The following is a 72089-nucleotide window of genomic DNA, read 5'->3' as shown; positions in this document are numbered from 1 at the left end:
GAAGGAAGAGAGACAGAGCGAGCGAGAGAGAGGGAAAGAGAGAGAAGGAGAGAGAAGGAAGAGAGACAGAGCGAGCGAGAGAGAGAGGGGGAAAGAGAGAGAGAGAGAAGGAAGAGAGACAGAGGGAGAGCGAAATAGGGAGAGAGAAAAAGAAGGACAGAAATAGAGGGAGAGGGACCAGAAATGATTTATGCCCTGCTGTGCAGACACCAAAATAAATCTGGGGACATACACAGACAGGCAGGCCATAAAGAACAGGATCAGTTCAGACGTTTTCATTTTTTAAACCCCAAATGAGCTAACTTCTCCTCCGTCGACGTCAAAGCTAAGGGTTTTGCTTTATGTCACTAGAGACATTTTATGATATTGTTTCCATTCTGGGGGGGGGACTTTATAGTTGGATGATATATGGGGCTCCTTACTCTCCTGGAGCTCATCTGGGGAGCTCCACAGTTAATTATTAGGTCTGCCGTCGTGAGAACTTTGTTAACAGTGTGTGGGCAGGCTCGTTAAAAATGCTACTAATTTGAGGGGTAGAAGTTATCGCATCACGCCTCTTTGCCATCAGATTACATTAGCCCACGGGTTAGATGTCAGTCGCCACTCACACATGCGCACACACACACACACACACACACGCATACACATTCGCACGTACACACACATGCGTGTACACATGCACGTGTGCACACATGCTAAGACACACACACACTTGCATGCAGGTCTTTCACGTGCACACATGGACTTCCAGGAGGCAAAGGGCTATGATACACTTCACTCATTCAGTTCACGCCGAGATCAATTTCACTGTGGTGATTCCACTTGCATGTGTCTGGTGTGCACCTTTTAGAAGGGAGAGGGATCAGTTTCCGTCACTGCTAGAAACGCCAGCTTCCTCCCCTCTCCTTTTAGTGAACCTGATGTTGACTGTTAAAATGACCGTGAACTGTGACCTTTGATAGCTGCAGCGAACACGTGTGCAGACGAGGAACCACTTTACATGGGCACAAAGGGTTGTGGTCAATTCCATTTCATGAATTGAACATTGCCTGTTGTTTTCTATGTGTACATTGAATTTCAATTCAAGAGATGAATTGGCTGAATTAGAAATGGAATTGACCCCAACCCTGCATAAATAAGCATAAATGTCCATTGAAAATGAGTGATATTTGTGAAGTAAAGTATCAACACAGCCTTTCAGTACACACAGAGGAGGGCCTATGAGACTCCCTCTCCAGTTGACCCAAACCTCGCCTCCTCCTTACCTTTCCTACATTTCTGACTAATTTCCCCCCGTGTGATTAAAGCCACCAGATGCTCTGGCGAGACTCGTAAATGGCCAAACCCATAAACTCACAGCTCTATTTCTCCAACAGCTCTTTCTTGTGGAGAGCGCCAAGAGTGTCAGACGGCATGTCCCTTCAGCACGGGATGCCACAAATACGAATTTTGAACAAAGTGTTTACAGCAGAATGCTACGCTGATGTGATCTAGATGTACTTCCTGTTTACTCTACCAGCGCTGCTGGAGCATTTGATAGTCAGAATTCTGATCATATTGATTATCACACGCCACCGCAAAATGGAGCCCACATGTAAACCGCTGGAGCAGTGTGTGTGTGTACCAGCCTCTGTGTGAAAACCAGGGTTTGTGTCTGTGTTCAAGCCTGTGTGTTTGCATGTACGAGTCTATGTGTGTATTCCAGCCTGTGTGCGTACTGTGTTTGCCTGCTGTGTGTTCTGACTCCAACCCTCTGTGTAGTGCAATTAGCATGTAGTAATCAGCTCTATAAAATGGCAATCTGGTTTAAGGTAAACAGATGGGGTTGTATGATACAGTCGATTAAGAAAGAAAATGGTGCTTGGTGCAGTGTTTGATCAGCAGGCCCTCAGCAGAACACAGTTATTTACACGACTTACCACAACTATGGCAGTGTCGCTGAGTGTTAGGCATTTAAATACCAGGAGGCCATCTTTTAATAGGGTTTATTTATCGAGGAGAAAGGGAAATGATGTGTTGATTGCTGAACAACAAGACTGACGTGCGTGAACATGAGTGATGTGTGAGAATGTTCCTGTAAATGCTTGGTGTTCTTTCATCTTGAATTGAGAGATGTGTGTTACCTCAATATCTACACTGGGGGACATTGTACATGTGGGAAAAGTAGTTCTATGTCTGTAAAACGTGTTTAGAGGATGTCAAAGCTCATGCTTTGTAAAATACCATAGATATACAATGTATACGTTGTATAAATACATATATTCAAATGATGCTGAAGTTAAAGCAGTTACTAGTGACATTGAGACAGTATGTATAAAAGCCGTATAGGCCTAAAGGAGCTAACAAGTGCAGGGGGACAGATATAAACATTACAACCCACAGTCCGTCTTCATACTGGCCAACGGTGATGACTGAATTAGGGGGATTTTTTCCCCACTTGATCTGGGACTTCTCTGGCAATGCATGGTGCTTTGGTGCGTCAGCGTGGGTCATTCAATATCAACAACTATAATTAGTAAACGTAAACAGCTGGGGAAGACACTGAGGAAGCACTGAGTCAAAACTAGTCGAAGGAGAGGAGTTTATTTCTTCAAAGAGGTGTGAGGAATTTGTTAAGACAATGTGTGATTCAGGAACAGTCAGCGACAGGGCCGGCTCTAGGCATAAGCAACATATGCGGTCGCTTAGGGACCCCGGCCGCTAGAGGGCCCCTGACTCAACTTACTGTTGACAGTTAGAACTGTAGAACACACAAGGTGCAAGTTTGAAATTTGGTTGTGCATCAGCGGTTTTTCTCTTGTTTTTTCAGTCATTAGTCTCAGCGGGGACATCAACAACCGGATGTTCCAGTTTTCAGGGGAAACAGAAGAGAGAGCTTGAGTGAGAGTGACTAACAAAATCAATGGGTGCCCCCTGGAGGTCAGGGCCCCTTGGCACGTGCCCTGCATGCCCGGTCATATTCGGCCATGATTACTACAACGTTTTTGTACATTAAAAATGCGTGACTCCATCTTAACTCCTCCTCCGCATTTACTGGATTGGTTGGGCAGTACAAAAGAGAATCTCTCCCTACAGTTTTGAAAATTCTCGTCAAGACCATACATAATGTGGGGGGGATCTAATTTCAGACATTTATTTTACGCCTGCTACGTTAGGTTAGTCTGTCACTGACAGTCACTCAATTAGCTGTGTCAGCTAACAATTTTTAGAATGGTAATTTAGTCTAGCCAGTTAGTCTAGCATGGAGGGCACGTGTCCAGGGGCACTGACCTCCAGGGGGCCCCACTCTCACTCAGATATCATTAACATGGCATACATAAGTCATGGCAAAATGTGTAGAACTGCAGAAAACTTGCTTTAAAATTGCAAAAATGTCTCACTGCCTCCCTGGAAAAATTAGTAGAATTGCATGAAATTTGTCAAAACATTATATTATAATTTCTCTCCGCACCATGGCACAATGTGTAGAATTGCAGAAAATGTACTTTAAAATGAAATGTTATCTCGCCACATACATAGATACTCACTTAGGGCCCCTAAAAGACTAGAGCCAACCCTGGTCAGGGATATACTAACCAAAAAAGTTTTAAAAACATGAAACATTTTCACATTTATGAACTAAATGTTTTTTATTCATTGCTTACAGTATGAATGATTGATTTACCATTGTTTTCAAATAGCCCCATACAAACAAATAATGGAGAACTAATGTGGGTATTAATTCATAGGTAAACAAACTATGGTATGGCTACAATGTTTTTACATTTTGCAGAGGAGAAACACACTTTCAAAAGATTAGTCTCAAATCCAATACTGTCCCATCCCACGCTTCTTCCTGAGTGAAGTTCTGTCCTCTCTCCCAAATTGACAACATCCCTATTGTTTCCTTTTGGATGACTAATAGCTGCAGCTTTCACGCTACAGGGAGTTTTCAATTCCTTCTTGAGTCTGTCCAACTCCCCCACTCATTTTCTTTAAATCTGCACACCCTGTCTTTCTGTTCCAGCTTCGAACTTCCTGCACTCCCCATCTCTCTTTACTTATACTTTTGTTCTCTCTCTCTCTCTCTGTCTCTCTCTCTCCTTCCTCAGTCTCAATTTTCCATCACAGTCTTGCTGTGACATTGGTTCCTTCGCAGGTCTCCCTCAGTGCTTCTGTTTGTGCAGATAGATTATTTGTCCTCCTCCTTCTCTGTCTTATAATGAAGCCCCAGGGAGGTCTGGAAAGCCCTGGAACTGATGCTGTTCTCCTTCCTGTACAAACCTCATCCTCCCCTTCGCTCTTCAGTCCCAACGAGCTAGCCCGATTAAACCCCCAACCGCCCACCCAGCTCCTGCACACTGCACTGTCACCTGACGACCAAAAACAAAAGACAGGATATAGGGCCATGTCTTGCTGTACATTTATCTTCAACATTTGTCATGGTGATGCATTTGATTTCACATGTTGAATGACATGTAGGAATTTGTATTTAATGTTCAACTAATACAGAAAAAACATGTTTTATTTCCAGGGTTAATTAAGCTACTGTATGATCTAAATTATTCACATACATGTAGACGCAGGACAATAATGTGTTTTCTCGAATACCAAATCACAAAACAATAAAACATCAGTATTTTACAATCTGAGACTGTGTTGGACGATTTCCCAACGAGCCTCCATAACATCACCTATACTCTCTAAGCCAGTAGTTCTCAAATCTCTGCTTGGGGACCCCCTGACGTATCACAATTTGGTTGCAGCTCTGAACTAGCTCACCTGATTCACCTATTCAAGGGATTCATGTGTGTTGACAAGGTGAATCAGGTGTGCTAGCTCTAGAATAGATTAAATACATGGAACGACTGGGGGTCCCCGAGGAAAGGTTTGAGTACCACTGCTCTAAGCCCTTGCTATCAGAGTTAGGGGCGATTTAATTTCAGACACTCTTACAGTATGTCTCAATATCCTCCTATTGTCCCAGACGGCTGATCATGCGTCATCTCCACACCGTGTGGACTCAGTAAACGGGTGAAGCCAGCTACTAGATGCTCCTGATTGGGAAGACATGGGATTGTTCTGGAGGAAAGAAGGGAAATGCTTGGGAACTCCACTTCCCAGCGTGAGAGGAGACAGAGAAGATAATGGCTCCCCGGGGACCAGCCAATGACCTCACTGAGTGCAAAATATGCGGAGGTCACAGAGTTCCTATTGGGCCGCTGCTAAATCTGACTGACACCGGGCAGCAATAACCCTTGACTTCAGATCTGCTCTGCACACACTAATAATAGATGAATAAATGTCAAGAAAATATGTCTGAACTTTAAAAATGTTTCACTTGGCATCATGGTCTCATCAGATTATGTGAGAATATGGATATTTAACCATTGTAATTATGTCATTTTCAGCTTCACAGGTGACATACTACAGTATGGTTAATACAGTATGTCAACATTATGAAATAATTCTATTGACAATCTGTAGTTGTAGCCATTTTTTTTCAAATGTTTTGGAGTCATCAATCTAATGATTGCTGATAAGGGATGGGTAAAAAAAAACTCTGATACTTTCCCATCTGGTACGTTGTACAGTATATGATAATTACCATAAATACAAACTATAATGATGATTGGGATTACCATCTCTGATTGCTATTAGTATCGTATTCCTCTCCAGATGCTTGTGTAATGGAAGTGAGATCAGCATAACCCCATCGGCACCAGAGGTCAAGTATGCGTTAGCATTACTCATAGCTATAGGTCAGTTGGGATCACTTGAAGCATGACTGTAGGTATATTCTCTCTCCCCCCCCCCCTTCAACACTTACCAGTAGAGGTCAGTGTTCACATAGCATAGCATACCTCCCCACCGTGAGCGAGTTGAGAGTCCTAGGCCATTGTTTAAACCACTTGGAAACACCTTCACCGATCACTAACAATTCAATAGATTTGATAGTTGCATTGGACCTGCCACTGACAGGGTGGTATGGTGTGGCAACGCCCTGAGAGCAGATCAATGGTGGAGACTGGAGAGCTGGAATAAGGTGCTAGGTCTAGCTAATGAAGTTCTACGAACACTTTGACACGTTGAGTGTTAGTCAGAGCTTTGAGTCAGTGACTAGCGGGAGAATCTAGTGCTCTGGGAATATGCCAGAAACCCCAGGAACCTAAAGAGAGAAGGAAGCCGTTAAATCATGAAACGTTGACTTCACTCTTCTGAATTATTTGTTTTATTGGAACAGCATGTTATACTGGACGATCAGAGGGATGCTGAAGTGATGGAAATGGCCCAACGCTGTTTCCAAGCTGCTGGAGTGAATGAGATTTGTGGGGGTCAGTAACAAATTGTGAAACAAGCCAAGGGTGAGACAATCGCAAAAACACTAAGGCCTAACGGCACTGAAGGCATCGTTCACAGATTGGAGTCTGGACCAACTCAATGCCTTCTGGCACCCATTCACATCTGAAGTATGGAACCTTCCAGGGCTCACTAAGTGTGGGGGGCAACATGGTGGAGGGCATTTACAAATGTAGCTAGGAGGAAAGAGGCTTAGCGCTGTAGTAATGCGTATGGAACCCACCAACCTGGGACTTTGGGTGTTTTTAAAAAATTTAACATTTATTTCACCTTTATTTAACCAGGTAGGCTAGTTGAGAACAAGTTCTCATTTACAACTGCGACCTGGCCAAGATAAAGCGAAGCAGTTCGACACATACAACAACACAGAGTTACACATGGAATAAACAAACATACAGTCAATAATACAGTAGAAAAAGTCTATGTACAGTGTGTGCAAATGAGGTAAGATATTAGGTTGTACCAGGTCCAGATCTAAATGGAGTTTTAGTGGGTGACCCTGAGCTGTTTGAGGTGTGGTCTGCCAGGTGCTAGGCCCTGCTCAGTACCACACGAGTCTGCAGCCGTGCAGCCAGCCAGGCTCTGTCGCCCTGTTCTGAGAACCTAGCAGGACCCTCACGTTATCCACAGCTCCAAGCAGCATCGTCGGTGGTGATGTCACCCCTGCTGTCTATAATTGTTCAATCGATAGACAATGGCCACCTCACTATTACCGCCTTCATTTCTCTGTAGTACAGGGATATAGGCATGAATCAGAATTTGTTAGCTGAATTTTGATTTCCATGCATTTTAAATGTTAATTATAGCTTCTGAAAAACGATATGAATTAAACTAAAACCAGGATCTCTAGCAGATAGAGAGGTAAGCTACAATGAATTTGTATAAAAACATTAGAAGATTTGTTGGATTTATTAAGCGATTATTATCTTGGTGGCAGGTATAAAAAAATCAGTCATCATAGTCTTCATAGTCTTCATAGTCTTCATAGTCCTCATATCCTCATAGTCATCATAGTCATCATAGTCATCATAGTCATCATAGTCATCATAGTTTTCATAGTCCTCATAGTTATTGTAGTCATCATAGTTATCATAGTCATCAGTCATCATAGTTATCATAGTTATCATAGTCATCAGTCATCATAGTTATCATAGTTATCATAGTCATCATAGTTATCATAGTCATCAGTCATCATAGTTATCATAGTCATCAGTCATCATAGTTATCATAGTTATCAGTCATCATAGTTATCATAGTTATCATAGTCATCATAGTTATCATAGTCATCATAGTTATCATAGTCATCAGTCATCATAGTTATCATAGTCATCAGTCATCATAGTTATCATAGTTATCATAGTCATCATAGTTATCATAGTTATCATAGTCATCATATCCTAACAAGATATGAGATGAAATGTATTTACACAAAACAAAGCTATGTTACATTTCATTACATTTTATTCAGAGCGACCTTCATTCAGTATATTTGGCAGTTCATATTTACAGTATGATAGATATTACCTTAACTATGCAAGGTCATTCAGTAATAAACATTAGCTTTATTGTACAGTACTTACTCAAAAGAGAAAATATACAGCATATTCAAGTGCAACCAACATCCCACAAAATGAAACAAGACCATTGCAATCCCACTCCACATAACGATGTACACTGAGTGTACAAAACATTAGGAACACTTGCTCTTTCCATGACATACCAGGTGAATCCAGGTGAAAGCTCTGATTCCTTATTGACGTCACTTGTTATATCCAATTCAATCAGTGTAGATGAAGGGGAGGAAACAGGTTAAAGAAGGATTTTTAAGCCTTGAGACAACTGAGACATGGATTGTGTATGTGTGCCATTCAGAGGGTGAATGGGCAAGACACAAGATTTAAGTGCCTTTGAACGAGGTATGGTAGTCGGTGCCAGGCACACCTGATTTGAGTGTGTCAAGAACTGCAACACTGCTGGGTTTTTAATGCTCAACAGTTTCCCGTGTTTGTCAAGAATGGTCCACCACCCAAAGGACATCCAGACAACTTTACACAACTGTGGGAAGCATTGGAGTCAACATGGGCCAGAATCCCTATGGAACGCTTTCGACACCTTGTAGAGTCCATGCCCCGATTGAATTGAGGCTGTTCTGAGGGCAAAAGGAAAGTGTTCCTAATGTTTTGTACACTCAGTGTATGCTTAAAAATAACAGAAGCTTAAAAATACTGCATAAATAAGTTCATAAATAAGGTAATAATGTAAAAAAGTCTAACTCTATATTTATAAGGCATAGATGACAAGATAGGTTTTGGATAAGTACTTGGTTTGAATTAACTGATACCTCTTTTAATTTGAAAGATATACACAAAAATGCTGAGCGTAAAGAGACAACGGTCATAAATCTAAAGCTGAAATTCAAAGTAAAACAAGCAGTGATTAACTTTTCCCTGCCACAGTCACCGGGACTGTCCCACACACAATACTTTCAACAGGACAAGCCTTTAAATGCCAAACTTTATTGTGAGGAATATATAGGACTTTTTTTACAGTCAAGAAATGAATGCATTTCATTTTTATCTTAAATGATCTTGTCTTTGGGGTTTAGAAAAATTCTATAAAAAAACATATGTTTAGTGTAGCTAAATTATCTTCAAGTAAATATTTTACTACCAGTTGTTTTGTGAAGTAGGATTTTAAAAAGCTTGGTGTTTAAACACTACAGTAGAGACCATGTGAAAAACAAGATGTATCATTTAGATAAAAATTATATTAAGTTGGATTCAATCAATTTTACACAGTAAATATTGTATTTTATTGCTGTCGAATAATTTATTAAATTAAGTCATTAACAACCTCATTAATATTCAATTCACCTATGGACATTAAAGGAACATCATAATTATATCCATATAATAATTATGGTTGTGTATAAATTGTAGTCCCTCATAATCAGTTCTTAAATATGGATGACATGACAAATCAGGTTTGAGAAATCATAATAAATGTTTTTCACGTTGAAACGTATCCAACTTGCCACGAATGAGAAAGCAACTATCAGTATACATCCTTTATATTTCTCTCCCTATATTTATATTCACGTATCCATTTGGGATGTATTGGATTACTGTTTGTTGTATTAACAAACATTCAAGTGTGACTCTTATTGTGCTTAATGCTTCATATTCCAAGGTTTAAACCAGATTACATATGTGTATATTTATGCATCCTGATTGAAAGTCTTTATGCTGTATTATCAAAAAACTCGTTGTCTTTCAGAAAAACTCAGGCCCTTTTGACAATGATCACGGACACTTCTTAAAGGGCATAATATATTATATTTCTGTGGAGATATACCTCAAGGCTTTCTGACTGAAGCACAACATTAAAACTCAGCTAAGCAAGAGGCAGGTAATCAAGTAAAAAGAAAGAGCTCATGGTGACAGCCAGGACTCAGTTACACATTACATTTTTCATCTAATGTTAAGCACAAACGCATAATTCTTCTTCAGTCAAATACATTTCACTTGAAATATTCAGTTAGTATGGTCAGTTATACCCAAACACTAAATTGCCACATCAATTTGTATGTAAGACAAAACTGACACCAAAGAAAACTGCAGAAGGATTTGACAAAAGCTTTTTTTTTTTGTACACTTCTTCTACGGATTAGACTTTGGGAACCCATCAGATCTACAGTCAGACCAAGATCTTCATTTCATTTCACCGACCGTTAATCCCCAACGGGGGAAATTTGATTGCACCAGCCAATACATACAACACCAATAACTACACAATAAATACACACAGACTGAAAGCACTATACTATAATTTCATAGTGTTTTTTTGTTTTTTTGTTACACATCATCCTCTATGTCTATAACCACATTGTTTGGATGTATTGGGCTTCTCTGACTGACTGACAGGGACAGGTTGGATGAGTAGCAGCAGGTCTCTACCTAATGTCTACAGCACTGTGCCATCCTGGCCTTGCGCTATCTGCCCTGTCACGGCTAAAGCCTCACTAAACACGCTCCAAATTGGTGCCATTTTCCCGGCTTAATCTGTAACATCGCTGACCTGGGGCTCCTAGTCACAGCAGAAAATCTGTGGATTACCCATCACCCCTCCACCACCCCCACCTGTGGGGGGGTTTGGACTCATATCGCGGCGGCTCGTGCAACACACCACACGAGGGGCAACAAGAGTAGGATTCCCTGAGACACTCTCGCCACAGGGTACTAATCCTGTGAACAGAATGTCCAGAGAGTGAAACCACGTGTATTAACACCAGAAGAAGAGCTGAATAAACATCTAGCTTTTATACGCTGCTATTAGCCTTCATTTGAAAGGTAAACAGTAGAAGGTTCAAGCTCACCTAAGGAGTTTGTAGACACAGTGCTGCTCCCTCCGAAAGGCACGGTAGGAATGGGGAGAGCGATAGCGTCCAAGTTACAGCCTGCTTCCTATCTGCTAAAGTCATTTTCTCTCAAAGTGTCATTAATTTCTTGCTCAGGCAGGCCTGCATACATGTGGCACAGCCTGCTGTAGTAGCGTAGTCTCTGAAGCTCTGGTGTCTGTAGTACTGACCACGAGGCCTAAGCAATAAGCATTAGCCGTACATCAGGTGAACACATGCAGCTGTTGGAATATCTTGATTGATCGAAAAAAAAAGGTTGGATTGTTTTATTTTGCTAATTTAATAGTCTAATGCCATTTGGTCTGTTAATTTGTAATTTGTAAATTCATGAGCCACTTATCATTTCTGATTCTTGCGGTGAGATTTGAATTTATTGATCTGAATTTGGAATATAACTGTATAGTGTTTTGTGTGTAGGCAAATCATTATCTGTGAAAAGAAATTGCACACAAAAATTCAAAAGTTGTACAGCAATTTGTTTACAATATCAAAATTAGACTTAAATCTGATTGTAGGCTTATTTGTGTTTTATCACCCCTTCCTGCTACTAAATTTAATAATCAATGATTGGATTCAGCTTTCATCCTATGCAATTTAATCTGTTAGATATATGTTAGATACAACCAACTATTGTAGAGCTAAACAAGTTACGTATATATCTGATTATGACAAACTTAATACCTTTAATACTTCTTTCTCACCCGAATAGGACATAAGATAAGAGAAATACCTTCTCCTCTAGGTATTTTCATGCTTTATAAACTCCTACTGGTCATATTATACTCTATAGTATATAGTAGTATCATCATCGCCTCTGTAAAGATAATATAGGATCTTTATATTTAGCTATTATAGAAAAGCTAATGTTTATATATATACAGTACCAGTCAAAAGTTTGGACACACCTACTCATTCAAGGGTTTTTCTTTATTTTTACAATATTCAACATTGTAGAGCATCAAAACATCAAAACTAGGAAATAACACATAACACCAAAAAAGTGTTAAACAAATCAAAATATATGTTATATTTGAGATTCTTCCAAGTAGTCACCCTTTGCCTTGATGACAGCTTTGCATTCTCTCAACCAGCTTCATGAGATAGTTACCTGGAATACTTTTCCAACTGTCTTGAAAGAGTTCGCACATATGCTGAGCACTTGTTGGCTGCTTTTACTCTGCCGTCCAAGTCATCCCAAACCATCTCAATTGGGTTGAGGTCGGGTGATTGTGAAGGTCAGGTCATTTGATGCTTGCCCTCCATCACTCTCCTTCTTGGTCAAATGGCTCGTACACAGCATGGAGGTGTGTTTTGGGTCATTGTCCTGTTGAAAAACAAATGAGACTCCCACTAAGTGCAAACCAGATGGGATGGCGTATCGCTGCAGAATGCTGTGGTAGCCATGCTGGTTAAGTGTGCCTTGAATTCTAAATAAATCACCGACAGTGTCACGAGGGAAAGCACCATCACACCTCCTCCTCCATGCTTCACAGTGCGAAACACACATGCGGAGATCATCCGTTCATCTACTCATCAGACCAAAGGACAGATTTCCATCGGTCTAATGTCCATTGCTCGTGTTTCTTCGCCCAAGCAAGTCTCTTCTTATTTTTGGTGTCCTTTAGTAGTGGTTTCTTTGGAGCAATTAGACCATGAAGGCCTGACTCATGCAGTATCCTCTGAACAGTTGATGTTGAGATGTGTCTGTTACCTGAACTCTGTGAAGCATTTATTTGATCTGCAATTTCTGAGGCTGGTAACTCTAATGAACTTATCCTTTGCCTCAGAGGTAACTCTGTGTCTTCCCTCCCTGTGACGGTGCTCATGAGAGCCAGTTTTATCATAGCGCTTGATGGTTTTTGAGACAGCACTTGAAAAACTTTTAAAGTTCTTGAAATGTTCTAGATTGAATGACCTTCATGTCTTAAAGTAATGATGGACTGTCGTTTCTCTTTGCTTATTTGAGCTGTTCTTGCCATAATATGGACTTGGTCTTTTACCAAATAGGGTTATATTCTGTATACCATCCCTACCTTGTCACAACACAACTGATTGGCTCAAAAAATTACTTTCAACAAGGCACACCTGTTAACCTCTATGGGCTAGGTGGGACGCTTGCGTCCCACCTACTCAACAGCCAGTGGAATCCCGTGGCGCGATATTCAAATACCTTAGAAATGCTATTACTTCAATTTCTCAAACATATGACTATTTTACACCATTTTAAAGACAAGACTCTCGTTAATCTAACCACACTGTCCGATTTCAAAAAGGCTTTACAACGAAAGCAAAACATTAGATTATGTCAGCAGAGTACCCAGCCAGATATATTCAGACACCCATTTTTCAAGCTAGCATATAATATCACCAAAACCACAGCTAAATGCAGCACTAACCTTTGATCTTCATCAGATGACACTCCTAGGACATTATGTTATACAATACATGCATGTTTTGTTCAATCAAGTTCATATTTATATCAAAAACCAGCTTTTTACATTAGCATGTGACTAGCATTCCCACCGAACACTTCCGGTGAATTTACTAAATTACTCACGATAAACGTTCACAAAAAACACAACAATTCTTTTAAGAATTATAGATACAGAACTCCTTTATGCAGAGCGTTAGAAAATGTCACGTTATGCCAGAGATCCCCTGTTTTGGATAGAGATGATCAAGAAGGCCAAGAAATAGTCAGAGAGAGCGCTTCCTGTTTGGAATCTTCTCAGGTTTTGGCCTGCCAAATGAGTTCTGTTATACTCACAGACACTATTCAAACAGTTTTAGAAACTTTAGGGTGTTTTCTATCCAAATCAAACAATTATATGCATATTCTAGTTACTGGGCAGGAGTAGTAACCAGATTAAATCGGGTACGTTTTTTATCCGACCGTGCAAATACTGCCCCCTATCCCCAACAGGTTAATTGAAATGCATTCCAGGTGACTTCCTCATGAAGCTGGTTGAGAAAATGCCAAAAGTGTGCAAAGCTGTCATCACAGCAAAGGTTGGCTACTTTGAAGAATCTCAAATATAAAGTATGTTTTCATTTGTTTAACAGTTTTTTGGTTAATACTTGATTCCATATGTGTTATTTCATAGTTTTTTTTTTCTCAAATATAAAATATATTTTGATTTGTTCAACAGTTTTTTTGGTTAAACAAATCAAAATATATTTTATATTTGAGAAAATAAACTATGAAATAACACATACAGAATATATATATATTCTGTGGTAAAACGTTTTTTGGTGTATACCAACTATGCATACAGAGGTACACTAGTATGAGATGGCTTTGCAAAGGAAACAAAGCAACACGTGCTTCAACATAACTAACCTCACAACGATATCAACAAATGTAATACAATACATAACGAGCTATCCCTTGACACCCACCCCCTATCGCATGTCTGTTCACATTTTTAGATCCCATCTCTTATGGTAAGTATGAAATGGTCCAACCCTATCACATAACACCATCATCATCTTAAACATTATGGACGATTTTCTAAGAAGGAAAGGGGCCAACAGGAGTCAGATAGCGAAAGTCGAAAAATAAATGGCCTTCTTTCCTGAGACACCAGCCATTTTAATAGTGCTGATTTATTGTGCCGTGCTTTTTGGAGGGCGATCATATGCATGTGGTCAGTAGTACGCAGTCTGTGACCCAGCCTCCCTCTCACGTTACAGCCTATTTATAACGTTCCCTCTGCCGGCTCCCCTCGTACTGCAGTTCTTTGGAACCACCTTTCCCTCCACTCCACAGGTCTCCAGTCTCCTCTCTCTCCTGTCATCTGAGAATCTCTCCGGCAGCTTATCTAGGGTTCACTGTTTATCCTGTGCAGCCTGGCAACTGTCCGCATGCCCAGGATTATTACTGGAGCCCCCTTTCAACACACACACAGACCTACACACAACTTTTTTATCGAACTCTTATCAAGGAGACAAATTTGGGGTGAGCTAAGGAAAGAGCACAAGTTGTGGATTTTGGATATTCTGTGTTTTGTTTTGACCACTTTTTTTTTTTTTACTTAGTTGGCTTACTTTTTTGTTACCTTTCCTTTTTTGTCCCCCTCCTTATCTTTCTGGAGGGCTGTGTGTTTGCATGCGATGGATCACACGCTCTTTGGCTGCCTCCGCAGCCCCCATGCCACTGTGCAGGCCCTGCACCCTGCCTTCACCCAGTCTCCGCTGACTCTCCACGGACGCACGGACCACGTCTCCTACCCTGACCTGGCCTCTTCCACCGCCACCTCCTCCCCTTCGGCCTGCATCATCTCCGGCTATCCCGGTGACGAGGGCCTGTTCGGCGGGCATCACCACCATCACCGTGGGCATCACCCGGTACAGCAACAGCAGCATCACCCGCCTCAGCACCAGGCCGGCTGGCACATTCCACAGATGCCCTCTCCTGGCAATGCGAGCTCCCGCCACAACCTCTGCCACCCCCACCCCCACTCTCACTCGGCCCAGGACAGTGCCCTCGCACCCCCAGACCTAGGCACCCCCAACCTGGGCAGCAGCACCCCCACGGGGGCCAACTGTGTGCCTGCAGACTTTGGAAGACAGACACTGTCACCTGCTGAGGCAGAGAAGAGAAATGGCAAGAGGAAAAGTGACAGCTCAGGTAAGACCAGAGGAAAGATCGACTTTTGGGTTGACATTTATTTTTGTCTTTTTTCTTCCTTATTTTGTGAGCTGCATGTAAAAATGGGTTGAGTATAATGTTGAACAACTTAAGTGGGAAACTAAAGCTACATATCTTTATCTTATTCATAAGTTGTCATACAGTTGAAATAATGAACATTATTTAATACACTCGCAGAGCATTTATTCAAGATGGGTATAACTTAACTGTACCTTAATGGTGTGGTTTCAAGAACGCCATAATCACTCAGACTTCTAAGGCTTTCCGTGGAGATGGATTGAGGGAAGTTTATGTTTCACTGACAGAAAATGTGGTATAATATTGTCTGAAGAGAGGTTTGTAGATGTTGGCTGACATGAACAGGGGCAATTACAGTATGTTGACTAAAGGGGAGAGCAAAGGCCAGACGATAACTCCGTGTTGGGCATTAGACTTCTGGCATGTTTTGGTCTCAATCCCGTCTGTTTCATTTTGACACATTTTAGGGGGCAGAAAATGAGGCTCACTGTAAAATATTAATGTCATGGATTGTAAAAGAGTACACCAGTGCTTCGAATGACACTGAACACCCAAGAAGATTTAGGCTTTTCTTACTGTGGAGTGCCTTTAGCTCCAGGATGATTGTTGATGCAGTCTTTTTTATAAATTGCACTGACTAAAAGAGACTGGGAAGTTGAATCAATAAATATATTCAATTGAACAATTTGAGTTACAGTAGCATTATGTAAACCATTTGATATACAGTTTAATAGATTTGTTGCAATGTTAATAGTCTTTAAATAAAACATTTTATTTAAAAAAAACTTAACTTTCAAACATCCAGAGAAACATACTCTCTATTTCCTACCAGTTTGATCAATGGTCCTAAAAAAATTTATGAACTATAACACCAACCTTACACATTTTTACTGCTAATGTTTTCGTGCTTCGCTACTAAACATTTAAAATGAAGATCACTTTGTCAGTCACTATTGAGCAGTTATTAATATGCAACGTAAAAAAAGGTTTTGCCAGCATTACAAGAACACGTGCAATTATGGTCTAATTGCATTGATAAGGTTTGGAGTAACGAGTTACTTACCTCAAGTAGATACTGTACAGGCGTGACTTTCATAATCATTGAGATTTTCTACGTTTGTGAAAAGGACCATGAACTTTATACACAGCAAGTGTATAAATATCGACAAAATATAAGCAATACGAATATGCACATTTATTATGTTAAGTTAACTGGAACATACATTTCTACATTATTACATAGCCTAGCAGTGCTATATATCAACTTTTTACTATTCAACCTTTCTAATCGATATTAAGCACTTTGTAAGTGTTAAAGTGTTTTTTAAAGGAAAGAGTTTGTTGTCAACATATTAGTAGTTTTACATGGAAAGTGTATCCGCCGTTGTACCGGGTCACTGGAAAGTCATCCTGCAGCACTGGGCCTAGACCTCTGTCTGTTTAAACAGCCTCAGTGTGGGTCACCTGGCTGGGGTTCTGTACACACCACTTGAACACTTGATTGATATTTCCCTATGTGATTAGTGCCCTGTTTTGCTTGACTCACACAGGATACTGTTGGCCACTTTAGTCATGGATCCCTTCTTGCACATGACTCCTTCAAACAGATGATGAAACATTTTCACAAAATCACAGGGACTTTAACTACTTAAGTGTGCAATTAAATGTGTATTCTTTCTGTTTGAAATGAATGGGCAGCGTAGAGACCGACGGCATGTAAAATAGGTTTCTTTATAATTCTACAGAGGCTAATAACAATCCAATTTTTTTTTTTAAGTAGTTACCAAAATAAGGACTCATGGTATTTGGATGTAGAGGAATATCTAAAAGATGCATAGAAATGATTAACACACCTGACTTATAGAATTGTTCAGATGTTGGAAATGTTCTTTTATATTATGCAAATCATTGTATGAGTAGCAGCGCCACGCTGAAATTGCCAGAGAAATGACAGAAAGCCACTAAGCTAAGAGAGCGCAACTTCGAAGGCAGTCACTACTATTTATAATACTGCTCTTGTTTTGACCATACTAACCTCTCATATATTCATACATTTAAAACTCCATCCTCTATTTCCTGTTCTCCTTGGTCAAATAATTTGGAAACTAACACTTGGCTCCCAAGCTCCATTTCAATTCCCTAGTTCCAATGGTTATTGCAGCCTCATTACGTGGGCCTTACATTCTCTTCACGCTAACACCAATCATGCTGATTATTGAGCGTAGTTAGCTTATCCAATCAGCTGTCCAAATAGCACCGTGTTGCCAATTCGATGAGATAGCCCTGATTTGGTTTCATCATCTGGATTGAAACCTGAGTAAAATCAGCCTGTGAAACTTTACATTGGATACGAAAACAATAATAAAACACTTGAAACCAGATTTCCATGCAAAACATTCTCCTGGTCAAGAAATACAAATCATTTAGTGTGATTTTTTTCCTAAAGGTGGACTGCAGGGTATACACTGTCACGTGACCAGTGGTCCGGCTGGTATTTGGGTGTCTGGTTTCTGCGAAACCTGCTAATTTTAAGGGTCCCACCTGGAGGGAATATGGCCGTGCCGTTTGGTGTAACCTGGGCTGGCCTCTTGGGGTATACTGGAGCTCTGAGGGAGCTAGGGGTCAACCTGGCACATTTTAACGTTTGGGAACCCTTTAGCCTGCAGGTATTGTGCTTTATGCATTATGTTATGCACATGTACATAATGTCTTACAATAAGGCTTATAATGTTACATGTCACTATGACTCAGCGTTTTGACTGACTCAAAAATGGCTGTTTTTTTTTGTCAGGATCATTATATAATTATACGACGTTGGTAGGGGGTCATCATACATGCTCATGTCAAGTCTCCTACTCTGTATTATAGCTGAATTATAATGCAGTATACATGTATGCTTTAAGTAAAGTGTAACCAAAACTTATTTGGAAAGTGTTAATAGATTTTAAACATAAAGTAATAGTAATTGCTTGAATCCTATTTTGTTATAGTGGAGTGTATTTGTGAGTGCTGCTCTAGCAAGTGATGCTCAGGGACTAACTCAGGCATGGCTTTGCCATTTTCGTTATTGACGCTAAGGTTATTTTGGTAGATCTAGCATTACAATATTCTATGTCACAATGAAATTGTTTTTGCCGTAGAGAAGAATCCTCAAGAAAATCTACAAAATGATTGGCCAATGAACTGAAAACGTCACACCGAAAGGAGTGAAAAGTAGAATCATTTCATTTTGCAGTCTCTCTGTCAGAAACGTCAGCATGGACACCAACACTGTTTTTTAAAGGTTCCCTGATCTGGCTTCAGACCATTTGGCAGCCCTAAAACTACCCAATGTCTGGGCTCTGTATTTTCCTCCCATTATTCCCTTTTGTGTGGAGAGATGAAAGTTCCAGCAAGGACCTAATTGCTGTGGTGTAGTGGCTGTGTCGTAAAACCTTGGGACTCTTTTTAAAATCGGCTTTGCGCTGGTCTCCAGCAGCTGGCCATGTTATTCTTTATTCTTACACAATGGCTGTGTTTACCAGAGAGTAAATTCATCTAAGAGGTATGTTTGAATGAGGCCTGCTCTCTGGCACACCGACAGTTGGCCAACACTGGTGAAATTACAGACATGTTGAGACATTTTCTATTCACCATACAATGATGCACAGAATTTCAGCTACATTACTACACTGTAAGGAAAGTCTTATAATTTATGTGGGAATAACTGGATTATATATTTGCAGTGTTTTCCTGTCATGGATGCCAGTTACGCACTATGACATATCACCATGTGCTTGGAATTTTCCTTTCCTTTTCCCCACAACATCAATGATGAATGGCTTTTTGCAAACAAAAGTTGTATAATTTTCCATTCTTCTATATTTTCTACGACACAAAAAGAAGAGTAAGAAGAGTAAGAGAAAGAAAGATTTTTTCTTGTGAGAAAATATTTTGAGAGACACTTTTTCAGTAAGAACTTCTCGGTGTGTCTCCCGTGACGTGGCGAAGTGGTGTATCTGGCCTGGCCCTGGCCTGTAAACTCCCAGCCTATTTACAGTTTGGATTTGGGACCGCCTGTTGGGATTAACACAGACTGCAGAACAGAACCGCAGATTAATTAGCATGCAATCCCTGTTGCCTTGAAGTGCAATGTGCAACTGAAGCATATCCAAAAGGCCTAACCACAAAGTCTGGTCACAATAGGAAAGTTTGGGAACCAAATTAACAAAACATGTTCCTTCTGAGAAACAGTAAAAAATTCAAATTTAACAATATCTTCTCCTGAGGTTGAAACAAAATGGGAATGACAAGTAGATTTTTAATCCACATTGGTTGTACAAATAAATCCTTTAAGTCTCAATAAAACAATTTTCTCCCGTCACTCCAGTTAATCAACAGGTGGTAGATTTGCATATCGTTGCAAAAAAGGTACCTGCATTGCTTCATGTTCATCTGGGGAATCGTAACAGTTTGTCCTTATGTGTATGATGTCATAATCCGAATAATAGGTCAAAACCAGACTGACATAGGTTCTACTCTCCCTATAGTCCATCTCATAGTCTAGCCATTCTCAGTAAATTAAAAAGTTTGACAATATTGTTCAAAATTCAACAACACCAAATCTAAATGAGAGATTGGAAAAATACTCCTTTGCAAATTGTTGTGAGTTGGCAGCTTGTTAGTCATAAAGAGGAGACGCTTATAAAATGGAGGTAAATAAACTGAGGAAATATATTTTCACACATCCTGCAGAGCTGTTTCGTTCCATATTAAAACTACGAGGGTAGCAGCCGATTCCATTAACAGTAAGACAAATGAACTCCACATTGGAAAGAGTAGGAGCCAGCCCACTGTGTGTGTGAGAGCACAGCTGCCAGAAACAGGCACATGTGTAGACGCTTCTGGGTCCTCCCAGCCACTTACAGTGTGCATAAACAATGCCACAACAATAAAAGGTGATTGGCAGCTCCCATTGTTTCCCATACCTGACTCCTTCCCTCGTCTGCCTGTATTTGTGTCTCTGGCTTGCACCTGCCATATAGTGCTCATTTTATCATTATTTTCTTTGAGTATAAATCTCCCTGACTGGAAAGAAAAAATGAGTGCCGTGTTTGATTTCAGAGTCCCAAGACGGGAATTACAAGTCAGACGTGAGCAGCAAACCCAGGAAGGAGCGGACGGCGTTCACCAAGGAGCAGATCCGTGAGCTGGAGGCCGAGTTCGCCCATCACAACTATCTGACGAGACTGAGGCGCTACGAGATAGCAGTCAACCTCGATCTCACAGAGAGACAAGTATGTAATGTCACCACTCTAACCTCATTCTCCCACTTATCCTTTTGGGTTCAAACATATTGACCGCATAACGCATTAATGCCGGGTGGCGGGAAAAGACTGCCTCAGTCAGACCATACAGAGGTTTTCGGAACAACAGTGTTTTCCTAACTTTAGAACTTCTGGTTTGTGTGCTGTTGTGCTCCAGCTGTGACTGTGAAGCGGGACTATCATATTCTAGATATTTGGGTCTATTCTTTCAGTCAGCCTACAGTCAAGTAATGGAGACGGGCAAAAAAGCAGGAGGTGCTGTCTAGCAAGTCACTTCCTGTTTCCCCCAGCTAGGACAAATTAGTCTCAGAGCGTAGGCAGAGGGGCCACTGTAAACACAGTCACATGAAATAAATAATAGAAGACAAATTGAGGGGAAGGAAACATCGTACAGTGTTCTGTAACACCTATCTGGGGCGTCAGAGAGAAGCGATATGTCACATGTGGCATACATCTGGCCGTAGGTAGTTTGTTATATACAGTAGGGATTAAATGGATAGAACAGACAGGTTCCTGACAGTATACGTTTCTTAAGTAACATCGGAGACTCCAAACCTTAAACCTTAAGTTTTCGATTTTCGACAAAGTGCTTCAATGTAGTACTTCTAAAAGTCATTTCAAATGCCCAAATATAACCATAAACTAAGATAAAAAATCTTATGCCTACCATCTAAACATTAATGTAACATTAAATAATGGCCACACTTTACATTACATCACCCTTACCACAGTGAATACCATTGGGCTATTCCATTAAGTATTTATGTAATTACCCCATAACATCCTAGTAATTATGTACAGTTTTGGAGTACTTATATTGCGCTTAGAACATCCAATATTTTTGTTATGTCAATTTCAAATTCATAACCAACTCTTAGAGAACATGAACCTACCTGTTATTCCAGAGATTCAACATGATCCCTAAAGCATAACATGACTCGGACAGGCCTGCGTCTTACCTTCAGTAACATGGAAACTCATATCTAGTAACAACTATGAATGCAAAACAACCCATACAAACCAGTCATAATAATAACATTATAAGTAATTGAGTCATTAGCCCACTGATGATAGCGTTAGTAGAAATAACACTGATGATAGCGTTAGTAGAAATAACACTGATGATAGCATTAGTAGAAATAACACTGATGATAGCATTAGTAGAAATAGCACTGGTGATAGCATTAGTAGAAATAACACTGATGATAGCATTAGTAGAAATAACACTGATAGCTTATGAAATACACTGATGATAGCATTAGTAGAAATAACACTGGTGATAGCATTAGTAGAAATAACACTGATGATAGCATTAGTAGAAATAACACTGGTGATAGCATTAGTAGAAATAACACTGATGATAGCATTAGTAGAAATAACACTGATGATAGCATTAGTAGAAATAACACTGGTGATAGCATTAGTAGAAATAACACTGGTGATAGCATTAGTAGAAATAACACTGATGATAGCATTAGTAGAAATAACACTGATGATAGCATTAGTAGAAATAACATGTACTGTACAGTAGCCATGTGACAACAAACTCGGTGACATGCGCCTTGCCTTACTGCACTATCAATAACAGGAGTGAAAAGTGCAAGCTTGCAGATGTATTTTAAGGATGATCCACTTACAGTAATGACAGTAGGAAATCTGGGTGGCCGGGGTTGGAACTCTACCCGTCAAACTGATAGGGATTTTATAACTATGAAACTCAATGGGACTGGACTCATTGACACAATGACAAATGGGAAATTGGTCGCTGAACTAAAAATACCTTGATAGGTGATATATCACAAATATGTACAGTACCAGTCAAAAGTTTGGACACACCTTCTCATTCAAGTTTTTTTTTTAATGTTTACTATTTTCTAAATTGGAAATTAATAGTGAAGACATCAAAACTATGAAATGACACATATGCAATCATGTAGTAACCAAAAACGTGTTAAACAAATCTAAACATATTTTAGATTTTAGATTCGTCAAAGTAGCCACTCGTTGCCTTGATGACAGCTTTGCACACTCTTGGCATTCTCTCAACCAGCTTCACCTGGAATGCTTTTCAAACAGTCTTGAAGGAGTTCCCACATATGCTGAGCATTTGTTGGCTGCTTTTCCTTCACTCTGCAGTCCAACTCATCAGTATTATTCGACAAATTTGACAATAGTAAAAATAAAGAAAAACCCTTGAATGAGTAGGTGTGTCCAAACTTTTGACTGGTACTGTATATTAGGTAACATAGCAACAACATAGCAACAAAATGCATCCATCCCCATTGAGCTATAGGCTGTATTCAGGTGGCAAAGGCTTTTAAGGCGTGCTTGTGCAGGTGTGCCACAGCTCACACGTGCCCTTCTGACGTGCTATCATATAGGCCGAAAATATATCCATCACCACCACTGATGTGATCGTCAGCATGGCATGTATCGCTGAAGGTTTAAGACAAACATTGTGTGTAAAATCAAGTGACTTCCTGCCCATGTGACCCAGCTAGGCCCCACAGCATGACACCCCCCAAAATAAACCATCCAAACGCAAGGAGAGAAAAAGAGACTCATCCAGAACCCAGTCAGTGTTGACTTTCACGTCTACTCGAACCCTACGTAAACCCTTTTAAGCAACAGCCTAATCATCATTCTGGGAGACGTAAATACTGGAGGAGTTGTCGAGTCAGGGAAAAGAGGAAGCAGTGTCTTGATGCCAGGGAATGTGGCAGTACATCAGCACATAATCACTGCTACGGTATAGAAATAGCTGCCAAACCTTTACAGGAGCGCCTGTATCAAGTGTCAGGCTTACCATTTGATCAATATCCAGGTCTTTTTATATTTTAATAGGACTCTACTCAGTGTTCGTAACAGTCTCCAGCTATGCAAAATGTTCCCCCCCACCCCACCGCCATTTTGCTGTTCTTTTTAGAATAACTCAACTTGTCTTTTGTGGTTGTTCCACAGGTAAAGGTGTGGTTTCAGAACAGGAGGATGAAGTGGAAACGAGTAAAAGGAGGTCAACAGGGGGCTGTAGCGAGGGAAAAAGAACTGGTGAACGTGAAAAAGGGGACATTGCTGCCGTCCGAATCATCCAACATAGCGGCTCTTCATCACTCCACAGACTCCCTGGCCAACGAGGACAGTCACGACAGCGACCAGAGTTCTGAGCATGCTCACTTATGATCCACAGCAGCAGGCCACGCCTACTCAAAGTGGGCTCAGCCTCACATCTCAGGAACGTCCTTAAAAGGACATGTTATCTGGTCGCCGTTAGGCAAAGTTCAACGATGCTAAATAAATGTGTACAAATGTACAAAGAAATGGCGTGTGTTACTTGATCTAAGAAGATACATGTTCGGACGTTGGTTAAACCAAACTAAGATCACCAATACGTTTCAAGAACTGCGAACCCAACGCAGGAATATGAGATATTGCAAAAGGCCAATGCACATTAAGCATACGTTACGAACGTGCCTCCACTCAACACTCTGCTCTTGGAAGCAGAAAATATTCTTTGGATACTAGGACAGATTCAGAATTGTCCGGATTGTTATGAACATTCCATGCTGTGTGTCTTGCATTGAAAAAGCGGCGAGTTCATGCTTTTGATTTGCACTGTTGAACACTTGCCTCAATTGGTTTCTACTGTATGTCATAGAAATTGCGATGTAATCAAATTATTATCAAGTGTGCAGGAGAATCAAATTTGCTCAGCTAATATACAGTATACTCTGAACTTAATTATCTGTAATTTTCTTACCTTCGCTCTAGCAATCATTTCTAATACACACTATACCACTCACACAGTAATAAACATTTCTGATGTTTCTTAGTGGTCATTTTCTTCTGCCTCACTGGTATTTGTTTAACAAAACTGACTGAATATTGCACGAACAGAGGTTCTACTGAAATGCTTCTCTGATCGAATTCACGTTGGGTTGAATAACTTCACGATGCCTCCCATCCACAGGAATCCAGAGTAATGTAGGACTATGCTGTGAACTGAGATGACATGAATTAAACATTAGCCAACGTGTAGAGAGCTGTTGATGGCGTGCATGCCTAATTCACCTTTTCGTCAAGGCAGAGTCGGGACTCAGGACTTCTGCCAAAGCCCCACAGGAGAACCTGCGAAAGGATCATATTCTATTACAAAATCACCGAATAATTTCAAGACTTGATCTCCTTTTCACCACAATGTGAGTGTGCATTCTAATTTGGAGCTAGAAAAATATTTTGGAGACTGTGAACTTTTTAGTGCAAGATAGTAATAAAGTGTAGTTTTACAAAAAGCTAATTGTGTGGTAAACATGATGAAACAGTATGAATAAATTATAATCACACTGTACCTATTAAAGGCCCAGTGCAGTCAAAATTCAGTTTTACTTTGTTTTGTATCATATTGTACAACAGCTGATGAAACTAACACTGTAAAAGTGTGAAGAAATTTGATCAGTGTTATTTCCTGATAGTGGCTGGTTGAAAATAATATCTACACAGACTTTCTAATCAGCAGGTTTACATGAGCAGGAGTTCAGGTTTGCCTGGTGACATCACCAATAGACCAATAGCAAAGAGCATCCCAAACCTTTCCCAATAACAGCTATTTTCAGTTTTCCCCTCCCCACTTAGACCACTCCCAGACAGTTCTAGCCAAATACTACTTTTTTAAACTAAAATGCAACTTAATTGTTACCCAGAAATGATTTGATATTTTGATTAAAAAAACGGCTGCATTGGACCTTTAAATTAAATGCGCAATCACCCATGCCATCTTTTTTTTCCAATTAGGATTTCTAAAACTGATAACTGCTCCCAGTTTGTACACCAAATGTCACCCATCTCTCCATGATCTTCTTTATGCGCAGTTCATTATTTAATGCTCTCTGCCTTCTTTTCATGTCAGGTTATGCCACATTCTCCTTTTCGAAAATGCCTCTCCTCTCCAGCAAGAAAAAAGTGTACATATTTTAACATCAATTAATAGGCTAATTACATTTCATGTGAACTAATAGGGCTTCACTATTCGATACCTAACAATTATCCATGACCTGCAAATCAATGGAACGTAAGAGTAAAGCCAGACTTCAGACAGAATGGTCTGACAATGTCATAGCTGGTTTCTTCAAAATATATATGAAAGACCACCAGACTTATTTGTTGTTATCTTTCCATTTATGGAATTGATACTATGGTAAGATGAAATGGCAGCTGGAGGCATTGTCAGTCCTGAGACAAAACAACCAACCCGCACCTGACCTATGATCCACTTACTGTATCCCTCCTCTGGAGAGTGCACTTAAACGACACAGTTATCTCACAGTTCAAATGACGTTTGATGACAGTGCGAGTATCACCCGATAGTTAAAATTCCCCAAACAATCGGTACAGCATCACCTTGCGTAGAGGGATTGACGGATTGAAGGCGCATACAACGGCGCAAATCATGGATGTACTCTCATTGACCAAGGGAATTCGGTCCATGTTTTACATGGTCACACCGAACGAATCATCATTTGAAAATGTGGAGGATGTCCCGCCATATGTTCATCAGGTGAGTTCCTTGTTGAAAACGCTGGAGCGCTTTGATATGTTTTGTGGGTTTTTGTTGATAATCGATATTGTGCCGCTCATGCTATGAGTAACACACTTGAAATGTCTAAACATAGCGAAATAAAGTCATACATCTTCACAAAGATGGTCACAAACAACTCGCAAACCCTGTAGGAACTGTTAGGGAACTGGTGCTGTAGAGTGACAAAGTCGCTACACTGGTTTCTGCAGTAGCCTAGTTAAGACAGTAATCTCTTGATTTCATAGAGCTATTGCATAACATTGTATAAACGATACAAACACTTTAGAAGTTGAGTTGCTGTTATTGTTTATATCATATATGGACTTGAGTTTTGGCTGTATGGTTCATATTTTCACATGATATGATATTAGTACATTTTTTTTCAAATTCTCAAATTCTTCGTTTTAGACAAACAATATGTATTTGCTCATGAGTGTGGGGAGGTGTGCCCTTTTCAGTCCAATGGGGGAATGTCTGTTAATCATTGTTGTATTTTAGGACCACTTTTGGCTCAAAGAGCACCCAGTGCAAAATAACAGAACACACCAATATTTTTTATTGTGACATCTGGATGATAAAGGTTTAACAAAATCCTAAAATCAGCACGGTTGTTATTTGAGGGATAAGCTCACATTTTAACAGGCTTCTATAAAGCCATATGAATAGAGAAAAAAACAATTACCCAAACAGTCTCTTAATCCTGCTCCAAACAAACTGTAATGAAAGAACCTCATTTACTACAGTATTGTTACAGAGTTTTATGTAATGTTTGTATGGGTGTGTCACCCTTGTTTCGGTGCTGGTTGTTGTTTGTGATGTAATCATCACTCTGTTTTGGTTGACTGTATGTACAGGTGTAGGATCTTAATTTGATCACCATGTTGCAGGAGAACTTTCATGCAATGCAGGAAATGTAAAACTGGCAGTGTATATGAGGCTTAAAAAGGCTTCTGAAGTTTGTAATTTCCACTTTGAAATCTCATTCTTGATTTTCCCTTACGAAAAATGTATCAAACCCCACAAAAATGGCCATTAATTATAATCCACATTTCCTGTTTCTGCAGGAACTAGCTCACCTGTAACAGTCTTGCTTCCATCCCGTTCCTTGTCCCAATCTGGGCTCAAACTCGGGACACTCTGATCACATTAACAAATGTCACCCACAAAGCATTATTACTTGTCCCTCTACAAAAGCCGCTGGTCTGTTGAACCCCAGTATAGCGTGATTATCATCATAGCACAGTATGTAAATACGTTTATAACTAAAAATACTGCATAAACATTGCTTGTCCGATTTAGTTCCTGCCATAGTTGAATTGGTTATCCAGTTGCAACAAGATACATTCTACCTGTTACTTTAGGACAAAGTGGACATACTCTCATAAGAGAGTGTACAGGGTTTGTGTCTTCCCCCTTACAAACTCATGGCTAACTTCACTCATCTACAACCTGATAAAAATGGCCCAATTTGGGATAATACCAACATCTGTTCCACAAATGTCACTTGCCTTGCAAGATCTAAGACCAAAAACAGAGATTTATATACAACTCTCTTGACAATTTTCACAAGCCTAAAGTATGTTACAGCCTTCATAAGACTTGTTTTCATTTGTCCTGTTGTTTGGAGGAAAATGCCACACAGAGTAAACACAGTGATTGTGAAGGTCAAACACACACGTTAAGAAGGATTTTTTAAAGTCCAAACACACACGTTAAGAAGGATTTTTTGAAAGTCCAAAACAACCCATTCCCTCGGCATCCGCTTTTTCACATGGCATGAGAACCTGAATTCCTTCCCAAATAAAGTGGAAGCTGTCAAGAACACAGCCCTGATGAGGTAAAACAATACTCTAGACATGAGAAAAAGAGGGAATGTTCAAGCCAGAATCCAAAATGATAATCTCTCTCTCACTCAGTGGGTTTGGAGAGAGAGAGTGCTTACGCTCTGATCCCATCAGTCCTCTGCCAGATGTTGGAGTGTAGCGTGTGATCGCCGGTCCCTCGTGGTCCTCCAGCTCGCCCCAACACACACACACACACACACACACACACACACACACACACACACACACACACACACACACACACACACACACACACACATACACATACACATACACACACACACACACACACACACACACACACACACACACACTGTTCCACCTCCAGGTTTACACCTCGCGATCCACATTCCACACACACTCCCTGGGTGCAGTCATGTGACCAGATGAAGGTTTAGGTGACCAGGTCAGGTCAATCACAGGAGTGACATGGTCATTTACTAAGACTAGCCAACAGGTCCAACACACTGTTCAAGTCACAATTATGACGGAAACCATTTTTGGTAACCTCTAGTAACTTCCTAGTAAGTACCTCTCATTCTGTTCTTGCATACGCCACGCCTACATAATACCTAATGTAGAAGATTCTGTATGTAGCATACTTATATAATGGAATAGAATAGAATAACTTTATTCAAAAATGGCCCTAATCGGAGGACAAAATATTAACTTGTGTTTATACAGCTTTTTTTGTTTGTTTTCTGTTTTGTTACATGAACACACAATATACATATTAAAAACATGGTCCACTTGTTTACGTTACTTATTATATATAGATGGATGATATTCAGACACATCAGGTATACATGTTTTCAGTCTGAACTGTCATGTGATGTAACGGGACCTATCGAAATGAAAGGTTCCTCCAAATATTATTTGTATGGGTTGTACAAGTGTTTTCTTCTCCACTGGAAGCTGAAATAAATCCTCAGAGAGAGATGATATGTGACTATCCCTGTGTAGCTTCACCATAGAGCCATCAGGGAAACATCATGCATCACAAGACATGAAAGCCCTTTTTACCACATGTCCTCTTGTTCATTTTCCAAGTCAAACATGTGAGGTTACTGTAAGCGTTCAAGGAAACACAAGACGTAAAAGAGGTGCAGTTTTCATTGTGCGTGGACTGTTGATTCGAGTTTGTTCTCCTTTGCTTGTGACTACAGGCCACCCCGTTCTTTATGGGCTTGATGGTTGTAGAGCTGGTGGTGAGCCTGCTGAAGGATGGAACCCCATTGGCCTGCGTCAGTGACATCGTCACCTCAGTGTCAGCTGGTATCATTTCCAGAATGCCCACGTGAGTAAACTAGAACTTTCTGGTATGTTTCTAGAATTCCTATGGGGAAGCTTAAGCCTTGTGCTAAACTAAAAATAATGATCAATGGAGACTCTCCATAGAAGTAGCTTTTTAGTCCAGGACTAGGCTTCATTTGTGTCCAGGAAACTGGCCCATTGAGTTCTATAGAAAGGTAATTACAGCAGTGCATCTCTTATGATAATGTATAGCTGTATATGTACTATTTATTTTTGTATACTGTAAGATCTTCTAACTTTGCACCTGAAATGTATTGTGGAGAATCTGTGTGCTTATGTAAATACATTTGTCCTTTTTTCCCAGGCTATTTGCAAGAGGTTTTGAAATAACCACTTACATCTACGTGTGGGACAACTTGCGTCTACTGGAGCTACCCTGGGACTCTGCCTGGGCATGGTGGCTGGCTTTCCTAGCGGTGGACTTCAGCTACTACTGGGTCCATCGCTTTGCTCACGGTATGGCCATCAGTCTGGGTTAACTCCTGACCTGGGTCAAATGCATACAGTATGTCAAATACTTGAGGTGCACTTGATTTAGCTTGCCAGGTACAATGGAACCAATGAGAAGCAAGGGTCGACACTTTACTTGAAGAGGGTTATACGTAAGACATTCACAACAGTCATAACAGTCCTACATTCGTTATGACTGTTTTCACGAGAGGTGTTATGAATGCCTTATGTACACCCCCTTCAATTACAGTGTTACCGAAACAAGCTGGTCAAACTAAATGAAACGCACGTATTTAAAAGTATTGGGAAGTAGTTGTACTTGTATTTTTGGGTAAATATTGTATGGTATGGAAGGTTTGATCAAATATTAAATCTGATATTGATGCATATGTCTTATAATGAAATAGCAAATAGTCTTGCATGTATTTCAATTCTACATGTCCATGAGGCTTGAATTATTCGTAACAAAATGTTTTGTCTTTACTGATTTCTCCATGGATGCAGCGTGAGCTATATCCGGTGGTGAATGATTCTAGAATGCACACATCTTTTTTTTCTTTTTGAGAGGAAGCAATTATTTGTGAGTTACATCCAGATGTTTTTGAACTGACCAGATGTGAGAGGCTGCGATCTCTTGAGACCTGTTGTCTTACCTGGCGCGTCATAGGGAGAAAGCTGTAAGTAGTGATGGCTCAATAGCAGCACGGTTCTGGCGCTGCGCCAAAGAAGTCCTCTAATTCTTCTCCCCATGTAGGGCTGTCTGTAATATCCTGGGATCTCAGCCCTTATCACTTCAACTGCAGTTTGTACTGGACAATGATAATCTTAGCACCCAGAACAAAATCTCACATGTCCCACTGGACACAGATGTCAAATCAACGTCTATTCCACAGTGGTTGAATGTCATTTCAGCGAAATGACATGGAAACAACGTTGATTCAACCAGTGTGTGCCCGGTGTTGAATGACAATGCAGAAATAACGTTTTTTTTTCTTCTGACACACAACTTGCTTGGCAGCAGCAACATTGTGTTTGTGTGCTAAATTGTAGCTCAGAGGCACATCAAAGCCTGCTCCAGATCTTTCCCTAATCCAATATGTCTGGCTTAAAGTCCAGACTGTCCCTGTGTTGACATTTGAGTCATGGGTCAATATAAACTGTGTTTTTGAAGGTGGGTATGACACCTACCAACTGTATTGTATGATCGAAAATGACCCCTGCCAGTGCCAGCTTGTCTGATTGAGTGGTCTGCCTGTCTAGAAAACATGTAAACAAACCTCCCACGGAGGTTTATTACCCTCAACGGAAGGTCGTTAACCTTAGCTAAGCCGGTTTTTATTGTGGCATATGAAGGTAGATGACACTCTTCTCAGGCTAAGTGGATTGTAGCGATAGGTTACATAAATATCAGCCGCAATTCTGCCTATTTTACCTTATTTGTATAGTCACCATGGCGATTGATCTCAATAGCATTTCACTAGTCCTGATTTAGAATTTGTACAGTATATTGTAATGAAGTGCTTGTGTATGTCATTCTCTCATTCTCTCCATTGTTTAAAACAATTATTCAAACATTATTATATAGCTCTGGTTTATTTGGTCAGATTTTATTTTTGAAGTGTGGTATGATATTTATGTCTCGAAACTTTCCACTTACTTTCATTTCCTCCACTCCAGCTTTGACTTGCTTGTATGGAACTTAGTGGGGTCACAGTTAATTCTCTGGTGCCTGGCCACTGCACTCGGTCAGGATAGAAGGACAGAAGCTTTTCCCCTTAGCTACCAGAGGGAGCTACCTCCCTCACCGCAGAACAGGCCAGACCCAGTCTTCATTCACTCTTCATTCTGGCCCGGTGAGGTCATCTTGGTTAACCATTTGTTGACCTCCTGGCCTATTCCAGGGTATAGTTTGACCAATGCAAAGTTCTCATTTCCGTATTGGTTGTTGTCTGTGTAAGTGAATGTCTACAGTATATAAGGCAGTAGACATGTACCTGAATTTAGTTGTAATAATCATTAAGAGACAAGGATAATTTAGCTCTTGTAATTACACAAGTATGAAAGCTAACAATGTGTATCTACATTTAATTTCATGACTTTCCTCTATTTTATAATGTTCTGGTATGACACATCAAACAGTTTAAATAGTAAATGTCTGCATCAATTGAGCATGTGAAAATGTATCTGCCATTCTATTCTGTCAAAACATACGTCCTATAAATCTCAATACTGTGATAAAAGTGAAATTACAATAGAAAACTGTGAAGAGGGCAGAGTGAAATCCTCCATTGTGAAATGTGAATCCTAATTAGAAGAAATGTAAAATACGAATGTGGATTTGAACAGTTTTATGGCCATTTCATAGTTTCCCCTCATGTCACTTGAAAGGACAGTCTCATTATAATTGAATGGAAAGAGCTTTGAAAGTAAAAAGTCGGCCTCTCTTCGCTGATGCCGTCTTTATTGAGAAGACATTACTTGCCCTTGCTCTGGGCAGCCAGTTAGCTCTTGGGGATAGGGACCAGAGAACAAAATGGCCATAGTCTCCAGGCATTTAAGGTTAGAGGCCCTCTTAAAACTGTCTGTAGGCATTCTTTATGACAGAGTTAATACAGAGTAAAGTGAATGGCAAAGTAAAGCACAATTAACATGTAATATATTTTATTCAATCCCCTAGTCAATGCTTGGTTAAGGTTCAACGAGAGGCACTGTCACAGGGGAGCTACACTGGGGCGTCGCGAAAACAGTTGGTTTTTAGCTGTTAAAACGCATACAGTAGTTTTTGCCGGCGTGAGCAGAGAGCAAGCCACTTTCTCAACTGTTCTCGGGCATTGAATAATCCACATATATAACCTTAGAACCATTCATAGTACTCCCAGTCCTAATCTCACCACTATCTCCTCACTGTGCTCTGACTTTCTGTTAGGTAGTTCTGCATTTTTTACCCTGTGTCATTTTCCAGTCACCACCTCTGTTTTCTATGCTGGCATGTATCTCTGCCAGTAGTCCTACCAGTGCAATCTGTTATTACTCTAACCTTGTTCCAACAGCAAGGCCTCTCTCCTCATCAGTAGACTGGCAGACCATTGAAAATATATTATTTACGGATGCTTGCATCGTTTGTATGCTAACTCACTTGTAGAAATATCTTCTAAGGTAAGCTGCGTAGGGAATCATGTACTGTACCATGTTTTGTTTTTCATTTGACCTCTTCCAAAGTGATGACATTTGCTTATTATTGATTGTCTTTCACAGTCTTCTTTCCACCCGAGTAATTATACAGTCCAGAGACAGTTATGTTCAGAAAGCAATATGCTTTTTGGTGGTACAGAGTTGAAATGGGAAGTTATTTTGGCAGGATGCGGCTGACTTGTTGACAGTCCTGTTGATTCTGTTTATTCTCCTCTAACCTACAGATATAGGATCTTAATTTGATCACTCTTTTGTTGCTGACAATTTTCTGAGATTTGTGTGATTTACATAAATTCACTGAAAACCCATACCAACACATGGTTATTTTAACAGTATTGCACTTCTCATATAGCCTAATTTTGGCCAGCTATTAGCCTAACTACCCATCAAGCAACATTGTGGACTAAACATTCAAATCCTGGTGCTGTGGGATTATTTTGCTGTGACAATATAGGTCAAATTAAAATCCTACATCTGTATAAATCACACTAATACCTAGTATCATCCCAGAACACATCTATATCCAGCCAGCTTTCCTAAACCACAGATCAGAACCACAGGTCTCCCTCACATTGGTTCTACGTGAGATCATGGATGTAGAGGAGTTTCACCACACCAGCTTTCGTCTGTATACTTCACCAGCTTAATTCATATCAAAATATGTCCCCATCGGGAGATCTGTTTGCTCTGTTCTCATACAGTTGTAGCTACAGTAGTATTAACACATACTCATGTTACTGTACAGGGACAGTTGGTACAGTACTCCAAGTATACTGTAAAAAAATGGACTGTGTCAACTCCGGATTAGCATGAAGACTAACTTCTTGTAATCCATGAAGGTATTTGGTTCATTTTAGCACCCTGATTGAAGGTGGCACTGGATACACACAACTGGATACACAGCTCAAAAGCAGTTTAATTCCTATTTACCTGTCACATTAGTCGCCATTATAGTTTTCAGTTGACAGGGGGGATAATATATGGGGGTATATTTCTGCCAATATTACTGTAAATATAAAAAATCTTCCCCCACAATAGTTCTTTCTCATAAAAAAAAAGCCATGACTCATAGTCTACGCTGTACTGATGACAGCCTTCACCTGAGATAATGTTTTCAGGTGGGTTGCAACTGGGTGCCTGTGTTTCACTCTCTATAGCCTCCTGTTCTGTGTGTGTGCCTGGCCTGGCCGTCCTCTCTCTCTACAGTACCATAGCCTAGCCCTACAGACAGCAGCAGTTGTCAAGACAAACAGATCTGGTCATCGCTGCGCTGCACCGGGGCTGGGGTTGCTGGGGCTGTGGCGTCCCTGAGGAGGCTTGGCTGATCTGAATGTTATTGTTTTAAAATGAGCTCCTTTTGGCCGTGCGGCGGGGCGGGTGTTAACCTACTGGTGGCCAGGGCTTCATAACTATTCTCTGTGACTGGAAGCTCCTGGCCCGGTGCAGGTTGGAGGGTTGGAGTGTGTACAAAAGAACCAAACCCGGTCGCTCAGGATGTGGGGGCGCTCACCGTGCTACAAGAGACCCGGGCTGCTAGCACCTCTGGGACCCAGGGATAATATCAACAATGGCTAGCAGGCCACGAAGCTCAGCTCACTGTCTGAGAGAGTGTGTGTGTGTGGGGGGGGAGGGGGGGGGTATTTGTCTGTACAGTATGTGTGCTTAGAGGGGCTAGACTGGGCTAAGTAAGGAAAAACAGTCTTCCTGATGAGCTAAGTTAAGCACTCTGTGGCCCAGGGGTCTTCTGCCCTCATGTTTAGTCATTTGCAACTGTCACTTTTGTTTTTGTAGGACAGACAAGTGTCCCTAATGATGTTGACAGGAAAGGTGAATCATGGTTTACATTCTCATTTTAGTAATTTAGCAGACACTCTTATCCAGAGCAACTTACAGTAGTGAGTGCATACATTTCATGCATTTTTTTTGTTTTTTTGTACTGGCCTCTCGTGGGAATCAAACCCACAACCCTGGCGTTGCACACACCATGCTCTACCAACTGAGCCACAGGGAAGTTTCGATACTTGTTTCGATAGGTTTAGTGGGATACCTATCAAAACAGAGCTTGGACACATTGGTGATCAGGTGTAAATAATGTACTGTATTACCTATACATGAAACATTTTCATTAATATGTCGTTTCTGTAACAAGATTAGTTTGGATTTAGATGAATAGACTTATGTTGCAGTGGCACTAAGACATGAATTACAGGTTATGAATCGTATGTGCTTGACATAGAGTCACTCACAAGTCACTGTTGATTGGGAGAAAATGAAGTAAGAATTCCTCAGAATCCAGAATTCTCTTTAAGTGGGCCTGACTTAGTGTGTGTGTGTGTGTGTGTGTGTGTGTGTGTGTGTGTGTGTGTGTGTGTGTGTGTGTGTGTGTGTGTGTGTGTGTGTGTGCGTGAGACTGGGGATTGAGGACAGCATGAAGTATTGCAGTGACAGGGGGGAGCTAGTCGTCTGTCCCAGGGTAGGGGTTATTGTGTTATAGTTGGCACTTCATGTAAGGACCTCCAATCCAAACACTGAAGGCCCTTTACAGGCCATTACGAACGTGATTGACAGGGCACCCAACCACTCGGAGGACTGCCGATCAAAGACAAAACGTTATGCCAAGGTCTGGTCACGGAGGGTGGCAATTCAAGCAGTCGATTATTGTTGCTTTAAAATAGTCTGTGTTCTATTGATTTGGGACTATAGGCTATAACAGATGTCCCACTATAGCTGTTGGTGACCTTATTATCTTTCTGTAGGTTGATAAATTAAAGGGGAAAAAAAGAACAAATATATGTTTTATTGTCACCTACTGGATAGGTGCAGTGAAATGGGTTGTTTTACAGGGTCAGCCATAGTAGTACAGCGCCCCTGGAGAAAATTAGAGTTCAGTGCCTTGCTCAAGGGCACAGACAGATTTTTCCCCTTGTCGGCTCAGGTATTCGAACCAGCGACCTTTCGTTTACTGGCCCAACGCAATTATTAATACATGACTTAGTAATCACCTGTTGTTGCATCTTTCCAGAATTACACAACGTTTAAATGGGACTTTGGATTGTAGTACTCTGTGTTTATGACATATCTTACATAAGCACAGTCCTTGGAACTGTAGTTACAGGTTAAATATGGTCTTGTTTGATCAAAGTCCAACTCGCTCTCACCTAGAGCTGGGCAATATGGACTAAAATCCAAATTGCGATAAATTGCCTGAACAATAAATAGAATGATACGTTTATAACAATGTGCACTGCATTTTTTTATATTTTATTGTCCTTTAAACTGCCACTAGTTTGATGGTTGTAGCCATCAATTGTCCCAGTAACAATCACCAATAGCAAACTTATTTCATTTCACATTTCTCTAGCCTAGGCTACTTATCGTTATGAACGATATCAGCAAAACGCCTGCGAATAAGTGGTTGGTATTGTCGGTGTCAATCATTTTTGGGTTTATCGTCCAAACTCTACTCTCACCTCAGTCCACACACCTGTGTGACCTGAAGTCATATGATGCACATTGCAGCACATTAGTAGCGCGTGTTTCTAAGAGGTGTAATGTTAACCCACTACCATTCAAACCAAACCTACAGAGATTCTTCCCTGAGAAATACAGACCTGACCATATTATTATTACTTCCATTGACTGTCTCTGTTCCGTTTTGCATATTAGCGCGTCATTATTTACTCATCACTGATATTCAAAAAAATCTGCAAAGCCCAACTTGAGACCTGTGGATGTGATTCTGCGTTTCTGCTCTTGGTGGGAAAGGTTCTCTGTGGCATTCGTTCTCATCATTAAAGGAGTTCCCTCCTGAATAAGGCCTGCCAAACTATGCAATGTCCCGCTGAGTCGCAGGATGAGGACATGGCTTGCAACGAAGCCTAGCAGTTCATACTTCCTACTAGTGACACCCAGCATTAATCTTAGCCCGCTCCGGCGCCTCAAACCAAAAAAAGGGGACTAGCAAAAAACCAACCAATGGCATTATAACTTCTTCTGTGTGTTTAACAGTTGATCTAGTTCCTCCATGGGCTCTGACAGGAAGGAGTGTAAAAGCACACGTAAACGACTGGAGTTATTACACATGTCGATTACTCTTTTTCTCTCTTTCTCATTCCTCTTACCCTCCTGTTCGGTTTATGGTGGAACTACAGATTGAAGTCTGTTCCGGAGAGTAGGGAAATTAAGTTTGAAATCCAACCCAGTAATATCATTGAACTTTTCAACCAAAATTGTACTCTCACTGTAGTTTGCACCATCTGTCCTCTCACACTAGCTGATAGCTTGTTGACGTTACAGAGGTGTCGAGTACTGGCAGGTGTTTTTTTTCTTCTAAGAGGTGAGAGGGTTCTCCCTGTCTCCTGGGCTTTAGGAGTTCCTCATAGACAAGGCTTTGCTGATTTTGATGGTTAGGCCGCAGCTTCTCGGACGTTTAATTTGAGGCGTTCGAGGACCGATCATGGCATTCTTTTCACAGACACCTACTGTACACACCTTCACACACACTTTCTACACGGTGTGTTTGTTCAGGTGGCGTCGGGTTTTATGGCTCTCTGTTTCGATAGAATTCACACATTTATGGCTCTCTGTTTCGATAGAATTCACACGTTTATTTAACACTGATAGAGCCATACAGTACCTTCAAGATGTCTCTTTAGAATGAACTCTCGAAATAGAACGAATGGAGAGCTAGCCCAGTGAGTATCCGCTCATCGTACGCATGACTATATTTAGCAGGCAAAAATGTGCCTCCCTACATTTTCAAAACCCAGCTTTGTTGTCAACTTTAATTAGAGTTGAATTAGTTGTTTGTGTTGTCATTTATCGTGTAATCATAGCACAATTGCACATCAGGGCTACCACATGGGATTTTAATGGGCATTGAGTAACTTTCACTGCTTTTAATGAAAAGTACACGTTACTATAGATAGCCTATATGGGGGCTTTGTGGTCCAGACTTAGCAAAGGTTCCTCTACTCCCATGTAGATGAAGCCAAAGCGTTTGAGGGGTGCCACTGCCAAAGAGCACAGAGAAATGGGTGGTCCGGAAACAGCTCGGAGATCCAGTGAAACTTAACAAGCGTGTTGCTTTGGATGTTAAAATGAAGTGTAATAGTAATATTAATGTACCAAGTATCACAACACAGCAGAGGAATGTAAACTGCAGCACAGGGACATGGCTGGATGGCCAACAGCTGTAGACTAATGCTTTTATATCCTAGTTGTCATAATATCGTAATGTCCTCCTATGGTTTGCTAGATTCTTGTTTTGCTATATTTTCTAAAGACTGGCAATGAGTGTTGTAAGTTGTTTTAAAAATGAGGATTGCTGATACCTTTTTATTCAATTCAATTATGCAATTCCATTCATGAATTCAATTTCTTCATTTTTTGATTCAATAAATTCGAAGAGTGCAAGCGATGACATGCATGTGCAGTAGCTGTGCAAAACGCACAGGCTTTGAAGTGGCAAAATGCAACTTTTTGGGCGATTTCTACATTGTGCACCTTTAAACCTGTACAGTATTGGAAGTAATGTACTGTTTGCGCTTTGCAATTGCTCCTCATGGTCATTAACAAACTAAAAGCAGGTCACTTTGTAACAGTATGAGATTAAGAGATTGAATTGTTAGACAGTGTTACAGTATGTGATGCCCTGTCTATCTGTTGCCAACTCTGTGTGTGTGTGTGTGTGTGTGTGTGTGTGTGTGTGTGTGTGTGTGTGTGTGTGTGTGTGTGTGTGTGTGTGTGTGTGTGTGTGTGTGTGTGTGTGTGTGGTCCCACAACAGAGTTTAACCTCCTGTGGGCTGCCCACCAGGTCCACCACAGCTCAGAGTACTACAACCTTTCCACAGCCCTCAGACAATCCCTCACACAGCAGTTCTCATCATGGGTAAGAGCCCTACTCAATCACTGGAACATCTATGCTATTTTATTCTATTGTATTGTGAAAAACATACTTTTGTGTGATGCTGGAGATGGCAAAAGTTGATAAAGAAAATCAGGTTTTATTGTCACACACCGGATAGATTCAGTGAAATGTGTTGTTTTACAGGGTAAGCCATAGTGCAAATTAGGGTTAAGTGCCTTGCTCAAGGATACATCGACTGATTTTTCACCTTGACGGCTCAGGTATTCAAACCAGCGACCTTTTGGTTACTGGTCCAGCGCTCTAAACGCTGGGCTACCTGCCGCATTAGAAATGCAGATAAGTCCAACATTTGCTCCTTCACCACAATGTATGCTGTGTTATGCACGAAGTATGGAATACTGTTCTTTATCCATAGTCATTGAGTACGTTTACATGTACACTAATAATTTAATATTAAACTGATGAACTGATTATGGCAGTAGTGCCGAGTTTGACATGACTCTGCTAGCCTTAATTGGCGTACCGTAATAAGTATACGCAATCTTTTGAATGATTAGGACATGTAAACACCTTAATCGTAGTTCTGGTGGTGTATTTGATATGCGCATGTGCTAGCATCAGCCAAGCGTGCCTCCCTCTTTAGCGCGAATGAAGTGTATTCAGAACAACTGAATGTATGCATCTTTTGAAGTAGTTTCACATACAAACTTTATATGTCCGAAGTCAGAATCAAATAGGCTTCTCAAAAACAACACTGTCGCTGGGGTAGAATGTTTATTTTGATTGGTGATTTCGGATGTGTCCATGTCAACAGGATTATTAGGGAAATTGTTTTTCTTGCAAAGCATCTAAACGATTCAATGGAACTGTTATATTAATCTGACTGTCCACAATGATCATCTTATTGTGTCCTTTTAACAATATTCATTGTGTCTGTCCTCAGGTGTTCTATCTCCCCATGGCGTTGGCAGTACCACCCTCTGTGTTCGCTGTTCACATCCAATTCAACCTGCTCTACCAGTTCTGGATCCACACTGAGGTAGATGTAGCCCACAGTACCACCCAGTCTCAGGTTACCATTATCTCTCCTCATTTAGGCCTGTTTGCTTATTTTCATGCCTAGTGAATGCGTCCCTGTTTAATGATGATTATTCATGTAGTCAATATTCTACAAGATTCATTATGCATATTTCCCAGTTACTGTAATAGCGTAAACTGTAAAATAATTCCGAGATGACTTTCAGTCAAAGTAGCTTTATCTCACTCTAGTCCCTATACTAACTGCTGTTAAGGGGAGCTCAAGACAAACCTGTTTAATACAAAATAATGAAATATTCCTAACAGAAGCAAGACCAATCATTCTCCTTTAAAGTGATTGGTTGTATCATTTTTACAATCCCCAATCATTCTCCTTTAAAGTGATTGGTTGTATCATTTTTACAATCCCCAATCATTCTCCTTTAAAGTGATTGCTTGTATCATTTTTACAATCCCCAATCATTCTCCTTTAAAGTGATTGGTTGTATCATTTTTACAATCCCCAATCATTCTCCTTTAAAGTGATTGGTTGTATCATTTTTACAATCCCCAATCATTCTCCTTTAAAGTGATTGGTTGTATCATTTTTACAATCCCCAATCATTCTCCTTTAAAGTGATTGCTTGTATCATTTTTACAATCCCCAATCATTCTCCTTTAAAGTGATTGGTTGTATCATTTTTACAATCCCCAATCATTCTCCTTTAAAGTGATTGGTTGTATCATTTTTACAATCCCCAATCATTCTCCTTTAAAGTGACTGGTAGTATCATTTTTACAATCTCCAATCATTCTCCTTTAAAGTGATTGGTAGTATCATTTTTACAATCCCCAATCATTCTCCTTTAAAGTGATTGGTTGTATCATTTTTACAATCCCCAATCATTCTCCTTTAAAGTGACTGGTAGTATCATTTTTACAATCCCCAATCATTCTCCTTTAAAGTGACTGGTAGTATCATTTTTACAATCCCCAATCATTCTCCTTTAAAGTGACTGGTAGTATCATTTTTACAATCCCCAATCATTCTCCTTTAAAGTGATTGGTAGTATCATTTTTACAATCCCCAATCATTCTCCTTTAAAGTGACTGGTAGTATCATTTTTACAATCCCCAATCATTCTCCTTTAAAGTGACTGGTAGTATCATTTTTACAATCCCCAATCATTCTCCTTTAAAGTGACTGGTAGTATCATTTTTACAATCCCCAATCATTCTCCTTTAAAGTGACTGGTAGTATCATTTTTACAATCCCCAATCATTCTCCTTTAAAGTGACTGGTAGTATCATTTTTACAATCCCCAATCGTTAGGGGAATGAATGGAGTTGGAATCACTTCCATCTTTTAGTACACTATTAGTGAAAACAGTCATAAAATCACCATTTTCTGAGGGAATAATTTATGATTTCTTTATAGACTTTTTTGATGTTGAATAATTTATTGGCATGCGATTCCCAGACCTGATCTGGGAATGAAAAAGTTTGAGTGAAGCTGCAAAAACCTTTTCATTCAAGATTAAACTCTGGCTGTTGCCAGACCACTCATTACATGGAAATAATGAATCATTTAAAATCATTTCCCAGACTGACTGTACAATCAGTGGTAGACTTTAACATCAAAATGTCTGTAAAAGTTGCACCCAAAGAAAAATCAGATTCTTCTGAAATATATGCCTTATGGCATGATCTGTAAGGATTTTCTGTGTGTGTGTGTGTGTGTGTGTGTGTGTGTGTGTGTGTGTGTGTGTGTGTGTGTGTGTGTCCGTCTGCTTAATAGAGTGATTGAACAGCCATACGTGTCAGATTATGAATGACTGAGATATTGTTTTGGAATGCTTGTGCATGCATTCATTTGTCTGTCTGGAAGGAAGTGTGTGCGTTCATATGAGCTAGTAACTACTATTACAAGCATGCCTGTATGCATATGTGTATGTTCAAGTGTATGTAAGAGCATTATCAACATTTATCAACTTATTTGTATTACTTTTAAATCTTTTTAATGACTTTTAATCTTATTAACACTTTGTTCTAGCTAGCTATTTGTGTAGGTAGCTATCAAGTAAACACAAACTGCTTTTTGGTCTTGGCACCGCTCTCCATCCTAGTGTTGCTTTTACTTCCATTTTATAAATATTGTTCTTTCCATCTGGGAATTTGGCCAACTCACGATTTCTGTCATTAGACCTCACTCATCAAATAAGAAAATGCTTTAGTCTTATAAAAAAGGTTTCTAGCCAGATACATTTAGTTGCTACTGTATGTTAACCAAATTGCCAAAAAAGACCCAAGGAGTGCACTACCAGTTAAAACATACATTTGCGAGAAACCTCTATTAAAATCGTTTTTTAATCCAGGACTAGGTTTAATCTATGTCCAGCCCAAATTGTGGCAACTAGGCTATACATTTTTGTATTATTTTTTGTTTAATGTATATACATTCTCTGTCTTTCAGGTGATCAGAGATATGGGACCTCTGGAGTGGGTCCTAAACACCCCCAGTCACCACAGAGTTCACCACGGTAAGAAAGAAAGCCTCTTCTTCTCTCTCAAACACACTTATTCTTACCATATTTGACGTGAGCTGATCAGTGCAGAGTTGGCGAAAAAGGAAAATGATGTGTTGCATTTCATTGGCAGGGCGAAATGAATATTGCATTGATAAGAATTACGGGGGAGCTCTGATAATATGGGACAGACTATTCGGTAAGTAAATGTTCACAGGGTGAGTGCTTGTTGTAATATGGCATTGTCGTTATAACTACAATCTCTTATTTTGATTTATCAGGTACCTTTGCTCCAGAGGGCGATAAAGTTGTCTACGGTCTCGTACACAAAATAAACACATTTGAAATCCTCCATATTCAGGTTAGTCCCAAGAGAAAATACAAAATACAAGATCATTTTCTTATTTTCTGTGTTTTATTTTGCACACTGTAAGATATAAACTACTAGACTATAAATGCATATACAAGCTATCAAAGAGCAAATTGTCACAGTGTTTAGACTGAGCTGACACTGCATGCAAACTGTCTGATTGTTCCTGTATTACATCAGTGGAATCAAACCATTTGTAGAGCAGTTACTCTGTCAGTATATACAAGTAAATGTTACCACTGGAACAGCCATGTTACTCTCAGTCAGTATATACAAGTAAATGTTACCACTGGAACAGCCATGTTACTCTCAGTCAGTATATACAAGTAAATGTTACCACTGGAACAGCCATGTTACTCTCAGTCAGTATATACAAGTAAATGTTACCACTGGAACAGCCATGTTACTCTCAGTCAGTATATACAAGTACATGTTCCCACTGGAACAGCCATGTTACTCTCAGTCAGTATATACAAGTAAATGTTACCACTGGAACAGCCATGTTACTCTCAGTCAGTATATACAAGTAAATGTTACCACTGGAACAGCCATGTTACTCTCAGTCAGTATATACAAGTAAATGTTACCACTGGAACAGCCATGTTACTCTCAGTCAGTATATACAAGTAAATGTTACCACTGGAACAGCCATGTTACTCTCAGTCAGTATATACAAGTAAATGTTACCACTGGAACAGCCATGTTACTCTCAGTCAGTATATACAAGTAAATGTTACCACTGGAACAGCCATGCTGTAACCATAACATTATTACGCAACTTTAAACAAACCGCCCAGCAGAGGTGAAAGAATCCAATAAAATTAAATACTAGAAGTTGTGTTTGATTATTTTCTCTGCATTTACCGCTGGCAACTTACCGCACGAGCCATCCCTCCCAAATGGAGGGACGTTCTCGACACAGTATTAATTAACGCACAGATTAGCATTGACAACCATGAATATGTAGTAATATCAGGGCTTTTATAGTAAAACTTCTTATGTTATATAATGTGACTGTAATGTGACGGTATATCTTTTATATTTTTCCTTTAGTTCCATTACTATAAATACTTGTGGAGGAGGTTCAACAGATACAAGAATATCTTCAATAAATTGGGCGTCCTCTGGAAAGGACCAAGTTGGAAACCTGGCAAACCAAGGCTGGGTGATCACGCAGAGGTGCCCGAGGTATTGCCACATTCAAAATGAAGACACATTTTGTCATTAGAGGGAGAGAGAAAACGAGAGAGCGATAGTGAGAGAGGGTGTGTAAGACGTGGGGAATCATGGAGAGAAAGAGAGTGTGAAGAGGGAGTTGAAGACAGTGTTCTAGCATTTTTGGTGTATCTGCATTCCCAAAAGGGACACATTTGACACTTTCATTCTTCATTACCTATCACTATGACGTAAAGAAAAACACTATCCTTACTATCCAAATGACTCACAGTGTTCTCACATGAAAGATTCACATTTTACACAGCCTTTACAATGAAACACCACACCAAATACATCATTTTTAAAAATGTTGTATTTAACCTTTATTTAACTAGGCAAGTCAGTTAAGAACAAATTCTTATTGACAATGACGGCCTAGGAACAGTGGGTTAACTGCCTTGTTCAGGGGCAGAATTACATATTTTTTACCTTGTCAGCTCAGGGATTTGATCTAGCAACCTTTCGGTTGCTGGCCCAACGCTCTAACCACTAGGCTACCTGCCACCCCAAAAGGGGGGAACACAATAAGCTAATTTTCACTTTAAATAGTAAGTCTGTGGGTACCCTGCTAGGGATCAAAAGGGTGTGTGTGTGTGTGTGTGTGTGTGTGTGTGTGTGTGTGTGTGTGTGTGTGTGTGTGTGTGTGTGTGTGTGTGTGTGTGTGTGTGTGTGTGTGTGTGTGTGTGTTACTATAGTGCCAGTCAGGAGCCCCAGCGGTTGGCTTTGAAATAGTGCTGATGGTGGCACATATTTAGGCCCTTCACACTTAAAAAAAACCTCCACCCCTCGACTTTATGATTAAATTGGCCCCTTAACTCTTGCATGGTGATTCTAAACATGTGGAGGGTGCTGGAATTTGACTGAAATATCTTGAAAGGCTTGCCATTGTAGGCCTAGACGGGTGCGTTGATATTTTCTAAGGAGAGAGTGAGAGAGAAAGAGAGAGAGTGAGAGAGAGAGAGTCAGGGTCGAATGTGTTGGCTTTTGAGGCTAAGCAGAGCTGTGGGCTGGAACACCTACAAGGGTAGTGATGTGAAGGAAATCCACATGGGGCTAACTCACCCAAGACCCCTGGAAACCCCCTGCAAGAAACCTGTAACAATTCAACATGTAGTTCTCTACAATTTGGTGTTTTAAACAAAGTTTAAGGTACATACAGTATAGATGTTCTGTAGTGAATCATTTCAAAGTATCTTATTATCTGCGAACAGACAAGCCATGACAATATGGCCAGTTAAAAAATTGTAGCATTCAGGAATGATGTTTTATTGTATTATCTTTTTGCTTAGCTGTATTATATTGCTGTTTTAATATTTCTGATTTATGTCATTGACAGGTTACTGGAGAAGAGCTGCCATACAATCCCAGTTGGCCTCTTGCTCTGAAAGTCTATGTCTGCATACATGGTCTAATGTTGTTGGGTGTTTACCAGGATCTGTTTGAGTCAAGGCTGGTATGTATTGTCAATCCCAAGAGTTACCAGTCATAGATAATCAACTGGGATTGAAAACACATGGGCTCTATCTTATTTTAGCCATTTGAAATAATGTAATTTTCATTTTCTTTGAAGGAACGAAGTCACAAACATTCTGTTTATTTTAGCTTATGACATTCTTCATTGGGTTGTTTTTCTACGGTATTTACCCAGAAAAATAGTGGCTCGGCTACCATCAAGTCAGAATGACTCACTGTCAGTCCTCTTTAAAATAACCTTTGTCTATTATTTTCCACTCTCAGAGCCAAAATCCCCCCCCCTTCAAAAAAATTCAAGTCAGGTTTCCTCAGTAGTTATCTTTGGACTGCTTTTTTCCCCAGGCATAGTTTTGGTTAGCCAAAATGTGCTGTCCCGCCCAGCCCTTCAAACTGAGACAAAATGGCCTGTCTTCATGTGATTCCTACCTCCATGGTGTTCCCTTAGTTGTGGTCCTCCCTCCACATAGGCCCACAGTCAAAGAGTTCCCTCCTGTTATTGGCCACCAGCGCATGAAACAGCAGCATAGCAGCTGGTGGTCTAACAGTGAACACAAACGCCTTAATTGCCAAGTCAACCATTTCCCAACCATTTCCCAACCCAACTAGCCTTTAGAATGCTGTAATCGGGATTTCCAGGGAAAATAACAAAGTTAAGACCTTGGCCTGACTATAACTCATGTCCATGTATGTATGTATACCTCCATGTTCACTAGGCACGTATTTACCGTGACTATTGATGATGCAGCGTAGCACAATTTATGGTCTTAGTGTTAATTCAAAGATGCACGGCCCTCGTGTCGCTACAAGATGCACGGCCCTCTTGTCGCTACAAGATGCACGGCCCTCGTGTCGCTACAAGATGCACGGCCCTCGTGTCGCTACAAGATGCGCAGCCCTCATGTCGCTACAAGATGCACGGCCCCCTATTTCAGGTTGGGTAATTTTACGATGAGAACAGACAGGTAAATTGACCAAGTCGAAATGCTAATTCCTCAACTCAGAATCCAACCAATCTCTTGTCCTGAAAATAATAATGGTAGTGATGATAACCATGATAATAACAAGTTAATCTCCAGGTCTCTGGGGATATAGAAACAATAACATTATCAGTCCAGTGCTGGAGTCACTGAAGCACCAACAGATGGTGAATTTCTTTTATTTTCACTCACTGTTATTGTTGAAATATGATATGGGACAAAATCAAAAATGTGCGCACTGAGCCGGCATGAAAATCCAATCATTTAAGTTGAGTCTAGGGTCCATTCCCCCAGGGTAGAGATAGTCAAAGTAAAGATCATGTAACCTAACTGACCTGCTTTGTCTCCTGGGTAACAGTACCAGTGGGTGCAAGACAGCATAATAACCCAATCAAATGTAATAAATAAATAAAATACAATTACCAAATAATACAATGCTGAATAGATTGGTAATTCGCTTACAATAACTGTGTAGTTACTGTATTACTGCCAATGTAGACCTCGTCTGAAGCATTATTGACTGTAGTGATGGTTACGTTCACTGTGTGTCTTTGGAATCCATGTAATGGAAACACATTAGTATAGTTGATTCATAACCTCTTATTTGCCCCAATTGAATACATACAGTAGCGCCCTGCCTATACTTTCCCACGTGTGGGTTATGGGAATATGGGGTATAACGATTATAGGGCCTGTACCATATAAACATGAAGAAATACTACTTTATTGCTTCCTGCTGATATGTTGATGCCATGTATGGCCTGTTGGGAATGTACATTGTTGTGTATGTACTGCATGGAAGGAGACCAGTGAGGTTTGCATGTCAGGGCCTCTGGGTGGAGTGTTGAAGATCCAACCCCTGCTCTGGCAGACCAATCTAGTCCCTTAGGAGAAGCTAGTCTTACAGCTGTCTTTTAGGTTAGGAACTTAAGGCCATGTATTTTCACCACTCATGTATCCATCCACAGGTTGGGGTTGTCTGCGAACAAAACACAAACAGCTCACCAAGGTCAATGTCAATGTGTACAGTATAGGACTAGTGTTCTTCGTAGTGTTTGCTTTGGCTTGATGTGTAGCGGTACTGAGAGCTATGTAGCGCAGCGTCTTCCACTCTGGTCAAGTCCCTTAGCGGGACTCAACAGACATGGTCAGAGGTAATATCCCTATTATATTGAGCGTGAGAAAGGGAAAGGGGATACCTAGTCAGTTGCACAACTGAATGCCTTCAACCGAAACGTGTCTTCCACATTCCACCCAACCCTTCTGAATCAAGAGAGGTGCTGGGGCTGTTTTAATTGTGTGAGTCATGGTTACTGGCAAGACTCTACACTACATTGTGTAGAGGAGATAGATGTAATATAATAGCTTACTGGGCTATTAAAAGGAACAAGGTTCGTGACTTCACTCGTAGTCAAATCTCCTGTGCCCATAATTCACCATACAGATGCAGGATCTTAATTTGAGCCAGTTTGCTTCAACAGAAAAATTATCCTACAGCAAGAGGAAATGTGAATTATTATGTTGATTATAATTTATGGACATTTTTGTAGGGGTTGTGTAACGCCCTGGAGTCACACATAAGTGCATGTTTTTCCGTTGTGGTTTTGTGGGTAATTGTTTCTGTCATTGTGTTTCACCTGACAGGACTGGTTGGCTGTCAGTTTCTTGTTTTGTAATTGTATAGTGTTCCGTTTAAGAATTAAATATGATGAACACTAACTCCGCTGCATTTTGGTCCACTCTCTCTCATGGCAGTCGTTACAGGTTGATACATTTTCTGTAAGGGAAAATCAAGTCTGAAATTTCAAGGAGGAAAGACAAACATCAGAAGCCTTTTTAATCCTGAAATACAATTTAAGTTTTATATTTCCTGCATTGCATGAAAGTTCTCCTGCAACAGGGTTTTCAAATTAAGATCCTACGTCTGTACTTGATGTTTATGTATTTTTCCCATAACTTTTTCTCATGATAAGCATTATTTGTGTGTCTGTTATAGATTCTATCCCAGGTGACTGTTCTGATGATGACTGGCTACATTCTACTCAGTCTGACCTCCATTGGCTTCATCATTGACCAACGGTACTATACTGTCACATGTTACTGTACTGTTATCCATCACTGTAAATGGCTTGGAATTTGCACACACAGATTGGTCTTCTTCAAGGTTATGTGGTCCAACCTAATTTAAGTCTAACAATTTAGAAAATTGACATAGAAAAAAACTTCAATAATGACTGATCAATAGATTCTCTCATATCTATTGGATTTCAATACCATGACTGAATTGACTTGAATCAATTGAATCGAAATGCCACTTCAACCAGTTCCTTATTGGCGGTTGTTACGATCTTTCCCTATGCAGGCCAACGGCATCCATGTTGGAGTTGCTGCGCTGTGTTCTGATGATGATGCTGCTGCGATATGGCTACATGATGGCACCGGCACCACTGGTTGTGCCCATTGAGGTAGGAGACTGACCATGCTGCTACTACAAAACATTTTAGAAACCCCTTTTGGAGATGATACGATGTGCTAATCTAACATTTATGCCCTCGTCTGAGGCCATAGAGGTGTGATAACGGTATCCTACTGTAATGGAATGCTAGAGATTTAAGTAGGCATTTACCCAAACCATTTCATTGTCCCAAACATTTTACTAGAAAATACAGACATACTGTACGTGACAATGAGACCGAAACATACTTTCAGAGGTATCAATTAGTGTAATACAACCCTATTAACCAATCAATAACAATGTTGTTTTTAACGACGACCATGTCAAAGAATGTCAGAAAATAGTGCACCTAGCAGAATGCCCTCCAGGCGATGGTGGGGCGTGGTGTGTGGGGGGAGCTGCCACGTTGATGATGAGCGGAGTCGACAGCCAGTTTTTAGGGGCCATTAGACCTAGTTAGAGCATTGGCCCTTCCTGTAGCCAGCCATGCTCTGTGGATGAAGCTGCATTGTGTTTAGGTATAACAGTAGGCCACTACAGTAGAGTGTGTGTATCCCTGTATGAGTCCAGTGTGCCTCATTGTGTTTGTGCGTGTGTATGAGAGAGAGACCACGTGTGTGTGTGTGTGAACCGTCACTGGCTCCGGCCCCACATTTACCTGTGATGTATGACACTTGCGGTGGGGTTCTTGATCATGGCTGACCTTTCATTACTGGCCTCTCTCTCACTCCCTTGTTCCCTGCCATCCCAGGCAGTGCGAACTGCAACACTTCTGGAACCAATTAGTCTAGTCTGCCGCTAACCAAAGCTGGCTGATGAGATTCGCACGTGAGCGCTGCGGCTGAATCGCTACTTTTATTGCGTGACTCCACATCTGCACACTCAGGTGTTCAAAAAGGAGACGAGTTTTTTCAGACTTTTTTTTCTTCAAGATGATAAAAACATTTTCATTGTGATTTATTCACTAAATGCTACATGGCAGTATTTTCTACATGACATCTTTGTTTTATGTACTCTTTCTGCGAATGACTCATTAGGTCCTATTTGATGTCTCAGTATTTCAGTTGGAGCGTAATAAATGTTGCCTGTGCAAGTGGTGCCCATTGAAAAGAATTACGATTTTCATGAAACGTTTCCTGACTTTGTACCTTGTTCCCCATTACTACAAGTGAGGCAGCAAAGAAACCGAGGTACAGTAATGATATATTGTCCTGACGTGTGAGGTGAACGGCCAACTCAGTTGCTGGCGGGAGGTATTTTGAAGTCGCGCAGATCAATTAACGCTGGGGACTGAAAGTAGTCACTCATTCGATTCCACTATTAAAAAGAACTACAAAAAATAGGTTGAGTTGAAGCACTTAAAGCCCACTGGTCGTGATATACAGCACCCTTAAAGCTCACTGTGGTATTTATAGTGGCTCTGGAGATTTCCCTTGTAAAGCTGCAGGCTTGACCTGTAAACCAAGGCTGGGGTACCTCTCACCCTCCATTCCCCACCCACACCCAATGTCTGAGTAGCACACATGGAGCCAGGCTGTATTAGGTAGAATGGTGGTGTGTGGGCGGGCGTAAAGTGTGTATGTGAGAGAGAATGTGTGTGTGTGTGTGTATACACTGCCGTTCAAAAGTTTGGGGTCACTTAGAAATGTCCTTGTTTTTGAAAGAAAAGCAAAAAAAAATTGTCCGTTAAAATAACAGCAAATTGATCAGAAATACAGTGTAGACATTGTTAATGTTGTAAATGACTATTGTAGCTGGAAACGGCAGATTGTTTATGGAATATCTACATAGGCGTACAGAGGCCTATTGTCAGCAACCATCACTCTTGTGTTCCAATGGCACGTTGTTTTAGCTAGTCCCATGTTTATCATTTTAAAAGTCTAATTGATCATTAGAAAACCCGTTAGCACAGATGAAAACTGTTCTGATTAAAGAAGCAATAAAACTGGCCTTCTTTAGACTAGTTTAGTATCTGGAGCATCAGCATTTGTGGGTTTGATTACAGGCTCAAAATGTCCAGAAACAAAGAACTTTCTTCTGAAACTCGTCAGTCTATTCTTGTTCTGAGATATGAAGGCTATTCCATCCGAAAAATTGCCAAGAAACTGAAGATTTCGTACAACGCTGTGTACTGCTCCCTTCACAGAACATTAATGATGTAACATATGGTTTTTAGGCTCATGGTCTGTCTGCCTGAAGGCCTGAAGGCGTAAGGGAATGTGCTGTAGAGCCCAGTTAGACTCTCTCCCACAGTCATTAAGGTGCTACTCTCCCAACAGGTTAACCCCCTCTCTAGTGAAGTCATAGCAATTTAAGAGAACTAATAAAAATTCACCTGACCGGTGCATTGGAGAAGGAACCTCTGATGGGCTCTTCTCAGCCCTGCTGTGAGAATGATGAATCACTTTGTATTCAAAATGAGTCACTCACTGCACTAACAATGAGAAAAGAGTTGTCGGATTCAGTATCATGAGGAGGCTACTTTGCCAATGAGGGTCTGTTTGCAGTTGGCACTTTTCGCTGTGAGCAGGGCTCATATAACAGTATATAACTGAACCCACAAGTATGCCAGAAATCGTCATAACTTATTCATTCATCATATTAGATTTTTTTCCTCTATTTTGTGTAACACTTATTTAGATTTTCTCCAAATTTGAGGGGGAAAAAATATTCCATTGGGTCACAACAATATTATCAAGTTCACGTGAACACCAAAGCTCACCTCAGCTCATGGCAGCTCTGATCTAGCCCAACACCTCACCCATCCACAAAAACATGTCCCATAAACCCATAGTTCCACCCATTGTTGACACCCCAACCCTGAATGAAAAGATAAGACAGCAATCCGTGAAAATCCACTGTTATCTGAGAGATCTGTTTCCACTAGCTCATTTTCAGGTCTGAGAGGTTAGCGTTAGAGCCCTTTGAGAGACAATGCCTGGTAGCAGAAACACACCGAAACGCCTGAGGTTAAGGGATCATTTTGGGCTATGGAAAGTCTGAGAGAATGACATCATCTGAATGCTCCCAGGGATGGAAAGCAAATCTCCTCTTTGGCAAAAATTGAGGGATTTGCAAGAAGTGTGGGCTAATAGTGTTTTCTCCAAGTAAACAGTCCAAACTTCTGCCTGTGTGAAATAGTATCAGTCAATGTGCTGGAGTTCACGTCACTCAACAGTAAGAAATGGTTTATGTGTTGTCAAGGCTCATGCCAGGTAAGGCCATGGAAATCTAAAAAGATTGCTTGTTTTTTGTGGTAATTCTTGAAAGCCATTTCTGAGTAGGAGTGCTGATCTAGGATCAAGCGCCCCGTCCATATAATATTATTAATAATGATCTAAAGGCAAAACTGATCCTAGATCAGCACTCTCACTCTAAGACACTTTATGAATAATGGCTCTGACTTGATATCCTCAAACCAAAGCACACCATAATAGTTGTCTTAGGATAATAATAATTAATAATTAACTGACCCTTAATCGTAAATGATTAATCAATGAACTACAAAACCATTACCAATAATATACAACATGACTAGATGGCAAATTTACAATCCAAGGAAACACTTATGTACTTACAGACTCATATGCCATTTCTCCTTGAAATCCAGCTGTTGTCTCACTGGTCCAAATTCCATGCCGCAACAACAACGCTCTCAAAACAAGTTCTGTATGTATTAGTCACAATATTTTTTTTATTTTTATTTCACCTTTATTTAACCAGGTAGGCAAGTTGAGAACAAGTTCTCATTTACAATTGCGACCTGGCCAAGATAAAGCAAAGCAGTTCGACAACAACAGAGTTACACATGGAGTAAAACAAATATACAGTCAATAATACAGTAGAAAAATAAGTATGTACAATGTGAGCAAATGAGGTGAGATAAGGGAGGTAAAGGCCAAAAAAAGTTAATGGTGGCAAAGTAAATACAATATAGCAAGTAAAACACTGGAATGGTAGATTTGTAGTAGAAGAAAGTGCAAAGTAGAAAGAGTTAATGGGGTGCAAAGGAGCAAAATAAAATAAATAAATATAGTAGGGGAAGAGGTAGTTGTTTGGGCTAAATTATAGATGGGCTATGTACAGGTGCAGTGATCTGTGAGCTGATCTGACAGCTGGTGCTTAAAGCTAGTGAGGGAGATACGTGTTTCCAGTTTCAGAGATTTTTGTAGTTCGTTCCAGTCATTGGCAGCAGAGAACTGGAAAGAGTGACGGCCAAAGGAGGAATTGGCTTTGGGGGTGACCAGAGAGATATACATGCTGGAGCGCGTGCTACAGGTGGGTGCTGCTATGGTGACCAGTGAGCGGAGATGAGGGGGGACTTTACCTAGCAGGGTCTTGTAGATGACCTGGAGCCAGTGGGTTTGGCGACGATTATGAAGCGAAGGCCAGCCAACGAGAGCGTACAGGTCGCAGTGGTGGGTAGTATATGGGGCTTTGGTGACTTAACCTCTCTAGGGTAGGTGGCACCAAATCGTCCCACCTACGTAACAGCCAGTGTAATCCCGTGGCGCGTTATTCAAAAACCTCAAATGCAAAAACTTCAATTTTTCAGACATATGACTATTTTACACCATTTTAAAGACAAGACTCTCGTTAATCTAACCACACTGTCCGATTTCAAAAAGGCTTTACAACGAAAGCAAAACATTAGATTATGTCAGCAGAGTACCCAGCCAGAAATAATCAGACACCCATTTTTCAAGCTAGCATATAATGTCACATAAACCCAAACCACAGCTAAATGCAGCACTAACCTTTGATCTTCATCAGATGACAACCCTAGGACATTATGTTATACAATACATGCATGTTTTGTTCAATCAAGTTCATATTTATATCAAAAACCAGCTTTTTACATTAGCATGTGACTAGCATTCCCACCGAACACTGCCGGTGAATTTACTAAATTACTCACGATAAACGTTCACAAAAAGCATAACAATTATTTTAAGAATTATAGATACAGAACTCCTCTATGCACTCGATATGTCCGATTTTAAAATAGCTTTTCGGTGAAAGCACATTTTGCAATATTCTCAGTAGATAGCCCGGCATCACAGGGCTAGCTATTTAGACACCCAGCAAGTTTAGCACTCACCAAAGTCAGATTTACTATAAGAAAAATGTTATTACCTTTGCTGTCTTCGTCAGAATGCACTCCCAGGACTTCTACTTCAATAACAAATGTTGGTTTGGTTCAAAATAATCCATAGTTATATCCAAACAGCGGCGTTTTGTTCGTGCGTTCAAGACACTATCCGAAAGGGTAAATAAGGGTGACGAGCATGGCGCAATTCGTGACAAAAAAATTCTAAATATTCCATTACCGTACTTCGAAGCATGTCAACCGCTGTTTAAAATAAATTTTTAGGCCATTTTTCTCATAAAAAAGCGATAATATTCCGACCGGGAATCTGCGTTTAGGTAAAGAGACGAAAGAAAATAAAGCATTCGGTCGACTCGGGCACGCGCCTAAGCCCATAGTACTCTGATCGGCCACTTGCCAAAAGCGATAATGTGTTTCAGCCAGAGCCTGCCTCGATATCGTTCAGCTTTTTCCCGGGCTCTGAGAGCCTATGGGAGCTGTAGGAAGTGTCACGTTAGAGCAAAGATCCTCAGTCTTCAATAAAAAGAGCCAAGATGAAACACAACTTATCAGACAGGCCACTTCCTGCATGGAATCTTCTCAGGTTTTGGCCTGCCATTTGAGTTCTGTTATACTCACAGACACCATTCAAACAGTTTTAGAAACTTTAGGGTGTTTTCTATCCAAAGCCAATAATATGCATATTCTAGTTACTGGGCAGGAGTAGTAACCAGATTAAATCGGGTACGTTTTTTATCCGGCCGTGTCAATACTGCCCCCTAGCCCTAACAGGATAACGGATGGCACTGTGATAGACTGCATCCAGTTTGTTGAGTAGGGTATTGGAGGCTATTTTGTAAATGACATCGCCAAAGTCGAGGATTGGTAGGATGGTCAGTTTTACGAGGGTATGTTTGGCAGCATGAGTGAAGGATGCTTTGTTGCGAAATAGGAAGCCAATTCTTGATTTAACTTTGGATTGGAGATGTTTGATGTGAGTCTGGAAGGAGAGTTTACAGTCTAACCAGACACCTAGGTATTTGTAGTTGTCCACATATTCTAAGTCAGAACCGTCCAGAGTAGTGATGCAGGACAGGCGGGCAGGTGCAGGCAGCGATCTGTTGAAGAGCATGCATTTAGTTTTACTTGTATTTAGGAGCAGTTGGAGGCCACGGAAGGAGAGTTGTATGGCATTGAAGCTCGTCTGGAGAGTTTTTAACACAGTGTCCAAAGAAGGGCCAGAAGTATACAGAATGGTGTCGTCTGCGTTGAGGTGGATCAGAGACTCACCAGCAGCAAGAGCGACATCATTGATGTATACAGAGAAAAGAGTTGGCCCAAGAATTGAACCCTGCGGCACCCCCCATAGAGACTGCCAGAGGTTCGGACAACAGGCCCTCCGATTTGACACACTGAACTCTATCAGAGAAGTAGTTGGTGAACCAGGCGACGCAATCATTAGAGAAACCAAGGCTATTGAGTCTGCCGATGAGGATGTGGTGGTTGACAGAGTCGAAAGCTTTGGCCAGGTCAATGAAAACGGCAGCACAGTATTGTTTCTTATCGATGGCGGTTACGATATCGTTTAGGACCTTGAGCGTGGCTGAGGTGCACCCATGACCAGCTCTGAAACCAGATTGCATAGCGGAGAAGGTGCGGTGGGATTCGAAATGGTCAGTAATCTGTTTGTTGACTTGGCTTTCGAAGACCTTAGAAAGGCAGGGTAGGATCGATATAGGTCTATAGCAATTTGGGTCAAGAGGGTCCCCTCCTTTGAAGAGGGGGATAACAGCAGCTGCTTTCCAATCTATGGGAATCTCAGACGACACGAAAGAGAGGTTGAACAGGGTAGTAATAGGGGTTGCAATAATTTCGGCAGATAATTTTAGAAAGAAAGGGTCCAGATTGTCTAGCCCGGCTGATTTGTAGGGGTCCAGATTTTGCAGCTCTTTCAGAACATCAGCTGAATGGATTTGGGAGAAGGAGAAATGGAGAAGGCTTGGGCGAGTAGCTGTGGGGGGTGCAGTGCTGTTGACTGCAGTAGGGGTAGCCAGGTGGAAAGCATGGCCAGTCGTAGAAAAATATAATAAACTGAAGCCATAGATACAGACAGACACTGGGGATTGAAGTGTTTATTTCTAAGGCCTACAATCTTAGAAAAAAAGGTGCTGTTTAGAACCTAAAATGTTTCTTCGACTGTCCCCATAGGAGAACCCTTTAAAGAACCCTTTTTGGTTCCAGGTAGAATCCTATTTGGTTCCAAGTAGAACCCTTGCCCCAGAGGGTTTTTACTTGGAACCCAAAATAGTTCAAAGACCGTTTTGGAACCCTTTTTCTAAGTGTAGAGATCCTTGCTCACAGTGAATCATATAATGCAAGGCAATCTTTGTTGCAGGGGAGCTTACCCAAAAAAAAGAAACAAAAACACAGACATGCACACACGCACACCCACAAACACACATACTCACTTTCTAATCTAATCAATGTAATAACATATACAGTGAGCTCCAAAAAAATTGTGACAGTGACAATTTTTTACATTATTTTGACTCTGTACTCCAGCACTTTTGGAATTGAGAATGTTAGAGATGCACAAATATCATACCCTGAAGACATGCTAACCTCTCACCATTACAATAACAGGGGAGGTTAGCATTTTATATCACACCCCCAAGACATGCTAACCTCTCACCATTACAATAACAGGGGAGGTTAGCATTTCTGGGGGGGTATATTTGTGTATCTGTAACTTTCTCCTAATGTTGTTCTTGGGAATTCGTCACAGATGTTTTGTCATTGACTCATGAGGAGGTAGATGAGGAAAAAGAGGATGACGAGGAGTAAAGGAGGACCACAAACCCCTACGCTAATCTGTCATGCTATTCCAACCCCAGTACAAATCAAATGTTATTTGTCACATGCGCTGAATACAACAGGTGTAGACCTTACAGTGAAATGTTTACTTACAAGTTCTTAACCAACAATGCAGTTTTAAGAAAAATAAGTAAGAATAGATAAGTAAGAAATAGTCTGCGTAGCCATTTGATTTGTTGTTCAGGAGTCATATGGCTTGGGGGTAGAAGCTGTTAAGAAGCCTTTTGGACCTAGACTTGGCGCTCCGGTACCGCTTGCCATGCGGTAGCAGAGAGAACAGTCTATGACTAGGGTGGCTGGCGTCTTTGACAATTTTTAGGGCCTTCCTCTGACAGTGCCTGGTATAGAGGTCCTGGATGGCAGGAATCTTGGCCCCAGTGATGTACTGGGCCGTACGCACTACCTTCTGTAGTGCCTTGCGGTTGGAGGCCGAGCAGTTGCCATACCAGGCAGTAATGCAACCAGTCAAGATGCTCTCAGTGGTGCAGCTATAGAACTTTCTGAGGACCTATGCCAAATCTTTTCAGTCTCCTGAGGGGAAAAAGGCTTTGTCGTTCCCTCTTCACAACTGTCTTGGTGTGTTTGGGCCATGCTAGTTTGTTGGTGATATGGACACCAAGCAACCTGCTCCATTACAGTCCTGTTGATGAGAATGGGGGCGTGCTCGGTCCTCCTTTTCCTGTAGTCCACAATCATCTCCTATGTCTTGATCACGTTGAGGGAGAGGTTGTTATCATGGCATAACACGGCCAGGTCTCTGACCTCCTCCCTATAGGCTGTCTCATCGTTGTCGGTTGTCGTGTCTGTAACTATCATTAATGTGATGACATGTTATTTTATCAAATTGATTACCTAACATTTAATTGATTACGTGATTTAATTAAATCATGCAACAATTAACTCATTAATAACCTGGGGCACCACGGAGAAGTTTATTTAAGGAGTTCCGTCTTCCGAATGAACTCTTAGAGATCTAAAAATCTCTTACATTTCAGTCATCAATCAGTCATGAATTATTCTTTCCCTTCTATCAGTCTCATCTGAACTTCGTAAAGTTCTTGGTCATCTGCACGAACCCTAGTTTCTATAATGAATCAGCAATATACAAATTGGCTTAATTATTTATTTACTAACTAACTGAATAATCACAGAAATACATCACAAACAAACAGTAGATATTGGTTACTAACAATGACAGAAAAGTCCCTAGTGGGCTAAGCCGATATGACGGCTTGGTCGTCAAAGGAAAGGGGTGGGGACTGAGAGAGTGGGAAAGACTAAATGGATTCACTACACACAGTCTATAATTATATTCATTGAAATGCTAATCCTTTGCACGTGAACGTCCGCTCATTCGAGAATAATTGCAATGTATATATATTTATATATGTCGTTGTTGTCTTCTCTGTTGGAATCCTCAATCGTCCTGTAGGGTTCATCAGAGTCTCTGGTTAACTTTCCCATAAGTCACAATGTCTTTCGTGGTTGTAAGTGGTTAGGATGGATACTTCAGAGTATCATTCAGAAATGTTGTCATGGAATAGATGCTACGGCGGTGGTCGGTATTCTTGTTCTAGACTTACGTAACTTCTAGCTCCAGACTAGTAATTATACGTCTAAGATTTGCTCTTATTCTGTAGTGATCGATAGTCTCAGAGTTTAACCATTTCCAGCCGTGTAGCCAATACTCCATGTGGTATGGTCTTGTCCTTTGGTAGAGTTGTAGTGCCAACTATTTAAACATGTTGTGTCAGCTGCATGTTTTCTAGTCTGGTGTGAATTTCTTCAGGAGTGGGTTTTATCCTCTGTCGAAGAAGGGGTGGTTCTATGACGCCTAATGTGATGTCTGGGATTGTGGGGGTGTGGCCACTGACTAGTTAATCTTTATCTGAAAATCCATACTCTCATTTAGAAGGTTAATATTTCATTACATCTTTTCACAAATAGTTTCATGTTTAATCACATACGTTTCACAATATTTTAGAAATGGGAAATGTACACTTCAAGAGATACCATTATGTGTGTTGCCTGTCCTTCATGAGATCACCAAATGAAACACACTCGTCATAACTGTCCCTTAAGTGTCCATGGACCATTCCCACATTTTCAAAAGTGGAAATATTGTTTAATTCTCCCATTTCGGGGATTTAGGAGTTTGGCCAAGTCTCTCTTTGTTCTGGTAGACTCTCTCAATACTGCATGGCAGTTTCTAATAGGTATTTATGACCTGTTGTAAAGTCATAAAACTGTGGAGAGACAGAGAGGGGGGGGGGGGCTATGATCCTCCCCCCAGGGCACGTCATGACATGGTGATCAGGCCTACCACTGTTGTGTCGTCGGCAAACTTAATGATGGTGTTGGAGTCGTGCCTGGCTATGCAGTCATGGTTGAACAGGGAGTACAAGAGTGGACTGAGCATGCACCCCTGAGGGGCCTCCGTGTTGAGGGTCAGTGTGACAGATGTGTTACTTACCCTTACCACTAAAAATGTCTGTGAAGACACTTGCCAGTTGATCAGTGCATGCTCGGTGTGCACGTCCTGGTAATCCGTCTGGCCCTGTGGCCTTGTGAATGATGACCTGTTTAAAGGTCTTACTCACATCGGCTACGGAGAGCGTGATCACACAGTCGTCCGGAACTGCTGATGCTCTCATGCGTGCTTCAGTGTTGCTTTCCAGTAATTTAGCTTGTCTGGTAGGCATGTGTCACTGGGCAGCTTGCGGCTATGCTTCCCTTTGTAGTCTGTAATAGTTTGCAAGCCCTGCCACATCCGACGAGCATCGGAGCCGGTGTAGTACGATTCAAACGCTTTGTGTATTTTTTGGTTCGTCTGAGGGCATAGCAGGATTTCTTATATGCGTCCGGGTTAGAGTTCCGCTCCTTGAAAGCGGCAGCTCTTCCCTTTAGCTCAGTGGGGATGTTGCTGTAATCCATGGCTTCTGGTTGGGGTATGTACATATGGTCACTGTGGGGACGACGTCATCGATTTTTATTGATGAAGCCAGTGACTGATGTGGTATACTCCTGAATGCCATCGGAAGAATTGTAACCTTTTTTTAACTAGGCAAGTCAGTTAAGAACAAATTCTTATTTACAATGACGGCCTACCCCGGTCAAACCCTAACTCAGACGAAGCTGGGCCAATTGTGCGCCGCCCTATGGGACTCCCAATCACGGCCGGTTGTGATACAACCTGGAATCGAACCAAGTTCTGTAATGATGCCTCTAGCACTCTAGAATCCCGGAACATATGCCAGTGTGTGCTGGCAAAACAGTCCTGTAGCTTAGCATCTGCATCATCTGACTGCTTCTTTATTGACTGAGTCACTGGTGATTCCTGCTTTAGTTTTTGCTTGTAAGCAGGGATCAGGAGGATAGAATTATGGTCAGATTTACCAAATGGAGGGTGGGGGAGAGCTTTGTATGTACGTATCTCTTCTTATGGAGTAAAGGTGGTCTAGACTTATTTTTCCTCTGGTTGCACATTTATCATGCTGGCAGAAATGAGGTAAAACGGATTTAAGTTTCCATGCATTAAAGTCCCCGGCCACTACTAGCCACTAGCCAGGATGTTTGAATGTGATCATGCTCCAGGTTCCTACAGTACAATATGCTGATAGAGTAGAGGATGAGAGGGAGGAGAAGACAGAGGTGGAGCGAAGGAAGGGAAGGAGGGAGGCAAGAATTGTTCTCTCTCTCTCTCTCTCTCTCTCTCTCACAAGCCCCTGGGGTTCCATCCATCTTCGCCCTTCTCTGTGGAATCCCATTGAACTGATTTACAGAACGTCCGCTGAGACTCTAGTTCTAGGGCCCTGGCTTGGCCTGATTGCTCCATCAAAGCACACCGGGCTTGATTTTGCCAGGCAGAAGTCTCCCCCTCTCTCTCCTTCTCGCTCCTTTGTTTTTTCATCCCTTGTTTCTGGACCCGCACCCATCGCGCCGCGGCTGCCAACTTTCCGCCTGCGCTCTCCGGAGTAGGCCGCCTCACCGCTGGAGCCACCCAGAGCATTATGGGTATTAGTAAGATCGAGACGTTCATGGCTGAGGCTTACAATGTGCATCCCAAATGGCATCCTATTCCCTATAAGGTGTACTACTTTTGCTCAAAAGTAGTGCACTATAAAGAAAACAGGGTGCCATTTGAGACATGGCCCTAAACTTCCATGGCTGAGGCTTTAGAATGTGCCAAGCCTATGGCTTTTGCAGTAATGACAGTGTAATAGTGTGTAGACACACACAGCCAGGAGGTCGGGATGGTGAATTATCCTTCACTTTCGCTGACTGCAGAACAGTAGAAAGGGGAAAGGCCTCATGACCGTATAGGTTTGTAGTGGCCTTGGATCTGTCCTCTGACATCCTTGGAGAAAATAGTGCTGATAAGAGTGGAAAGAGTAGACTGAGACACTTTGTCCCTTTGTAACTTAATCATGACTATTTTGCTACATTACTACTGCACAAGCAATATGTGTGTTATGTGGGTGTCTGCGCATGCGTGCATATGTGCATTTGTGTGTGTGTCTCCGTTTATCTGTGTTTCTGTATGTGTGTGTTGGAGTGTTTCCCATGGCTCTTGTACAGTTGTTAAGCACCAGACAGAGTAGCCTCTCTGGAAAGACGTTAACCTGCTCAGCATCTCTCTGTTGACTGGGTTCAAAGACAGGAGTCAAGTGTGTCTTCTTATAGTGAAGAGGGAGGAACTAGACCCAGCAGGAGAGGAGCGTGTTTGCTACATACATGTACATGTGCCTACCTTCGAGCATGTGTGTGTGTATTTGAGTGCATGTACGGTACATTCGGAAAGTATTCAGACCCCTTGAGTTTTTCCACATTTTGTTAAGTTACAGCCTTATTCTAAAATAGACTAATAGTTATTTTCTCTCATCAATCTACACACAATTCCCTGTAATGAGAAAGCAAAAACAGGTTTTTAGATATATTAGCAAATTTAATAAAAACATCACATTTACATACCTATTCAGACCATTTACCAAGTACTTTGTTGAAGCACCTTTGGCAGCGATTACAGTCTTGAGTCTTCTTTGGTATGATGCTACAAGCTTGGGACACCTATATAGTATTGGCTACCCAGACTATTTGCATCCACCCCATCTTTTACACCACTGCTACTCTGTTGTTATCATCTATGCATAGTCACTTTAATAACTCTACCTACATGTACATATTACCTCATCTAACCGGTGCCCCCGCACATTGACTCTGTACCAGTACCCCCCTGTATATAGTCTCGCTATTGTTATTTTACTGCAGTTCTTTAATTACTTGTTACTTTTAGTAAGCATTACGCTGTAAGGTCTACACCTGTTGTATTCGGCGCATGTGACTAAAACAATTTGATTTGGGGTGTTTCTCCCATTCTTCTCTGCAGAACCTGTCAAGCTCTGTCAGGTTTGATGGGGAGCGTCGCTGCACAGCTATTTTCAGGTCTCTCCAGAGATGTTCGATCCGGTTCAAGCCAGGGCTCTTGCTTGGCCACTTGTTACGAACCGGCTCAGAGTTGCAACAAAAGGGAGACAACGTGGAGACAAGGAATATCAAAATATATATTTATTAACTAAAGTAACTAAAAACAATGAACAATGGTGTGTGTAATCAGTAATCAGTAGTGTAAGTGAGTGTTTTGCATGCCTGAATGTAATAGTGCAGGGTGTTGAAGGGTGCCAAAGCAAATAACCAAAAAGCCACAAAACTACCACAACAGAAATCAACAAAAGTGTCTGCATGGAGAGAGTCTCCTCAATCAATGTGGAAGAGGTCTATTTATCATGGGACACACCCGGGCCCAGGTGTTTCCCATGTAGCTGACGACCCTCCCAACTCCGCCCACCGGCATCCTAATAAGGAAACGAGAACAAAGAGAGAATACAGCAGACAGAGTGGGGGGGTCGTCACACACCACCCCCCCATAAAACCGGGGACCAACAAGGACCCCGGAACAACGTACCAGCCTCTGCGTCCCAAATTGACACAGCCTCTGCGTCCCAAATTGATGAGGGGTTCATGTTCACCTTCCACTTGCCCCAGCCAACCTCCTCCCCAGACCTCAGTAACCTTTGCGCACAGGAAGCAATGTTTAAGAGGAAAGAAGAAAACAAGACCAGGAGGGAACAGACAGGAAAGATAGAACATGACAAAACCAAACAATGGTCAGTCACATAAACACTCAGGAACAGGACGCACAAGAGACCGTCAACTACAAGCTCCAACGAAAAGAACATCTCCCAATGGTTCATAGTCACTCCCCAACGGTTCATAGTCACTCCCCAACGGTTCATAGTCACTCCCCAACGGTTCATAGTCACTCCCCAACGGTTCATAGTCACTCCCCAACGGTTCATAGTCACTCCCCAACGGTTCATAGTCACTCCCCAACGGTTCATAGTCACTCCCCAACGGTTCATAGTCACTCCTCAACGGTTCATAGTCACTCCTCAACGGTTCATAGTCAGAAGTAAATGCTAAAAAATTATCGCTCAACCCCTCTGCTGAGCACACCAGACCACAACAAGAGAAATGACAATCACACTGGGCACCACAGAAAAGAGATGAGATATGGAGCTTCCCCAAAACCTACAATAACTCAACCCTAGTCTTCATGCAGATTTGCGGTGGGTAATTATGCACTGTAGCCCGCTGGCAAGGAAGTAACCCCCCAGCACGCTGGTAGATTCCACCAAGCCACGGATGTGCCCCCGAGACAACTGCTCAGTCCACAGACACCACACAAAAATAACAAACATTACCCATGCCCAACATATTCCAAAATGAAACACATCGCTAAGCCTATCAGGGGAAAAAGACTATAACTCCGGGTAGTACGTTTCACTACCCTACCCAAATCTCCCACCGAGGTACACAGCTGATTGCACTCACCTCCTCAGACCAATGTCCCAACAGCGAGTAGAACAAGCGTTTCCAGGCTGGGCAGGGGACTGGAAACTAACCAATGTACTCTCTCCAACGCAGCACACAAACCAAACAAACAAAGGCAACCAGTACTGAGCACCAAACTCAAACTAACAACATATACAAACAAAGCACCTACAGAATTTAACATTACCTTCACGTTTTCTCCCAAACACAATCCGTTCAAAATCCCGGACGAGTCCCCTCTTGTTATGAACCGGCTCAGAGTTCGCAACAAAAGGGAGACAACGTGGAGACAAGGAATATCTAAATATATATTTATTAACTAAGAACAATGAACAATGGTGTGTGTAATCAGTAATGTAAGTGAGTGTTTGGCATGCCTGAATGTAATAGTGCAGGGTGTTGAATGGTGCCAAAGCAAATAACCAAAAAGCCACAAAACTACCACAACAGAAATCAACAAAAGTGTCTGCATGGAGAGAGTCTCCTCAATCAATGTGGAAGAGGTCTATTTATCATGGGACACACCCGGGCCCAGGTGTATCCCATGTAGCTGACGACCCTCCCAACTCTGCCCACCGGCATCCTAATAAGGAAACAAGAACAAAGAGAGAGAATACGGCAGACAGAGTGGGAGGGTCGTCACACACTCAAGGACATTCAGAGATTTGTCCCGAAGCCACTCCTGCGTTGTCTTGGCTGTGTGCTTAGGGCCGTTGTCCTGTTGGAAGGTGAACCTTCGCACCAGTCTGAGAACCTGCTCCAGAGCACTCAGGACTTCATCATGGATCTCTCTGTACTTTGTTCCGTTCATCTTTCCCTTGATCCTGACTAGTCTCCCAGTCACTGCCGCTGAAAAACTTCACCAAAGCATGATTCTGCCACCCCCATGCTTCACCGTAGGGATGGTACCAGGTTTCCTTCAGACGTGACGCTTGGAATTCAGGACAAAGATTTCAATCTTGGTTTCATCATACCAGAGAATCTTGTTTCATGGTCTGAGAGTCTTTAGGTGCCTTTTGGCAAACTCCAAGTGGGCTTTCATGTGTCTTTTACTGAGGAGTGGCTTTCGTCTGGCCACTCTACCATAAAGGCCTGATTGGTGGAGCGATGCAGAGACGGTTGTCCTTCTGCAAGGTTTTTCCATCTTCACAGAGGAACTCTGGAGCTATATTAGAGTGATCATCGGGTCTTTGGTCACCTCACTGACCAAGACCCTTCTCCCCCGACGGCTCAGGAAGAGTCTTGGTGGTTCCAAATTTCTTCTAATTAAGAATGATGGAGGCCACTGTGCTCTTGGGGACCTTCAATGCAGCAGAAATGTTTTGGTACACTTCCCCAGATCTGTGCCTCGACACAATCCTGTCTCGGAGCTCTACGGACAATTCCTTCAACCTCATGGCTTGGTTTTTGCTATGACACGCACTGTCAACTGTGGGACCTTTATATAGACAGGTGTGTGCCTTTCCAAGTCACGTCCAATCAATTTCATTTACCACAGGTGGACTCAAATCAAGTTGTAGAAACTTCTCAAGGATGATCAATGGAAACAGGATGCACCTGAGCTCAATTTCGAGTCTCATAGCAAAAGGTCTGAATACTTATGTAAATAAAGTATTTCTGTTTTTTATATTTAATACATTTTTAATACAATGCTTTGTCATTATGGGGTATTGTGTGTAGATTGATGATGAAAAAATGTGTTTTAATACATTTTAGAATAAGGCTGTAACGTAAAAAAAATGTGGAAAAAGTCAAGGGGTCTGAATACTTTCTGAATGCACTGCATGCATGCATACATACCTACACATGCGTGTGTGTGCGCTTGTGTGTATCCCTGCCTGCGATTGAGGGAGTATGTGTTTGTGTCTAAGAATCTCCTAGCCCTGTTATGCAGATGTTTGAGTATTGCATCTCTCTCTCTCTCTCTCTCCTAATGTGTACTGTGGGCAGGCAGGCTAGCCATATGGACGGGAGGGGAGCTCTGGAAACATCCCATTACAAGTCATATATCACACTCCTGACAGCACCAATTCTGCTCTGTTTTCATTTCAATCATGAGTGCAGCTGCATGGGAGAACTCAGGGCGCCACCATGTTAACCCCCTACTGCCCAGGACTGCCACAGGTACCCCAATGTAGGGAGGTTGGAAGGTATGAGAGGAAAGGCTACCCTCTCACCTGGTGGTTTCTTGACTATTCAATATATCACTTTATTTATCACATGATGGCAGAATAGTCAATGCAGTCTCGACAATACTGTAGAACTGTATCCTCCTTGCTCAGAAACGTGGAACAGTATGTTCCAGAAAACAGAAACTACTCAGAAATTAAGATCTACCACATGCATTTCTATTTGTCCTGCTCTGAGCCCATTTGCTTAACTCATTGGTGCTCTAACGAACTACCCTCTCTTGAAATCAAAACAAAGTGAGTGAGAGTGGATTTGTTGAGATTCCTACTTGGTGAACCAGTGTTCTCTGCTCGTAGTGCTTATTTGCAGACGATCAAACCCCCGCTTCCGCATGTAATCTATCCCACATGCAGTATTTTCCCAGAGAAGTCTATTAAAATGTAGCTTAGTACGGCCAACAGAGAGATGGGAGTAGAACCAATACAGTACCCCCGGTCAATCCAACAGACAGCTCGGCCTGTTATGTGATTTGTGGGGTACTCCTGAGGCCTTGCTTCACTTTCGATCCCAATCCATCTCCGGGATGGGTACAGCTCACATCACAACTTCATGTCTCTGTAAAGTGCTGCAGTGTAAAAAGGTATATCCGCCCTAGATGTTGAGGCTTTGGTCTCAGGCCCAGGTTGCCTCCCTCTCCTTCTTTTCTCTTTTCTTCAACCCCCCTCCTCCTTCCCTCCCTCCGTCCTCTCCTTCCCTCCCTCCGTCCTCTCCTTCCCTCAGTGGGGAACCTGTTGCCGGGACAGGTAGTGAGGGGCGGAAAAGCTGGGGGACATTCCAGGCCCTGTTGTGCTCTCTCACTCCCTCCCACTCTCCCTCTCGGAGGAAAACAGCTGTGGCGTCTAGAGGAAACGCTGCTTTTTTCCCATCAGGCCGTTGCCTGTGATTGACAGGGGCCTGGTTTGGCTTGCTCTGCGAGGTAGGATGCAGTTTATGGGCCAGATCACAGAGGGAAAGGGGGTCGGGGGAGGAGGGACAGGCGCCACAGGACAGCTTTTGGCAGAATTTTCTGGCATATTCCCCCGTGGCATTCGACTTCTTGACCCCAACATGAGAGCATCATGGGAGATGACTTTGCCCTACTCCTTAACCTTTGCCGTTCCTTATGTGTCCCATGTCTGGCTCGCAGTCCTTCTGTGTCTTCTTTCAGTCATGTATTAAGTGAAAGATGATGCTGTGTTATTATTCTCCTTTATCAATTGTGGGGCGGATATAATATTGATCCTTCCTTACTATCGTATGTATCTAGATCTGTCAGTCTGACCATCATGTCCAGTGCACATGAATGAATGCATACAATGGTACACCAAAAATGAGGGTAAGAGAAGGAAGCAAATCAAAGAGTATTTTGGAAATATACGTACATTTTTTTTTAACGTTTGTTTGGGGTAAGTGCTCATCTAGTCCCAACAAGATGTAGGTGTAAAATGAGTCAGTCAGTACTCACAGACACCTAATAAAGTAAAGAACACATTGGCCTAACACCTCTCTCTCTCTCTCTCTCTCTCTCTCTCTCTGTAGGCCTTTGTCTCCATCTCCCTGCTGTACTGGGGCCTGCAGACATTAAGCCAATTGATTGCAGTCAAGAAGAAGACAACATAAGATTGTCAAGTCCCATTGGCTTACTGTACCTGGCTCCATCAAATGTTTGGAGGACTTTAGCCATGACTTTAGGTGGCCACACTTTCCCACATATTAACCAACTTACAAGCTTCTATGAATCAAATATTATATATAATGTGCATATCTTGCCTCATAATAATATTTGTTTATGTTTTTAATCGGACAAGCATAGTGTGTATGAATGGCCATAGGCACTATACCTTTGTGGCCATGCTTAGTGTTTCTACGCTTCTTATGGAAGCTAGCTTTTCTGATTTTGTTCAAATTGTACTGTTATATGGTGCTATTCAGTGATTGATTGATTACAATCAATGTAATACATTCCTGTTTAGTGAGCCATTGAGAATATTATGAATGACTTTTAAAACTGTCTTCACCTACACCTTTACCTGTACAACAAATACCTCTTAAAACTGCAGGGTAACCTTTCCTGGGATCCCTTTTTTCATGAAATGTAATACTTCTTAACTCTATATTTTTCAGTTCCATTTTTGACTAAACAGTTTTCTGTTACCAGTCTCACTCATAATTTTAGCTGGTCTGCAGGCCAGCAGAACATCATGCTTGACTAAATTAGACAAATTTCAGATACAAATGCTGTATTAGATATTCATGTATTTTATATAACTAAAACTGTGATTCATTCGTATTAGGGTATCTGAATAAGTAACACTATAGTAGAAGCCTTCTCTACTTCACTACCATGGGCTGGAAAATAGTTTAAGGATTCTGCACCAGGTGGCACTATTGTTGCCTTAAGACTGCATTCATTTTATAGATAAGGTTGCCCCTAGACTCTGATCTTGGGTCAGCTTTGTATTTTCCCAAATAATAGTTAAGGTATGGATTGGAGGAGGAAGATCTGTACCTGGTGTTGCCTAATACAGGTAACTGACAAAATAATATAAACGCTTGAGTAAACAAGGGATTCAAAGTATATTGAGGTATGGTATGGTTCCTGAGTTAATTAAGCAATTAACATCCCATCATGCTTAGGGTCTTGTATAAAAAAGCTGGGCTGACCATTATTTTTGGCTTCCATGCCTATGCCCCCATAGGATGACAATGCCCCCATCCACAGGGCAAGAGTGGTCACTGGAGCGGTTGTGGGGGCGATACCAGAGAGTGTTTTCCACCACCATTAACAAAACACCAAATGATGGAATTTCTTATGGAAGTATGGTGTCGCATCCCCCAACAGAGTTCCAGAATATATGCCAAGGTGCATTGAAGCTGTTCTTAAGGCACTTCATGTTGGTGTTTCCTTTATTTTGGTAGTTACCTGTACATCACACTGTGGGCAGCTGGCCTGGTCATAGAATAAAATAAACTTTAAAAAAAACTGTAGGTAGCCTAGTCGAACTGCAGAAACACGTGAGTAGACTCGTACATATCTACAGTACATATCTCTGGTGCCTGTTATTCAATGTCCAATGAGCTGTTCACTTACTTACCATCGGGCATACGGTATCGAAGTATGAAGTCTGATACCTACAAGCCATCAGACTGCTGAACACTTGAACTGGACTGACCACCTGCTCTGATTCTCCTCACCTTAGCACAAGTACACCCACACAGACATACACGTTTGTGTACAAAACATTAAGAAAACACCTGCTCTTTCCATGGCATAGACTGACCAGGTCAATCCAGGTGAAAGCTATGATCCCTTATTGATGTCACTTGTTAAATCCACTTCAATCAGTTTCAATAAGGGGAGGAAACAGGTTCAAGAAAGATATTTTAGCCTTGAGACAATTGAGACCTGGATTGTGTGTGTGTGCCATTCAGAGGGTGAATGGGCAAGACAAAGTGCCTTTCAACAGGCTATGGTTGTAGGTGCCAAAAACTGCAACGCTGCTGGGGTTTTCATGCTCAACAGTTTCCCGTATGTATAAAGAATGGTCCACCACCCAAAGGACATCCAGCCAACTTGACACAACTGTGGGAAGCATTGGAGTCAACATGGATCAGCATCCCTGTCGAACACTTTTGAGACCTTGTGGGTTGGGGTGGAGGAGGGGTGGGGGGCAATTCAATATTACGAAGGTGTTCCTAATGTTTGGTACAGTATATTCAGTGTACATATATCCACACAGACACACACATATACATTCATGCTATACACACATCACAACCGCTGCTACCAGACTCTTACTATGACTGCTGAATACTGCACAATTTAAACACTTTCCCCCAATCCCCCCTTCTCCAAAACACGTGTAAATATTGGACTATACATTGTGCCTTCCTGTATTATACTTATTCAACAACAACAAAATTCTACTAAGCCATTTACTGTATGTATTCTTATATTTTATTATTTCTTGTTGTTGCGTTCGTATCCCGTACATACGACTAATGGCACTTGAAACAACGTCTCTGGTTGGTATAGAAGTGTATCAGAGCCACTAGAATCAGCAGTTGATCCCTGGTCCTCTGATGCTACTGTTTGTTCTGTTGTTGTTGTGTGAAAACACTGTGAATTATTCCGAAAACATACAGGATTGTAAACCGTCAGATGGCTTCTGTCTCACATATTCCCTCAGTACTGTTTGATATTGCCCTGTTGCTTTCCAAAATGGCAGTATTTTACACAGCATATGCCAAATAAGGTTAAATAAAAGATGTGTTCAACTCAGTCAGTAGTATTTATTTCAGGCTGTTTTGGTGTAGGAAAGGATATCACATTCACTGTTATTTGGAGATTCACAGTTAATAGGCAAGCCTACTCCTTTTTACCTCCAAGGACTTTATTTGTTATGTACATTTTAGCCCTGTGTTTGGTTGATCATGTCACTTGACCTGGATTTTAACCTTCATTTTAAGCCTTTTCCAGAAATGAAAGTTACACAGAAAATGTAAGCAAATGTCATAGGATGGTGCTGGACCATCTGATCCAGGTCATGTGACATAATCAACCAAAACACAGGGCCCTTGACTTATGTTCAGAGGTAAACTGGCTCCGGCAGCCAAAACAGCCAAATACTACATCTAAATGTGAATTGATTCTCATTGAGATACGGTTATAGAAACATAAAGCCCTTTACTTTCATATCAAATCAAAATAATTTCACAAATGCAAAATATACAGTTACTGTACACGTTTAACACTGTTTTAACAGTATTTTTCAGTTACAAAACTTTTCTGACGTCCTTCCATTACACACAGGTGTTCAGAGATGCTAGATATCTCTTAAGAACAGCGTCTCTGCTTTCGTAAACAAGCGTTGTAACATGGACATATGGCCATGTGGGGACCTAACCATATTAAAGGTGTGCAATAATTTAACATTTAATTTTTTTGGAAATGATTTCTTGTCGATATGAAATTATCAACGTTTAAACGGAGCATTTGGGCAGTGTCAGACCCCTCCCCCTCCAGCATACAGGTACTTGAAACAGCCACATAGGCACGGATGGGCCCGAGCCCACCCACTGGGAGCCAGGCTCACCCAATCAGATTGAGCAAAAAAAAAAAAAAAAACATTAAAATATTTTTTTATGCTCTACTTGTCAGTGTTCCAAAATGAGACATTATTTTTCGTTTTACCTAAACATGCAGGTCAGGGTAGGGGACGGGGTTAAGGATAGGGTTTAGGGTAAGGTCGGAAATGGCAGCGTGTCCATAAAACATTACAGAAAAATACCGAATACACACAAAACACAAAGTGTCACAAGTTAAAGATACAATTGAAGATTAGAAACAACTGCAGTTATCACAAACAGTGTTGTCGATCAGAGTCTTAAAAACAGGCAAAGACACTAACTCCTCTAACTTTAAACTTCTGAAGCATGTTCCAGTGCATTGCAGAGCTGGGGCTGGATATGGCTCGACAACGTACCTCAATCCAGGGATGGAAGATGTCGCTGTACTGCTACTTATCCCAGTTGACAAATTTAGATGATTTAAATACTGCTAGTTTTTAATTAAACTGCATTTTCGTCCTCATGCTAAATAGCAGAAGCCACAGCAGCCATTTTGGAATGGCATGTAGAACATTGGACTGACCATCCATGATATCAAAAGGATCGTTTTAAGGTTATATGGTGTTTTGTTTACATTTACAAACATTGGAGTAAAATAAGCTTATAGTTTGGGTTCTGATGGGGTACAATTATTGAACTAAACTCATGAAGCATTTCTAAGTTATATTCTTCAGGAATCAATTGGTACATATATTAATTTATGAGTCCAAAATTAGACGTAGTATAACCGGTGTCAGTGTGCTGGCTTAGCATGTAGCGCTTCCTCCCTGAACCTGAACCAGGGTCCTCTAACTCGCCAACACACATGACCGCCCGCTTGACAACGTACGAGTCGTTTGAGCTATACAAAAGCTAGCTGTGGAGTGATGTTACGATACGCTCTTAACTCTGTTGCAGTAGCGTAACCTTTAAATGAGTAGGGCACAAGCTCT

At 41.2% G+C, this 72089-nt stretch overlaps 2 protein-coding genes across 4 annotated transcripts; both read left to right on the top strand.

Annotated features, from left to right (window-relative positions):
- The first annotated feature begins 14466 nt into the window (after nucleotides 1-14466).
- On the top strand, nucleotides 14467-24556 carry LOC106582284 (homeobox protein MOX-2). Its single transcript, XM_014165200.2, has 3 exons — nucleotides 14467-15386; nucleotides 20529-20701; nucleotides 23693-24556. Exons 1-3 carry the CDS (start codon nucleotides 14870-14872, stop codon nucleotides 23909-23911), a joined length of 909 nt encoding a protein of 302 aa, XP_014020675.1. The 5' UTR covers nucleotides 14467-14869; the 3' UTR covers nucleotides 23912-24556.
- Nucleotides 24557-24760: 204 nt separating this feature from the next.
- Nucleotides 24761-68181, top strand: LOC106582276 (alkylglycerol monooxygenase). 3 transcript variants are annotated; one of them, XM_045703504.1, is made up of 13 exons: nucleotides 24761-24927; nucleotides 29314-29444; nucleotides 29766-29917; nucleotides 38890-38993; nucleotides 39916-40044; nucleotides 42463-42529; nucleotides 42648-42713; nucleotides 42796-42875; nucleotides 43938-44072; nucleotides 45436-45552; nucleotides 48546-48628; nucleotides 48912-49014; nucleotides 67567-68181. In XM_045703504.1, exons 2-13 carry the CDS (start codon nucleotides 29329-29331, stop codon nucleotides 67645-67647), a joined length of 1233 nt encoding a protein of 410 aa, XP_045559460.1. In that variant the 5' UTR covers nucleotides 24761-24927; nucleotides 29314-29328; the 3' UTR covers nucleotides 67648-68181. The 3 variants fall into 3 exon arrangements, with proteins under 3 accessions (XP_045559460.1, XP_014020662.1, XP_045559447.1); XM_014165187.2 differs by lacking the exon at nucleotides 24761-24927 and adding an exon at nucleotides 25977-26282 and having other exon boundaries at nucleotides 39916-40011; XM_045703491.1 differs by lacking the exon at nucleotides 24761-24927 and adding an exon at nucleotides 25977-26282.
- Nucleotides 68182-72089: the final 3908 nt, after the last annotated feature.

This window comes from Salmo salar, chromosome ssa02, assembly GCF_905237065.1.
Source record: "Salmo salar chromosome ssa02, Ssal_v3.1, whole genome shotgun sequence".
Taxonomy (NCBI): Eukaryota; Metazoa; Chordata; class Actinopteri; order Salmoniformes; family Salmonidae; genus Salmo; species Salmo salar.
The sequence above is the reverse complement of the archived record's forward strand: the minus strand, read 5'-3'. Positions and strand labels throughout refer to the sequence as shown.

What these genes read in the sequence shown, in the direction of transcription:
- LOC106582284 (XM_014165200.2), top strand. Translation starts at nt 14,870, where the DNA reads ATGGATCACACGCTCTTTGGCTGCCTCCGCAGCCCCCATGCCACTGTG. An exon ending in GAGGAAAAGTGACAGCTCAG is followed by an intron (nt 15,387 to 20,528) that starts GTAAGACCAGAG and finishes GTTTGATTTCAG; the next exon opens with AGTCCCAAGACGGGAATTAC. An exon ending in TCGATCTCACAGAGAGACAA is followed by an intron (nt 20,702 to 23,692) that starts GTATGTAATGTC and finishes GTTGTTCCACAG; the next exon opens with GTAAAGGTGTGGTTTCAGAA.
- LOC106582276 (XM_045703491.1), top strand. Translation starts at nt 26,175, where the DNA reads ATGGATGTACTCTCATTGACCAAGGGAATTCGGTCCATGTTTTACATG. An exon ending in GGTCCATCGCTTTGCTCACG is followed by an intron (nt 29,918 to 38,889) that starts GTATGGCCATCA and finishes GTCCCACAACAG; the next exon opens with AGTTTAACCTCCTGTGGGCT. An exon ending in AATATGGGACAGACTATTCG is followed by an intron (nt 42,714 to 42,795) that starts GTAAGTAAATGT and finishes TTGATTTATCAG; the next exon opens with GTACCTTTGCTCCAGAGGGC.